General features: G+C 32.1%; 2 protein-coding genes across 3 annotated transcripts in view; both read right to left on the minus strand.

Annotated features, from left to right (window-relative positions):
- The window catches only part of LOC127728266 (14 kDa phosphohistidine phosphatase-like), a 19,444-nt gene extending 13,714 nt beyond the window's left edge, over nucleotides 1-5,730 (minus strand). Inside the window, exon 1 of one of the 2 annotated variants that reach the window (XM_052235553.1) lies at nucleotides 5,350-5,730. In XM_052235553.1, the coding sequence (XP_052091513.1) occupies nucleotides 5,350-5,626 (277 nt within the window). In that variant the 5' untranslated portion in view covers nucleotides 5,627-5,730. The remainder of the gene's footprint in view (nucleotides 1-5,349) is intronic. The other variant, XM_052235552.1, reaches the window with a different exon arrangement.
- A 16,453-nt stretch (nucleotides 5,731-22,183) lies between these two features.
- Nucleotides 22,184-50,823, minus strand: LOC127728255 (iron-sulfur protein NUBPL-like). The gene is made up of 10 exons (XM_052235538.1): nucleotides 50,710-50,823; nucleotides 43,107-43,245; nucleotides 42,148-42,182; nucleotides 40,746-40,836; nucleotides 39,515-39,554; nucleotides 36,740-36,834; nucleotides 35,506-35,595; nucleotides 33,181-33,387; nucleotides 32,070-32,152; nucleotides 22,184-23,139 (listed from the first exon to the last, which is right to left on the minus strand). Exons 1-10 carry the CDS (start codon nucleotides 50,794-50,796, stop codon nucleotides 23,062-23,064), a joined length of 945 nt encoding a protein of 314 aa, XP_052091498.1. The 5' UTR covers nucleotides 50,797-50,823; the 3' UTR covers nucleotides 22,184-23,061.
- Between the last annotated feature and the right edge of the window lie 314 nt (nucleotides 50,824-51,137).

The following is a 51,137-nucleotide window of genomic DNA, read 5'->3' on the forward strand; positions in this document are numbered from 1 at the left end:
CTCTGAAAAAGTTACTCATATCTTCATGCTGCCATCAACATTACTTTAAATGTTTGCCTCACATATTCTATTTTGCAACACAACTGTAAGATTTATAATTCTGGAACACGAATTTCTAAAACAGAAAAAAAAAACCAACTGTCAAAAGGTATGCTGCAAAAACAAAAACTAGGTTCAGTGTACTTACTCTTGTGACCTTGACCTAACTAATTCATTCATAAACAACTCAGGAAACTGTCAGAGAGTATTACTTTTACTACTGATTGTAAACAAAATTAACTACAGATGTTTCTGTAATGAGGAACTCCTGTCTGAGGGGCTCGCTTGGGGCTTCTGAGGTAAATCATTTAATGAACAAACAGATCAGAACCTGTCAATAATTCAATCATGAAATTCACCAAGATGCAGACATTTTCATAAAACAGTTTACAGCAAAAAATAAAAACTTCACTAGAAACATATTCTTACTAAATCAAATTCTGGTTAGTTGAAGCAATATTAATCTCCCACATTTTTTGCCAAATGTGAAAATAAATATAATTCTGGTCTTTTTTTGGCAATCAATCAAACAAAAATTGTGCATATTTTTTAAACTTCAACTTATCTTTAGATATAGTTGAAATAAAGTTCCATGAAGGTCCCATCAAACTTATCTATTTTCAATCCATATGCATTTCAAGCAAAGCTGAATAAAGGGGAACAAATTGATAAGAACAAGAATAAGAATAAGAATATTTATTATTCCAATCAAGGGCCCTTGATGGGCAGCATAACATGTACACATAAAACAATACATCATGATTTGTAACAGAAAAACAAATTGATACATGCAACTGCATCAAATGGAAAGTTTAATTACAAATGTAGTATATATGGATACATAATATAGTGCTAAACCTAGTATAGTCTTTGACGTAGGGTGAGACTTGTATGAGAATGTAGAATGGTTCACCCTAAACACACCTGCTGTAAAAAGTAAAAGCAGGAGTTGTCCAAGTCATTCAGTAGAAAATATAAGGTCCCAAAAAAGACACCATATTGGATTTCAGATGTACATATGCATGTAGCTGACATCAATCTTTCTTATATCTAGATGAAGATAAAAGGTTAGCTAAGATTTGAATTTAGGATATAACATTGCTCTATTCTTAACACGATGTTATAAGATTCTAAAGATAATATGTTACACTGTAAGATTACAGTAAGATTTTGTAATATAATTCAAGTCTTGTAGTAATACAAATCTTATTGTGTGTACTGGCCTCTCTATTATAATATCAATATTCAAAGTGAACAAGTAAATTTCATTTGCATTAGAACATGTAGCAACTTCACATATATCATTGCATAAAAACATGATTTCGTTACTAGAAAATAGATTTTGAACTGAAAAGGCCATTTTGATATGAACCCATCTTAAAAGACTGAGCAATAAATAAGGAATAAGGAATAAACATTTCACATGCTAGTTCACAAGGTAACAGTCTGCAGGAACACAAGTCACCCTACAGACATATTATCCCGACTGCAGGCCAAGCAGTCTTTGCATTTACTCTTAAATTCTGCATGATTAGCAGAGGAGCAGCAAATACCAATTATCAAGTCTTTGACTTGACATACATGTAGCTGGGGATCAAACCCACAATCTCCTGCACTTTGAGTCCAGCACTCTCCCATGACCTAGCTTGGGATCAAACCCACAATCTCCTGCACTTTGAGTCCAGCACACTCCCATAACTTTGCTGGGGATCAAACCCACAAATCCTGCACACTGAGTCCAGCACACTCCCATGACCTAGCTGGGGATCAAACCCACAATTCCTGCACACTGAGTCCAGCACACTCCAATGACCTAGCCGGGGATCAAACCCACACTCTCCTGCACACTGAGTCCAGCACACTCCAATGACCTAGCTGGGGATCAAACCCACAATTCCTGCACACTGAGTCCAGCACATTCCCATGACCTAGCTGGGGATCAAACCCACAATTCCTGCACACTGAGTCCAGCACACTCCAATGACCTAGCTGGGGATCAAACTCACACTCTCCTGCACACTGAGTCCTGCACACTCCAATGACCTAGCTGGGGATCAAACCCACAATTCCTGCACACTGAGTCCAGCACATTCCAATGACCTAGCTGTGGATCAAACCCACAAACTCTTCCCCTATAATATATTTGTATGCAAGACACAATGATTTAATATCAACATTTAAAATTATAACCTACATGTATATATCAATTCTTAAATATATACAACAAAAAGATCAAAATGAGAATTTTTAGACTTGATTGCTTCAGATCTAGAATTTTATATTACATGTACCATTAAAGGTTGGGTTTGTAGTGCCTTTATTTTAAATCTTGTAAGCAAATGTTTTCAATGATCTAAGTACACAATGATGTTTAGTTTAAAATGAGATTTCTACATTGTAACACAATATTACAATGCTAAGATGGTAATATAAAATTTTTAGAAAATGTAACTCCGATTGCAAATTGTTGTTAAGTAAATTGTAACATTCCATGTTTTAAATTAATAGTTCCTTAATGTACCTCATTTTGATGGAATCATTATAATTTACTTAGTACTAACAGCAACAACACACAGCTAATTTTTCCAATGGAACTTCAAAGGAATACTGAGGATTACATCATTGGAAGTTTTGGTTTCATCATTCCACTCTTAATAACATATGGTTATACACCTACATCCATAATTACATAATCTTATGGAATGAAAGAACTCAGTAATCAGGGCAAAAACATTTCAAGATGGGATTGTCATAATTTCACATTTTTATAACTTTTAGCTAGCATATTGTACACTCATAATGTACATACATCATGTATATCAACTTATCTTTCTAGCTTTTAAACAGCTGAGGAATGGCAATTCACCCGTAATTGGAAAACACTTGCAAATTTGAGTGGTGAATAAACTAAAAACAGAGTCTGAGTTATCAGTATGAGAGGTTATTGTCAATAAATTTGAACATTTGACTTTGTACCATAATGGCCTTTACCGGTATCTTTTAAAAGAATATTGGTACATTTTGATCTTCCTTTATATATACTTGCCGTCAAAGCTTTATAAACATATAACCACATGTACAAAAAATGTAGATCATATCTTCAAAGTTACAAAGTTACTTTATGTTAGAAATAACTGCATGTATGTCTAACAGCATAATGCCTTGAACTGTTTTGTACAAATACTACAAATATAAATGTACATGTTCTAAGCAGGTTTAAGTATTCTTTACTATTGCAAACTTAGTTTACCTAAATGTATGGTTTAGTTTGATGGTAAATGTGTCTTTTCTGATATCTTTGTGTTGTTGGATTGCTGTCTTATTGATACAAGTATATATAAATGTACCCAACATTTTCTTACATGTACATTAATATTTTAAGGATATATATTGGTCCAGTGATTTAATAGGAAATTTTTTAAACAGGTACATGTAAGTAATACAGGACTGATAAAAAAAGCCAAGTGATGTCAGCTGCAAGCACACATTTGATAAAAGAAGCCAAGTGTTTTCAGCTGCAAGCACTTGCATGAACCAAGTCAGCTTAAAAAAGTCAACAAGTACCAACAATGTACATTTTGTGTACCATGATGAGCAAAAAAAGTTTCAGATAATATTTGAGTCAAATAAAAACTAAATATTCAAATATCTTAAAAATCAAGTTGCAAATAGAACATGACTAAAAGAGATGTTTTAAGAAAAGAAACATGATTTGATATTTTTTTTTATATTTATGAATAAAAGTAGAAGTGATTATTAATTTTGGCCTTGAATTACATAGTACATTTTGGTTATATGCATCATGCAACAAGTATCAGGTACATGTATGTATTTATCACATTTCAGCTGTACTGTCCTAACCAAGTTTTAGCTCTCTGAGTTCCTAATGAGTTTTCCTATCTTTTAAGATTTATGTATCAAAATCTGTACTTGGTGTTTTTCTATTTTATAAATAATTGTTTTTGTCACTTGTATTGAACTAAAAAAAATGTAACACCTAGGTTACCTTGCCAATATCACCCAATAAAAATAAGTATGTTATATACATGTATGGGAACATGTCTTAGACAGTAACTAAACAAAAAAAGAAAAGAAAACTTTTTTCTACAGTACTTAGACAAGTGTTCCATTAAACTACATGTATTTATCAGAATTATGAACTCCCTAAGGCAAAGTTGACCTTTGATGGATTTGGCTATTATTTCAGATCCTTTTTGGTCATATCCTCGTAGCTCTTCAACTGTTTCTGTTCTTATACATGCTTGGCTTTCAAATATTCTACTTGAAAGAGGTTTCCTGATGAAGGTAAATCCAGAGAAGCGCTTCGGACGCTTGAAATTTATAAAATGTTGATTTAACTTTTTAAACAACCTGACGGCAAACTACCTTATGGTTTTCTTTTTTCTCTTATTTTGTAAAACATCTTAAAGAGCATATGATGTCTTAGCTGCTGAACCATAGCTCATAGGTCCTTATGATATTTTTTGACAATTTGCGGACCACAGAGCTACAAATTTTTCCTATTTTAAAAAGTTCAGAATATGCGACCTACGTTCAGGTCACACTTATTTCCCAAATTTCTATTACTTATCACATGTGCATAGCTTGTCAATCTATATAGTTCGTTTTGTTAGATACTTTTCTATTATATTTGTATATAATTGTGCGCAGCTAATGATTTCCCACAAATTTGTATCTGATTACATCAACAAGGATCATATTATTTCCCATAAATTTTTATCCTGGAGTTACTGCAGAATACTGAAAAGAATGATGACAATTAAAAACAAACATGTGTAACCCGAAGAGCATGATTCTCAATACCAAATCACTTTGTTTCCTCCTGGACTTGAACCCGGGACCTCTGTGTTACAAGTCAGCACTATAACCGACTGAGCTTAAGTAGTACTTCCTTAACTCAACCACTTACGGCTGGCTACTACTGAAGAGCAGCAATCCCGTCACACATACAAAATCCACTTGTTCACCAGACTTGGAAGCTTATCAGGTAGTACCTGTATCATATTAGGTTAAGCTTTAAATGGCCTGGAGTCAAGAAGAAAGAAAGCTGTTGAACAGATATAAATTCCTGTTTTCTGTAATGATATGCAAGACATTAAACAGTTATTATTATTGGAACTTGATTTTCATTTTCTCCTAGAAAAATAAGGGCAAAATCTTTGGAAAGGTGTGGTGATATGTGTTCATTTACGGCATGATGCATATCATGCATGTAATAGAGAAAAAAATGTACACCGGCACCCCCTTTTTTTTTTTTATAAAATTCTAAGTTATGATGTGCGTTCTTACCGTGATAATTAGCTTTACCAGAACCTCTGACAATATGTTTAAATTCTCTGTCTTTGTCTGGATCGTGCACTTTTATCAGAATGTATTTAAATTTTCCATGTGAATCAATTTTAACATCAGGAATATTTGTAAACTTCGGGTTTCTGTGCGCGGAAGGTGAGGCGATATCAGTGGCTGCTACCGCCATTGTTTTGCTTTGTTGTCGAAAAATTGATAATGTTCCAAAACAATAATAAAGCAATCTTCCTGAGTCAGCTACAAATGTTCTGTAAAGCATTCATGGACTTCCAGCATTGATAGGAAAAGTGTTTTCCAAAGTAAATGTTTTGATTGGCTGAAAATGGGATTCCCTTTTGTGGAGCGAAGTAAAAAGGACATCAATTACGGTTACAGTAATGAAATTGTATCCGTAGAATAATTAACAAAATAGACTAACGATAAACAATTCCGTAACGTAGTTCAACTGACTGTTAATTAAAAGTAGAGACATATAATACGTCTCTGGTTGTATTATATGTCTCTGATAATAGGCAGCGGCTCTGGCAAAATCTCTGAGGGCAAAATAGCCTCTTTGATGCTGTTGTACAGGTACCGGCAAAATAGCCTCCTTAGCGCTATTTTGCACACAAGGACTCGGTTAGCAGATTAACATTTTGTTGATCAATGTTTTTCAAATGTTTTTTCGTATTTCCTGTATATTTGTATTACATTATTACCGTTTTTAACGTTGTCATCAATATTTCTTTGTTTTCTTAAAAGGATTTTTCAGAATACGGATATGGATAGTAAACTGCACACTGCTAGAAAACAAAGACATATTGATCCGGCCGTCGGGTGATCTTACACTGACACACCGCGTTCTCATGGGATAATTATTACATCTCTTGTCAAATTTATATGAGTTTTTGTTTAATTGGCTCATCAGTTTTTTTTTAAACTTTAATGTATCTACACCAGCCAAATAGTATTTTTCGAGGTACAATTTCCTACTGCCGTAAAAATTGACTTGTTAGAAAATAATCGGAAATTGGTCTCCATTACAAAGATGACATTTCTATTATTTTTATCAACGTTATTCCAACTCCCTGTTAATATTGGTAGTCTGTAGTTTGTGGTTCTATATTTACATAAAACAATACTTTCGTGCAGATCCAAAATCTCAAAATATTTTTGAAAATTTAATTCTAACTTAAAGATTCTGTAATTCACTGCTTTTGTAGACTCTTTTAATTGTGTATTCCAGTACTGTTTGAATTGGTCTTGTAATAGCAGCTTTAGGGTATTTATTGACCATATACAATTAACAAAACTTCGATTACTCCAAATATTTGAAGACCGACATTCATTTAATGTATTTTCAACCTTACTTACAAACTGACAAGAGTGCACACACGCTGAAATGTCTCGCCTGCTTTACTGGCCATTGATTTTATTTTGAAAGTCTTAAAGATAAAAGTTTAACTAAAAGCATCACAGAAACTCAGGTCAGATAAATGCAATCAAACAGACATATACACCTTACAATTTTTTTATACACAAAATATATTTGACCTATTGCTTATGATATTTGAAAAACAGACATAAAAAAAACAACAAAAAAAACTTGACACTGACCTATGAACCATGAAAATGAGGTCAACGTCAGATGACACCTGCCAGACATACATGTACACCTTACAATCATTCCATTCATCAAATATAGTTGACCTGTTACCTATAGTACTTGAAAAACAGACCAAAACACAAAAACTTAACATTGACCAATGAACCATGAAAATGAGGTCTAGGTCAGATGATAGCCGCCAGACTGACATGTACACCATACAATCCTTCCATACACCAAATATAGTTGACCTGTTGCTTATAGTACTTGAAAAAACAGACCAAACCACAAAAACTTAACATTGACCAATGAACCATGAAAATGAGGTCAAGGTCAGATGAAACCTGCCAGACTGACATGTACCCATTACAGTCATTCCATACACCACATAAAGTTGACCTCTGCTTATAGTATTTGAGAAACGGACCTAATCATGTAATTTTAACCTTGAGCACTGATCCATGAAATGAGGTCGAGGTCAGGTGAACCCTGTCTGACGGACATGTAGACGTTGCAAGGAACCCATATACCAAATATGATTATCCTATTACTTATAATAAGCGAGAAATTCACATGACAAAAAATCTCATTTTTTTTCAAGCAGTCGTTGAACCATAAAAATGAGGTCATGGACATTGGACATATGACAGACGGAAACTTCGTAACATAAGGTATCTGCATACAAGATATGAAGCATCCAGGTCTTCTACCTTCTGGAATATAAAGCTTTATACACATAGTTTACGCCGCCGCCGCCGGATAGTAATACCCATGTCTCGCATACTGAGACTTTCGTCGCAGGCGAGACAAAAAGTACATACACGAACATTAACAGTTTATAGTGTTTTTAAAAGTGTATATGCGATATAAGATAACTTAGTTTCTTTAACAGATACCAGTTTACACCAATACGATACTATCTTTGATTTAGAGCTATTTTCCTAATGCTAGTAGTTTAAAGGTTTGGTTTGCTTGCTTGCTTTGTTTGTATAAATGTTTGCTCAAGCATTGTAATTAAGATTGACATCTGCAATCGATAGATAGGCGGAGCTTCAGCTTGTATACATTATACTTAACATCTTATAACATTTAAGTATAATGTATACAAGCTGAAGCCCCGCCTATCTATTTCAGATTGTATTATATTGGTTTGTGAAATTTGCATTAGACATCCGGTTTGCAGAAACTGGGATTTGCAATAGGATTATGAAAAATGATGTACACTCCCAAGTAATAATTAAAATAGTCGAGCCTTAAAATGTATATTCAAATAGTAGCTGTATATATATATACACTTTTCTATTCACAACTATCCAACATTGCTTTCAACTGACTTGTGCAAGAATCTACACACAATTACACATTTTTGATAAAGGTGTTTTAGCATCATCATTATCTTATTCTATTCACAGTCAATTATTTCAATTCAAAGGCAAACAAAAATTCAGCAACATTTTTTTGGTGACCAGTCAGCGGTCTTGGGTTCACGTATTGCTTTTCTTATCTTAAAGAAAGCAACTTGTTTTTGTATACTGGTTTTATATTACCAATCAACCATTTGCCAGGTATTATACCCTTGTCAAATATCATGTTAAACACTTTTCATAAATCGGTAATAATACATCAACAGTAGATTTAATATACTCATCAATATCTCTATCTTCACCACATGCTTTTATTATTTTTCATTTTTCTAATGCACAGTACTATTTCATCCCTTGTAATAGAGATATTTATATCATTATTATTTTTCCCATGTTGATCTGGGTCAATACCTGGCAAATCTGGGGCAGCTGTATCAATAATGGAGTCCTTTAAGCAAATTAAATAAAGACTCTATATGTATATCAGGTTGTTGTTTTCTTTTTCCTTGATTTAAAAGTTTCCAGAATTTTCCTGGATTTTTTAATAAGTTTTAATAACTATAACCCGTCCAATAAATGTTAGTTCTCTGAAAGCCCAAGTATCTTACAATGACCTAATGCTGGTTGTTTAAAGCTGTAACATTACAAAGTCTTACCCACTTTGAGAAGCTCAACCCATATAGTACTTACCAGAAAGATTCCAAACAAGATTTTTGTCAGGCAAAAGTTTACCTTCTTAACCCGATCCATATGGCTTCAGTTTTGTCAACATTACATTTCAGACCAGTACATTCTGGAAATGTATAAAACACATGTAAACATTGATTGAGGGACTTTTGATCACTATCCAGGACTGAGGAAGAATCCTCATATTGACTCAATCAAAATTCTGAGTCATTAATTGTTACATCAGCAACATCAGGATCAGTTTTCTATATAGATGCACTGAGTTAAGGAAGAAATTCTGAAATATATCCATTATTTAAAACTTCACGAGAGCCATCACAGTAACATGCCTTTGTCCAATTTATAGCTTTTTCAAAATCGACTAAAGTAATAACCAGGAATTTCAGCATACTTCAGCTTTTTGGTCAGATCATAGCACCTTTTAAAGTCTATTTGCTAGACTTGCTGTAGCAATCCTATAGTCTACACAGCAATGTGATAGGTCGCCAGTTCTTAAGGTAAAAGTTTGACTTGCCTTTCTTTGGTATACATGTAATAAGTCCCTCACTGTCTTTGAGGATGACGAATTTTCCATATACTCAAGCCTCATTTAGACAGCTTACTAATGCTAATTTAACATCATTTCATTTTTTATAGAAAATTCTACAGTGAATCCATCTTTAACAGGCGATTTTGGAATTTTGCATTTCTTTTCAGAGACGACAGACATTCCTGCACTGTTAAAGGTCCCTCACAGTGCCCACCTCTTCTTCTTGATTCTGTTTGGTAATAAAAGGATTGTACTGTTGAAGAGATTTGTTTCTGTGATATTCCAGTAACAATGGATACGAACTAGTTTACAATTGTTTACAAAATTGTTTTTGTTCATTTCAAATTTGACTTGGATCTGCTATCGCAGAAACGTCTTCCAGAATAAGTTTGGGAATAATCTTTTCTGTGTAATGTTTCTTTTCCAAATCCCCAAAGTAATTATTTCCCTGTCCCCCCTCTACTTGCCATTTGTCTTTGCCCTTGTAATTATTCCTTTCGTTCTTTTTGCCTTAATGTTTTAAGTCTCCAGTTCTACTCCTTTCATTTCTTGGTGTACTGATTATCCAAGAGTTTTTTTTTATTCAATAATGACAACTTCTTTAGTAATTTTTTTCAATTGCATTCTTTTTCTCTAAAATGACAAAACAGAGATCGTAGATGGACCGAATTTCATCTTCAAATTAAAGCTGATAGCTTATATTACTGTGGCTTGACTGTTAGTGTTGCTCTCCGCCTTTTGCAATTTATTCAAAATTCTGACCAAATTGCAATTTGTTTTATAAAACCAAACTGTTCAACTGGTCAGAAATTTGAACAAACTGCTGTAGAAAACCACAGTCAAGTCATGAAAGTGCAAGGTGGTAAAATAAAGCATACTTACAATCCTATAAGACTTTTTCTTTAATCCTATAAGACTTTTTCTTTAATCCTATAAGACTTTAATTCCACTTCAATGATATTATGAAAAATCAGTCTAACAATTTGTATATAAAAATTTTATTGTAGTTGTCATGCTGAAGGTGATAGGTAGTGATTTTGAATTGCTATAAAAATGTCCAAACTAAGCTTTCGTACAATGTTTGTTTCGAAAAGTCTTCTATATTCATAAGAATCAGACATCATTTGAGTTAAAACATCTTATATTCAGTAAAATAAATGTGAAATTACAATACGTTGTTAGGAAGTTTCCATGGGAGATAATAAAGTTTTCTTTCGAAAAGTCTTCTATATTCAAATGAATAATGATTTTAGGTTATCTCCCATGGAAACTTATTAACAAAATATTGTAATTTCACATTTATATACCAGGCCAGTATAATATTTCTTAGCAGTGAAAATGTACGTTCCTTGTCATGATTTCCCATGTCAATATGTAGTGCCTTGCGTAAACGTATAACATGTACTCTTTCATCTAGTTGTTCTTCTGTTAGTGCGTTCTGTGTTATCTTTATTGTTCATCCATGATTTCAGTTATTTTTTCTTTAGACAGTAAACTTGTAAAGGGTTTTAGTTTGACTGTTCATCATCAGTGTTCTTGTTGTCAAGTTCTCTATGGATACAGTAACTGGTCTAATATTTTAGTATTTGTATGTGTTGGTTGGTTATAGAGATGGTTCAATATCAAAGTCTTCAGAGTCTGTTGGGTGGTTTTCAAGGATGGATTGTAAACATATCCATACAATGTGATTATAGTTTCCTGTGTTAAAATGCTCGCCTTGATTTCTGAACTCTTTTTATGGCCTAAGTTGTTGTATTTCTTCAGTTTCCTTTTTCTGAGTAGTATGAATCTGAATGTAAGATACCAGTCTTTCTTGATCGACTCCATAAAGTATGATAAAGTGTTGGTTCCTAGAAGTGGATCATATTGTATCAAGTGTCTGGTGTTACTAACAGGATGTATACGCGTGTCCTTTGTATATCCTGTTATTTGTAGATCTTTCGGTACCGACATGATTTATAACAAACCTCTCTAAACTTGACCGTTGATTAATTTATAAATTAAAAAGAAACTAAGGTTTCAACTTCCCCAGGCAAAGTTTACCTTCGATGGTTTTGGCTGATTTTATGTCCTTTTTTGGTCATTTAGCTCTTCATCTGTTTCGGTTCTTATACATCCTTGGCTTTCAAATATTCGGCTTTGAGCGTTCCTGATAAACGTTTAATCCAGAAAAGCATTTCAGACGCAAGAAATTTATAAAGTGTTGTTTTCATTTTTTCTATAAAACCTAAGTATGGTAGTTTCTGGCCATAAACACATTCAATGTTGAACAGTGTTCTTATATTGTTCAATGGTGTTCCAAAATGTTCCAGGTAAAAAGTTTCGCTAGTAGTTGAAATGGCGGAACCCCAGTATTGTGTAGTGAAAGTGTTACTATACATTCAATGTAAAATTCCGTTCCTGTTGGTTTCAAAAGAGGCACTTTAATATGGCTGGTTTTGGAAACAGTACTTCTTCATATGAATGTTCCCTGCATAGACTTCTTGCGTTTAAAGTCTTCCTCTTGTAATCCATTCTTGCTGCACATTCTCTTCTTAAATGGCATGTGTGTCCACATCTCCAACACTGAGGTTCAGCTGTTTTTTTTTACCACGTGTCTGTTATTGTCCCGTTCCAAAACTTTTTTCTACCCAAGGTATAGATTGCCTTAGAATTATTTTGCCCAAGATTTTGAAATTTTCGATTTTTAAGGCTCTTCAACTTCGTATTTGGCCTACCAACTGTTTTGATTCGAGAGTCACTGATGACTCTTATGTAGACGAAACGCACATCTGGCGGACACAATTATAAATTTGGTATCTTTGATGAGATTTTACCATTACCTATCTGTTGTTGTCTTTTCAATCCTGGTTGCTGCTATTGTTGTCAAGGTTGTGGTTGCTATGAGTGATATTGCCAAAGGAATGATTGCTGTTGTAAGCGAGGTTGATGTTTCTCAAACTTCTTTTCATAACTGTCTATTTTGGTTGTCATCTGCTGGATCATTCCTTTGATTTTACCCACACCAGAAACTGAATGTCCAGTTGCTTTTCTACTTGTTTGTGGTTTTGATGACTTGGTTGATAAATGTGGTTATTCTCAATTTGAGATTTTAAATCCCTTGATCATGATATATCATTGAGTGGTGTTTTAAGACTTGTCCACAACATGTAGTGAAGCATATACAGGCAGTCCCACTTGTCTCTGAATTTGTACCTATATACCTTAATATCACACAAGGTACCCAACACGCATTTTTGAGAAAGTCACTCGGTCGCGAACGTTTGTTATATTTCGATTCCGCGGTTGTCTATCCCACTGAAACTTGCTGTGTCGTAAATCTACATTAAATTATCTACAAAATGATGAGCCCCCCCCCCCAATGATGTATGACACGCTTATTTCTGTTGTCGGAAGTATTCGTAGTAGGCTTTCCAAATAGGTCAACCGTATTTATATTTTTGAATTTTGTCTTACATATAGGCATTTGGACTTTCAACTCTTCTTACATTAAGTGCATAATTACAAAAACTGCCAAAATATCCTCCCTGGATATCTAACCAGCAGTTACATGTTGTAGTATGCGGATAATCAGGATCTGAGCAAGCACGTCCGTTCAGTTGATATGACTGAAACGCGACTGTGATCACTGCATGTGACCCGATATAAACGTTTTTCTAAAAAGGCAGACATATGCATATATTTTGTCAACATTTCATTATGATGTGCTTTTATCAATAAATGATGCGATTTCGTCTATATGCAAAATACAATCCTTAAATGATTTGGATGTGATGTGCACTTGACAATATATGATGTGCAACCACTTTTGTTCTGTATATAAAAAAAAAACCGCAATATTGAATCTATAGATAGGGAAACCAAAGATTGATAAATAAGTTTCGCAGACAAGGAAGCCTTGTCTTGAGGTAAATATAAAAAAAGCATACTCTAAAAGAGAAATGAGTGTAGATTAAAGTGATAGGGAAGCCCTGTTACATCGAGGTAAGCTTAGTTTCATTAAAAGGGGAACAGAAAACAAGGAAGCCTTGTCTTCTGAGTAAAGGTCTCTGATTTAAAACTCGAAGGGAAAGGAAGGAATATAAACGAAAGAACAAAAACAAAGGAAGCCTTGTTTTTCATTATAAAGGTCAGTACTATATAACATCTATGCGGATAAGGGATCCTTGTCCTAGTAATAAGTAAAGTGTATAGTTTTTCAGAAACAGTGAAGCCCTATTTCTATAATTGGAGAGTGCAGTCTATGCCACATGGATAAGGAAGCCTTGTCCCTAAATAAATTAAACCCGTGACATGGAAGCCCTGTCACAATAGGATAGTCTAGCTTCGTTTGAAAATCTAAATAGTCAGGGATAGGGAAGCCTTGTCCTTTGAATAAAAACTAACTAAATTACAAATAAAAATTGGTGTAAGGAAGCCTTATACAATTTTTGTCAGTTAAGTATAAGAAATAAAAAGGTAAACAAGGAATTTAGGGAAGCCCTATTTTCCATAAATTAAGAAACGGCGTTAACCAGGAAAAGCAGTATCACAAGCTCAAAATCGTCACCAAAAACAAGTCAGGATGAGTATGAAGCATGGACGTGTGCTAAATGTACAAAAATCTTCAAGGAACCAGATGCTCAACTTATGGAATGCCAAAGGTGTAAGGAGCATTTCTGCATAACTTGCTTAAAGAAAACAAAAGCAGAGTACCTTATGTTATATAAAACAGAAGCTATGTGGTTTTGTGGGAAATGCAGGATAGTCATGGAGCACAGCATGCAGTCACCGATATTGAAATTGAAAGAAGGTGCAAACAGACAATGGAGAACTTTGAGGAGAGAATTACATCCCTAGAAAAGACAGTTGACAACAAATGTGACAAGGACAGAGTTAAGGTGATTGTTAGAGAGGAAATAAAAAGCAGTAATGGAGATATGGTAAAGATGATGGTAAAAGAGGAAGCTAGCAAACTAGAGGCAACAGGATCAAAAACAGAAGAAAGTTGTAATGAGGAGAAAGTGAAAGCCATAATAACTAAGGAAATAAGTAAGATACAAAAGCAAGAAAATACAGGAGACGGTGAATCCCCGAACGAGGAGGTATATAACACAACAAATCCTCAAGGAAGAAAGGAGACAGTAACAAATGTTCTAGAAGAAATCAATGAGAGAAAATCAAGAGAAAATAATTTGATTGTCTTTGGGATTCCTGAAAAGGATGAAGGTGTAAAGAAGAAAGAGATATAGCTGACAAAGAAAATCTAAACGAGCTCTTTAAAGACTGCAAAATACAACTAGATATGGAAAATTTGAAAACTGTTAAAAGACTAGGAAAATTTAACAAAGAAAAACTAAATAGACCAATTTTAGTAAAATTACCAAGTGTAGAACCAAAGATTACCGTATTTAAAAACATACGCTATATAAAAGCTAATCCAAAATATGCAAAAGTTGGAGTGAGTAACGACCTCACCCAAGCAGAAAGAGAACAAGAGAAAAAGTTGTGGGATCAAGCGAGGAAACAAACCGAAGAAGAGGTTTCGGGGGACTACCACTACAAAGTAAGGAGCCCTCCCTGGGCAAGGAAGGTTGTCAAACTAAGAAATATAGACTCCTAAAACAGAAAAGAGGAAACGAGAATGTAAATAATTTTAATGGTAAAAAGGTTTTTAAAAGTGTAAATGTAGATAATTTTACAGTTTTACCCAAATTAAGCTGTATATACACGAACGCAGACCAATTATTCAACAAGCTGCCAGAATTAATAGTATGAACAAGAGATGATAAACCAAAATAATTGGTATTACAGAGGTTAAACCAAAAAATAACAGGTACTAACCAGGAATTTCAGATTATTCTTTAGCCGATGTATCCGATTACAATTTGTTTGGTAAAAATCTAGACAATGACATAGGCAGAGGGCTTTTATTGTATATAGATAAACAATTGGACGCAACACAGGTCCAAATGAATGCAGAATTCCAAGAAAACTTATTTATAAAGATTAAATTGAGTCAGTCAGATCAGCTATTATTAGGCCTAATATATAGATCACCATCAAACAGAGCACATGACTACATTTAACAATTAAATATGCTTACTACTGAAGCTTGTAGTAAAGGTTACTCACACATTTTAATAATGGGAGACTATAATTTTCCTGAAATAAATTGGGACAATGGAATTCACCAGGTGATAGTACGGAAAGTAATGAGTACAAATTTCTAGAGAATCTACAAGAAAATTTCCTTTTTCAACATGTTACTAGATCAACAAGATGGAGAGGTACCAACACACCCCATACCCTTGACCTGATTTTGACTAATGAAGAACAAATGCTCTCAGATTTAGAATACCAAAGTCCACTAGGAAAAAGCGATCACTGTACCATGAAATTTGACTTTAATTGCTATACAAATATTAAAAGTAAGCCAAAAATAATCAAATTATTTAGTAGAGGTAACTACATAAAAGTAAAAGAAGAGTTAGACAATATAAACTGGATAGATCTACTTCAAAAAGATAACGATATAGACAAAAACTGGAGGGTACTTTTAAGTATTATTCACGATATGGACAAAAAATATATCCCAACAAAAGAAAGGAAACAAATCGGCAGAGGAAAAAATAACTTTCCAATGGACAAAAACACCATAGATAAAATTAAAAGGAAAATTATCCTCTCAAAAAAGATAACGCAAAACAATGACCCAGAGGTGAGGAAAGAATACAATAAAATAAGGAATCAAGTGAAAAGCAGAGTAAATAAACTGAAGAGGGAATATGAAAAAAATCTGTCAGAAAAAGCCAAAGAAAACCCTAAAGCTATCTGGAGTTATATTAAATCAAAAACAAAAACCAAAGAAGGAATTGGGGATTTACACATAGATCCAGAAGATACAAAAACAGATAAAACTGAGGACAACAGCACGAAGGCAAAGATACTAGTAGACTACTTTTCAAGCGTATTAACCAATGAACCTGACGGAAAAGTGCCAACACCAAACCAGGTACCAGTAATTACTAAAATGCCAAAACAGAAAATAAAGGAGGAAGTAGTGCTGAAGCACTTATCTGCACTAAAAATAGATAAATCACCAGGTATGGACAAACTACACACTAGATTACTAAAAGAGATAGCTGAGTCAATAACAAAACCTTTATGTATTATATTTAATCAGTCACTTGAGAATAAGACAGTACCTAACGACTGGAAGAATGCAATGATAAGTGCAATATTTAAAAAGGGAAATAAATCACTAGCCAAAAATTATAGGCCGTTTAGTTTGACATCAGTAGTATGTAAAATAATGGAGAAAATATTGCGTGAATTTATTATAGGGCACATGAAAACGAACAACCTATTCTCCAAAAAACAATACGGCTTTATTGCAGGAAGGTCAACTGGTCTTCAATTGTTAGAAGTGATTGATAAGTGGACAGAGGCACTAGATCAAGGTTTTGACATAGACTGCGTATATACTGACTTTATGAAGGCCTTTAATAAGGTACCTCATAGAAGATTGATATCCAAAATTAAAAATCTAGGTATTAATGAAGATATAGTAGGGTGGATCACAAACTTCTTAGAAGACAGGAAACAAAAAGTCATAGTGAATGGTGAAGAATCAGATTGGGCGAATGTTACATCAGGGATACCCCAAGGATCAGTATTAGGACCACTACTATTTGTACTATATATAAATGATCTTCCAGACCAAGTGGATTCTGATGCCTACCTATTTGCAGATGACACCAAGATCTTTAGAATAATAAAAACCCAAAATGACAGAGAAATTCTACAAGATGATCTACATAAGATGGAAGCCTGGAGTGACAAATGGTTACTCAAATTTCACCCTGAAAAATGTAAATACATGAAAATATGCAAGAAATCAAACAGCACTGATCAATCACCAAATTATAGTCTTCTAAATCATCCTATAGCAAAGGTTGAAGAGGAAAAAGATATAGAAGTCCTTATCGATTCAGAACTCACCTTCGAGAATCACATAAGCGAAAAAGTGAATAAGGCCAACTCCATATTTGCAGTTCTCAGAAGAACATTTAAATACTTGGGTATGGAGACATTCATACCACCGGATTAAAATATGGTTAGAACTCATTTGGACTATGCAAGTTCAGTTTGGTCTCCATACAAGAAAAAAGATATTGATAAAATAGAAGGAGTCCAAAGAAGGGTAACAAAACAACTACCAGGTCTCAAAGACATGAGCTATCCAGAGAGACTAAAAAAACTAGGCTTACCAACACTATCTTATAGGAGAATAAGAGGGGATATGATTGAAACCTTCAAAACAATCAATGGCTACTATGACAAAGAAGTAAGCTCATTTTTAAGAATGGCAGATGATTCTCAACAAAGATTTAGTAGCCGGACAAAAAGTAACACAGTCATTCACCAGAGATTCCAATCAAATATCCGAAAACACTCATTCTCTGTTAGAATTGCTAAAACCTGGAACAAACTACCAGATAAAATAACAAAGGCCCCATCCATTAATGCCTTTAAAAACCGACTAGATAAATATTGGTCCGACGAAGAGCTACATTATAATGACTACAGAACAGAAATATCCGGAAGTCACGGACAAAACAGTACTAGAAAAAATTTAAATTATGAGTCTGGTGAAGAGGAACTTTAAGGGATCATGTACTGGAAATCAACTGTAAGTAACTATAAGTAAGTATATGGTGTCCATTTGACATGTGCAAGTGACTTTATATCATGTGCACTCTGCTTTATAATATTTGCAATGATTCGAGTTTTGAATTGCAGTATTTCCTGTTAACTAGTAACTGTTTCTAACTTTAAATATTTGGCTTCGTTTCTTTTTCTTTTGAGTTTCAGTTTGTTCATCACAATACATATTTTGTTTCGTTTCTTTGGTTTCGATTCCCGCTATATAATGCTCTTGAAAACGTTTCTTATGATCTTCAGGTAAAGCCCCAAATAAAACGCACCTATCTGAACACAGCCATATAACAATTAACGACCTATGATAATGAAATGGCAAGTAAGTTTCAATTTGGTTGTTTAAAATCTTGGTACCTTTGATTTGTTCTTACAACCACTGATCGATGTCACTAGAGCTTGTGTTTTTGTAGCCTGTTTACAAAATATCGACTTCAATTATAACTTTTAATTGAATGCAATATCATTGATGATGTCATATTCTGTAACAGTAAATATACTGTTCTTAAAATTAGAAGGTCTATCTACCCCAGGCATAGATGGCCTAAGCCATATTTGGCAGGGTTTTTTTAAACATATTCTGTTCAAATTTCGTAATTTATTTGGCCTTCCTACTGTTTTGATTTGACCATCACAGATACTTCTTATGAAGACAAAAAGCGTGTCTGACGTTCTAAATTATATGCCTTGTATCTTAATTAAGGTTTTCTTTATCGATTGTCATGTCAACAGTTTCTCTAAAGCCAATAATTTTGTCAGAAAATATATATAAAAAAAAACACAATTAAATGGAAATACCTCAAATAATAGACTTATTGACAATTAAGATGGATTAACACAGATCTCGATTTTCCTAGCGTTTTTAAAATCGAAATACACTAAGGATCATTCATGTCAAATTGTTTTATGTGTGAAGATCTTTGAAACAATTATGAAAATAATTAGTAAAATGATAATTATAAAGGGCGATAGCCTCGATCTGAGACTACTATAAATAAACAGTTTTGGTCCCGTGACTTAATTGTAGATCTTGTTATATTTATTACATTGCTCTTATTTTTCTATTTTCTTAAAAGTTCTATTCAACGTGTCTATCTGTATATATGAAGAATTGCTATAATTAGTTGTTTTAAAAATGTAAAGTAAGGACCAAAACTCCTATAAGTAAATTGATCGGTTGAGTCATTTTGGTATTTTTGTTAACCTTGTAGTGCTGATAAATTCTGTTCCCATCTGTCTTTTCTAAACAAAAACATTTTTCAAGATAATAGGCAGAAATGGTAAAATTCACCTAGATTCAGCAGTTTTAAGGGCAATAACTCATAGTCTCCTAAAAGGAGTCAATTAATTAAATGTTTCAGTCATATATATCTTGTATTGCTGATTATTTTTCGGTTAGTTTATGTCTATTATAGTTTTCAAATACCAGGTGGAAATGCAACAACAAACTCCCAATTGACTGAATCGCTCACCTGGTAAAAATATGCCGTTTTGATATTCAGGTCTACCTTTACTGCAACCAGTTATGTTTACTTATTTATAAATCCTATTTACTGATATTTCGTAGATCTTGTATTGATGATCATTTTTACTGTTCACAGTTTATATCCATCTATTAAAGTTTCGAGATAATTGGCAAAATTGAAAAAAAAAATAATAACAAAATCGTCATTCCAGGTCAATAAATCCTATAAGAGTGTTGACTTATTTGTACATCTTTTAAGCTGTTTAAAGATTCTCCCAATCTACTATAGTTTTTGACAGAAATGTAAAAAATGGATAAAAATCATCAACGGATCAATCAATTATTTTGAACCTGTTGACTTTATTGTAGATCACTATCTATTATATTTTCTACAAAAAAATAAGTAAAATAGGTAAAAATTGTTATTCAGGGGCAATAACTCGAATACGGAGTCAGTTCTTATTGTGTTGAACATCTTTGATATTTACAATTTCTCTCTATCTATTATGAATTCTGCAAAAACACATAAAATAAGCAAAAGCCATCTTTCATGGGCACTAACTATTATAAGGGGTCAATTTAAGGTTTCAACTATGTTGACGTATTTGTAGATCTTATTTTGCTGAATATTTTTGCTATTTGCAGTTTCTCTCTTATGGTTTTTGCAAAAATGGGTAAACATTATCTTCCAAGGGCAACTACTCCCATTCAGTGTCAATTGATGATTTCATCCATGTTGACTTATTTGTAGTTCTAATTGTTCTGGTCAGTTCAAAAACATAGAAATTTGCACAAATAAAAAAATCATTTCTGGGGAATAACTTCAAAATGGTTTGTCCTATTTTTCTGAAAATTACATATAAGATAGAGCTTGATATGCTGATCATGTTTGCCAATGTCAGTTTTGATCTTACTCCTTTACTGCTTTATTTTGAAATTAAAAAGCCAAAACCCGTGAAATTTTCTAAAAAATTACATTCCAGGGGCAATAGCTCTGTTTTTGGTTTGTCCTATTTTTCAAAACATTTTATAAAATAGACCTTGACATACTTATTATTTAGGTAAAGTTTGGTAGCATTTGGCCTTATAGTTTCGGAGGAGAATATAACAAAAATTTATAGTGACCAACAACGGAGGGACAACAGAATAAATATTTGAATATACATTCAACACAGGTTCAATAGTGATTCCAGGTCCTTAAGCTTTCATTTCATACAAAAATTACCAATGTATTTTAAATATTTTGAAAGTTGCAGCTATACGTAGGAACTATTTGTTTGAAATATGTACTACATTTGGTATATATTCTTTGTGACTGTGGACCCTAATTATACCTAATACTGAATTCATACTCTTTTGTGGCAGTATTACCAATGGTTAGGAATTATTTGAACCAGAAAAAACTTCATTGAAGTACATGAATTAATATTTAACTCTATAAATTTGAGAACATCCTCTGAACTTTCAAAAGAAAATAAAGAAAAAAAGATAGGTGCTTAAGTTAGTATTGGATTTGTTATAAAAAACATAAATTTGCTGAAATAAAACCCCAAAAGTATTCAATTCACATTTTGAGACCAAATACAAAAAAAAAAGTTTACTCAAACTTATGAAATATCACACTTTTTTATGTGTGAATTACTCATTTTTCAAGAGTTTAAAAGAAATAGTTATACATTTGTGAGAATGTTTTTATGTTAATGTACTTCAAGCAAATCTAAGGTATCAATATGATTAGATGAAAAGTATGAAGATATGAAGGATTGATGAGAAAGACAGCCAACAAAATTTTTAATGGAAAGAAGGATCTAATTGGTCTAAAAGAACATTATGCAGAAAACCGAAACAAACTTCACTAAAATTGTTAGGATGTCAGGTGCTCCCGAACCTTTCATGTTGCTTTGACCAAGAAAAGCATAACAAAAGAACTTTTGTGTAGGGACATCTGCAGGATGTATACATATGTAAACTTGTTAGTTCTGCTCACTTTTCAGTGGGAATAAGTTCTGATAAATAGTAATAATGAAAATAAATTGAAATAAAAACAAAATCAACATTACCATATAATCTTATTAATCCCCTTTTAATATAACAAACAATGAGAACAGCAGGTAATACATGTAAGAGTTTTGTGGATTAGTCTCAATTCATTTTTTTCTACTGGCTGTATACTTCACTGTTACATGTAAATTCTATGTAAATGTTATGCAGCTACATTAGAAAGTTCAGTAAAAAACTACAAATATCAACAAAATCAATTGATATACAGCAAAAATTAACACTTTCCAAATTAAGTTCCTGTGCAATTTTAACCTGAACAGACATAACTTTTACCGCTAAATGGTTATAGTCAGACAAAGACAACATTACTATATTGAAAGATCTTGTGACAATGAGCAAACAGTTTTCTTTAAAAAGTTGTGAAAAAGGTATATTTTGGATAATTGTATACTGCTAAGGACTGTGGAACCGTCAACACTCCGAAAAATTGATGACTGGAGACAGCCTTAGATTTATTAATTAATATCAAGAAAAGATTTACATTTTTTAAATTTCAGTGTAACAAGCTTCTAATGAAATTAACTAAATAAAAACGGAAAATAAGACATCTTGTTTTTTGCATGTATATTACCAATAACATAGTTCAACAGATAACTTAAATTTGTATGGTTTAGAAATAACTTTTAATTAGTACAGGTACAAGCATATATTGATTTTGTCACCTTTATCATAAGAAGAGTCCCTTTTCTATCATTCCAGCATCATCGGTTTTTCTCTTTACCCACTGTATGCAGATTGTAAAAAAAATTAATGTAGACAGGGTCTGGATAGGGTTTATAAAATATAGAATAAAAGACAAAAAGTACAGAAAAATTGGCCAAAAAATGGAATATGACACAAAATTAAAAGAATTCAGAAATGAAGGACCCCCTACCCCCCCAAAAAAAAAAATTAAAAAAGAAATCCAGACCCTCAGAAATAGTTTCAAGCAAAATTGTCCCCTCTTTTTTTTATATGACATGCTGATATTGTTGACATGTTGTAACAATATAAATTTCTCAAGGCAATAGATCCTTTTACAGACATCATTTTATATAATAAGAAAAAGGTCTACAAGAGCACATTTCTTGATGAGAGAAGTTTTGAATGATACTAGCAAGAAATTCAATACAACCCCAACTCATCTTTCTTTTTCTGCTAATGTGGTGCTAGATGATAATCAAGGAATAACTGTTCAAAATTGCCTTCAGTTGATACAGACATTTTGTGTCATTAGCAATCAGATATATATGCACCATAGTTAAGGTACTGATGATGTTCACATCACACATCTATTGAGAAAAAATACAACTTATAACCACAATCATCCTTTGGGTAATGTTGATGTTTTGGCATGGATTTTTTCTGTAACTTTCTTTGCTATATTTACATATACTTGAGCCTGAAAAACATTGTAAACATGTATTTATGACTACGAATTAAACACACTATTCAGATTCAACTCTAATTCACTGGTTATAATTTGTTATAAAAATCAGTGCTTTTATCATAAGGAACATACAATTATACAGTGTAAACATTGAATACATGGTTTCACTGAAAAGAAGATATGTGTTAATATAATACCATTTTAATGTAATAGATATATATTCTAACAGCAAATGGCATAATCAAGGGAATGCAGTGTTCCAATTAAAATATAAGGGAAAAAGGGCAGAGTCTAAACTAGAGGCTCTAAAGAGCCTGTGTCTCTCACCTTAGTCTATGTGCATCTCAAACATTGTAGACTAGAATATAATTCGACTGAAATCTCTTTTTAGTTAATCTTGTATTGCTGATCATTTTTTCTGTTTACAGTTTCACTCTATCTTTTATAGTTTTTGCCAAAAAAATAGATAGGAACTTATTTGTGTTTCTATCTATCTATTTAGTTTTCAAAATAATAGACAAAATGCAAAAACAAATGTGGATAGTGTCCACACGTGGACACAGATGATGCCCCCGCTTGCATATCATAAAGTTATAAAGGGACATAACTGAAGAAGGGTAAAAGTGACGCTACCCAAATTTGAACTTGATCTGAGTTTTGTGGTAATAAGCATTGTGTGTAAGTCTCATAACATTTGGTTGAGGCTAACTTAGGTAGAGAACAGAAACTAAAAATTCGTCAATTTTTCTATTTGTAAACACACATAACTCTAGAACAGTTGTGTATAAGTTTTATAACATTTGGTTGAGACAAACTAAAGTTAGAGAACGGAAACGAAAAATTCAGCAATTTTTATGTTTATAAAGGGATATAACACAAGAATGGTAAAAGTGTCAACACCAAATTTCGTACTTAATCTGTATTATGTAGTAATAAGCATTGTGTATAAGTTTCATAACATTTGGTTGAGGCAAACTTAAGTTAGAGAACGGAAACTAAAAATTTTGCAATTTTTCCATTTATAAAGGGGCATAACTCTAGAACGGTTAAAGTGACGCCACCAAAATTCAATTTTGGGACATACGTACTTCCAGACAGACAGACAAGGGTAAAACTTAACGCCCCCACCACTTAGGCGGGGGCATAAAAATGGTAAAAGTTGTCATTTAAGGCACTAACTCCTATACAGAGATGACCAACAATTTCAGCAATATCAACTTATTTGTAGATCTTACTTTGGGGGTCATTTTTGCTATCTAAAGTTTCTCTCTATCTATTATAGTTTCAAAATAATAGGCAATAACACAAACTTGAGGCTTCCAAGAGCCTTAGTAGCTCCCCTGGAAAAAATATGCCACTTTGATATTTGTTTTTCCTTTTTTGCAATCAGTTATGTTGGCTTATTTGTAGATCTGATTAGCACACATTTTTGTAGCTTGTATTGATGATAATTTTTAATGATTACAGTTACATCTATCTATTAAACTTTTTGCGATAAAAAAAACATCATTTAATGGCAATAAATCTTATATTTAGTGTGACAATTTGGCCATGTTTACTTACTTGTAGGTCTAATTTTGCTGATCTTTTTTGCTTTTTAAAGTCTCTCTAACTCCTATAGTTTTTGACAAAAATGCATAAATGCAAAAAAAAAAAAAAAAAAAAAAAAAATCATCTGTACTTATTTGTACATCTTAATGTGCTGAACATTTTTGTGTTTTTTGTGTTTTTACTGTTTATCTCTATCTATTATAGTTTGTGCAAAAAAAAAACAACAAGAGTACACACACTGAAATGTCTATCCTGCTTTACTCATAGTGATTACTGTGGACTTGTTATTAATTGTTGGTTACCAATCTTCATGGATTTCGTGGGAAAAGGTAAACCATGAATTTGAATTTTGAAAAAAATACCAAATTTTCTATAGGTTTGTATGCAGACTGTCAAAACCACAAAATCAAATATCCATGCAAATACAATGTTTCCTCAATCCAAAAATTGGTAGACATGAATATAAATGAATCCACAGTAAATTTATGTTGAAAGCCTGTAATATGAAGGTTTTACTACAAGTATCATATAATTATAACGTTATCAATGATCCATGTAAATAAGGTAAAGGTCAGATGAACCCTGCCAGACAGACATGTACACCTTACAATCATACCATACACCAAATTTAGTTAGCACTCTGAGAAACAGCCCTTATCATAACCAGAGTGTGCATGCTGACATGTCTCACCTGCTTACTGACCATTGATTGTATGTTGAAATTCTAAAACTACAAGTATCGAAAAACTTAACATTTTTAAAGATCCATAACAATGAGGTCAAGGTCAGATAAATCCTGTAAGACAGACATGTACACCATACAATTATTCCATATGTAAAGGTTAGACAAAACTTGGTCATGTTTTATGAAGATTTAAAGCCCAAGGCGTAGCCGAGGGTTTTAAATGTTCATAAAACATGACCAAGTATTGTCTGACCAATTTAGAACATATTCAGACCTTCGAGTGACCTTCAAAATTATCCTTTCCCATTGTTATATTCAAACCTTAATAAGAATTCACTTTTTATAATGAAGTGTTAACTTGGTTAATACAAGGAATGTATAACATAGGTAATGGTCATTTCAATGGATTGAATGAAATAGCACTGACATAGATCTTTGAGGACAAAAAGGATAAATTGTTAAAACATTGAGTTTTTCTTCTGCTTCAGGTAAAATTTAATACTTATATACCTTAATTTCTTGATTTAAAAAAAAAAAAACAATGTTTATATGTGTTATATAAATCAGCTTTTTGAAATATGTACAATTTTTGGTAATTATAAAACTCACTCTATAAATATTTGAATTACGACCATTCAACATCAGACACTTACTTTTTATTGCTGAATGTACATGTATTGTGTTTTTTTATCGAAAACAATCCTTTGCTTTATTTATCAGCAGTCTGACATTGTTTTCTTGAAAGAAAACTAGAGGCTCTCAAGAGCCTGTGTCACTCACCTGTATTTTCTGATGCTTTGGAAATCATGTGAAATAAGGTTAAAATCATAATTAATAGTATTAGATATTTAAGGAATGGCTGTAATATTTTTTCTGTCTATGAAGAAATAACATAAAAAATGTGGTGCACACTGAATAACTCGCGTAGCGGGTTATTTTAAAGTGGGCACCACATTTTTTATGTTATTTCGAATAGACAGAAAAATATAACAGTCATTTCTTATGATGTAATTCTAAATTCCATTTTAAACCGGAGTAAACCATGAAAAAACGTTGATGATGTCACGGTCACATGACAAAATTATGTCTATGAGCTGATAAACAAAACAACGTCAGCCAATCAGAAGACGCGTTACATCCAAAATTAAATAATTAGATATTATAATGATATCCAAGATAATAACAAATAAAATGCTTCGCTGGGGCGCAGCTTGATACGACCGCAGAGGTCGAACCCTGAACAGTTGGGGCAAGTATGGACACAACATTCAAGCTTGATACAGCTCTGAATTTGGATCGTTATTAAATATTTGACACAGCATAGGTTTCTGACACAGAAAGAATGTGGTCTAAGAACTTGAATTTTTTTAATATACCTATTATGGTCCAATGTCCAAAATCAAAATACATGGTTAGATTCAGCATATCAAAGAACCCCATATATTCAATTTTTGTTAAAATCAAACAAAGTTTAATTTTGGACCCCAACTTGGACAAACTTGAAAACTGGGCCCATAATCAAAAATCTAAACACATGTTTAGATTCAGCATATCAAAGAACCCCAAGAATTCAATTTTTGCTAAAATCAAACTAAGTTTAATTTTGGACCCTTTGGACCTTAATGTAGACCAATTTAAAAAACGGGACTTAAAATTAAAAATCTAAATACACGGTTAGATTTGGAATATTAAAGAACCCCAATAATTCAATTTTTGATGAAATAAAACAAAGTTTAATTTTGGACCCTTTTGACCTCAATATGAACCAATTTGATAGCGGGGCCCACAAATAAAAATTCTAAATTCATGGTTAGATTCAGCATATCAAAGAACCCCATATATTCAATTTTTGTTGAAATCATAAAAAGTTTAATTTTGGACCCCAACTTGGACCAACTTGAAAACTGGGCCCATAATCAAAAATCTAAACACATGTTTAGATTCAGCATATCAAAGAACCCCAAGAATTCAATTTTTGTTAAAATCAAACTAAGTTTAATTTTGGACCCTTTGGACCTCAATGAAAACCAATTTAAAAAACGGGATCCAAATTAAAAATCTAAAAACACGGTTAGATTTGGCATATCAAAGAACCCCAATAATTCAATTTTCGATGAAATCAAACAAAGTTTAATTTTGGACCCTTTTGACCTCAATATGAACCAATTTGATAGCGGGGCCTACAAATAAAAAATCTAAATACATGGTTAGATTCAGCATATCAAAGAACCTCATATATTCAATTTTTGTTGAAATCAAACAAAGTTTAATTTTGGACCCCAATTTGGACCAACTTGAAAACTGGGCCCATAATCAAAAATCTAAATACATGTTTAGATTCAGCATATCAAAGAACCCCATATATTCAATTTTTGTTGAAATCAAATAAAGTTTAAATACTGGACCCTATCTTGGACCAACTTGAAAACTGGGCCCATAATCAAAAATCTAAACACATGTTTAGATTCAGCAAATCAAAGAACCCCAAGAATTCAATTTTTGTTAAAATCAAACTAAGTTTAATTTTGGACCCTTTGGACCTTAATGTAGACCAATTTAAAAAACAGGACCCAAAATTAAAAACCTAAATACACGGTTAGATTTGGAATATCAAAGAACCCCAATAATTCAATTTTAGATGAAATCAAACAAAGTTTAATTTTGGACCCTTTTGACCTCAATATGAACCAATTAGATAACGGGGTCCACAAATAAAAAATCTAAATACATGGTTAGATTCAGCATATCAAAGAACCCCATATATTCAATTTTTGTTGAAATCAAACAAAGTTTAATTTTGGACCCCAATTTGGACCAACTTGAAAACTGGGCCAAAAATCAAAAATCTAAATACATGTTTAGATTCAGCATATCAAAGAACCTCATATATTCAATTTTTGCTAAAATCAAACAAAGATTAATTTTGGACCCTTTGGACATTAATGTAGACCAATTTGAAAACTGGACCCAAAATTAAAAATCTAAATACACTGTTAGATTCGGCATAACAAATAAATAAATGTGATCAAAGATTTTACAAATCTAATGCGCCATACTGTGCAATTAAAGATTACTTCTTGAAATTTTTCAATATTTGAAATTTGAAAAAAAAATAATATTTGAAGAATAAATCTTTTTAATTTCTGAAATCTGAAATGAGAAAAAATTGGCCCCCCACAATTTCTTTTTATCCCCCCCCCCTTTTTCCCCCAAAAAAATTCTTATCCTCAAGATATGGTCATAATCTCAATTCAAATTTCCAATGGAGTTGGCAACCATAATTACCCATTTAAATTTACCATAGTGCTAACTTAATCTATTTTATAATAGAATTAATAAAAATATAGTGTCAAATCTTTCATATGGATTTTTTTGTAAAAAAAAAAGATGAAAACATTTGCAGATATTTTTACTGGTCTTCCTTTATAAATATGCATTTCTTTAAACATAATTTAAAAGCAGTGTAAGGGAAGTAACCAAAATGTTGTATTTGGATTATCTCCCTTACACTGTTTTAGATTATCTTTATTGTTCATTAACCATTACTTTATACATAATTTAAAAGCAGTGTAAGGGAGATAATTTCAATGATGTATTTGATTTATCTCCCTTACACTGCTTTAAATTATGTTTTGTACTAAAGTATTTGTCCATTAACCAGGACAACCTTGTTTTTCCCCCTTTTTTGCCCCTAATTCCTAAACGGTTTGAGCCATAACCCCCCAAAGCAAATCCTAACCATCCCTTTGTGGTATGGAAACTTGTAGTATTATTTCAGAGAGATCCATACACCGTTCCACAGTTATTGTCTGGAAACTAGAAAATGCTCATTTTTGGCCCCTTTTTGGCCCCTAATTCCTTAACTGTTGGTACCATAACCCCCAAAATCAATCCCAACATTCCTTTTGTGGTATTTAACCTTATGGTCAAATTTCAAAAAGATCCATTCACTTAAACTAAAGTTAGAGTGCGAAAACCAATATGTATTCGGACGACGACGACGATGACGCTGGACGACGACGACGACGACGCCAACGTCATACCAATATACGACCACAAAATTTTTTTGCGGTCGTATAAAAACTGTAAAATTACTAACTCAGGGGCAGCAACCCAACAACGGGTTGTCGGATTCGTCTGAAAATTAAGGGCAGATAAATCTAAATCTGATGAACATTTTTGCCACATTTCAGATTTGCTCTAAATGCTTTAGTTTCAGAGATATAAACCAAAAACTGCATTTTACCCCTATGTTCTATTTTTAACCAAGTCGGCCATGATGGTTGGAAGGCGGGGTCATCGGACAAATTTTTTAACTAGATACCCTAATAATGATTATGGCCAAGTACGGTTAAATTTGTCTCAGTAGTTTCAGAGAAGAAGATTTTTGTAAAAGATTACAAAAATTTACGAAAAATTGTTAAAAATTGACTATAAAGGGCAATAACTCCTAAAGGGGTCGACTGAAAATTTTGATCACGACGACTTATTTGTAGATCTTACTTTGCTGAACATTATTGCTGTTTACAGTTTATCTCTATCTATAATAATATTCAAGATAATAACCAAAAACTGCAAAATTTCCTTAAAATTACCAATTCAGGGGTAGCAACCCAACAACAGGTTGTCAGATTTGTCTGAAAATTTCAGGGCAGATAGATCTTGACCTGATAATCAGTTTTACCCGTGTCAGATTTACTCTAAATGCTTTGGTTTCAGAGATATAAGCCAAAATCTACATTTTACCCCTATGTTCTATTTTTAGCCATGGCTGCCGTCTTGGTTGGTTGGCTGGGTCATCGGACACATTTTTTAAACTAGATACCCTAATGATGATTGTGGCCAAGTTTGGTTAAATTTGGCCCAGTGGTTTCAGAGGAGAAGATTTTTGTAAAAAGCTAACGACGATGACGACGGACGACGGACGCCAAGTGATGAGAAAAGCTCACTTGGCCCTTTGGGCCAGGTGAGCTAAAAAATAATAATTGACTCAATTGTCTGGTATAAAGATTGAATAAAAGATTATTTTACCTACACCTTTACCCCCATTTCATTTTTTTTATGATCTATATATGCATCATGATAAACATTTGCAATATTCAAAATGTTTTTTATAATTCTATTCTCTTTCATCTTTAATCAGTAGGCTGTTTTCCTAAGGAAAATGCCTCGGGGGATATTGTACACTTCATTAGTGTAGTTATTAGAGTTCACTTTCATAATTAATCTTCAATGAAAAGTCATTCATGTATAGCATTTTATAGTGCATGCAAAGCCATGTACTATGAAAATTCGAAGGGAAAAAACTGACTTTTCATTGGACGAGAAGGGGTGAGTATGTTCTAAAGCAAATATAGTTGACCTATTGCTTATGGTAATAGAAAACCAGACCAAAACACACAAAGAGTGCACACGTTAAAATGTCTCGCCTGCTTTACTGACCATTGATTTTATGTTGAAAGTCTTAAAGATAAAGGTTTTACTAAAAGTATCACATAAACTTAACATTTTTAAAGATCTATGAAAATGAAGTCAAGGTCAGATAAATCCTCTCAGACAGACATATACATCTTACAATTTTTTTAAACATCAAATATAGTTGACCTTTTGCTATTGGTAATTGAAAAATATACCAAAGCACAAAAAACATAACATTGACCAATGAACCATGAAAATGGTGTCAAGTTCAGATTATACCTGGTGGACAGACATTTAAGCCTTACAGTTATTCCATACACCAAATATAGCTGACCTTTTGCTTATAGTACTTGTAAAATAGACCAAAATACAAAAACTGAACATTGACCAATGAACCATGAAAATGAGGTCAAGGTCAGATGAAACCTGTCAGTCTGACATGTACACCTTACAACCATTCCATACACCACACTTAGTTGACCTACTACGTATAGTATATCAGAAACAGACCTAATCATATAACTTTAACCTTGATCACTGATCCATTAAAAGAGGTCGATGTCAGGTGAACCCTGTCGGACTGACATGTAGACATTGCAAGGAACCCATACACCAAATATAGTAATCCTATTACTCATAATAAGTGAGAAATTCACATGACAAAAAAAACTAAAAAAAAAATCAAGCAGTTGCTGAACCATGAAAATGAGGTCAAGGACAATGGACATATGACAGACGGAAACTTAGTAATATAAGGTATCTGCATACAAGGTATGAAGCATCCAGGTCTTCTATCTTCTGAAACATAAAGCTTTATACAAATAGTTTATGACACAGCTGAATAGTAATCCCTATGTCTTGCATACTGTGACTTTTGTCACAGGCAAGACAAAAATTAGACATTGACCAATGAACCATAAAAATGAGTTCCAGGTCAGTTGAACCCTGCCAGACAACATTTACAACATGCAATCATTCCATACACCAAATATAGTTGACATATTGCCTATAGCATCTGAGAAACAGACAACAAAATTGAGTCTCAAAGTTTAGATCAAAATTTGCTATCAAAGTCCAGCCGAAAAATGGTTTGGGTGTTATGACATTGTAGAAAGGTGTCACAGCACAAAAATTTTAATTGCCTTACAACATGTCATATTTATTTAGACTACATACACAACTAGAAAGTCTCTGACCAACTGTTACAGTAAACTGGTATACTCAATCTATCATAAAATGTTTTTAAAGTCATTGAGAAGATAGAAGGGACTTCAAAATTGTCTATTACCTGTAAACTATCTGGTGATGAAACAACAACAGGCTGGCCAGAATCACTTCCTTCTCTTATCTGTATGTCTAGTGGTACATCTCCTTTAAACAGATTACTTTACTATATCATTTTCACATAACAATGTTCACTTTGATTTTTTTATAACGTCTAGCTATGTGATTAAAGAAGTAATGTCATTGTGCAATTAGATGGGTATGAAAAGAACAACATTCAAAGAATAAATAAAAGAATATATCCATAGTAAAATAAAGGCCAAACTCATATTTTATGTATTCATAATAATTTTTCTTCACGCTCTTGAAATTTATTTGCTTTTATGACAACTGCATTATTTTAGGCTTTGTTATATAAACTTGTTTTTAACAGGAAATTTTTAAGCTAATATAATACATCATATTCTTTGCATGTAGTTTTGTACAGTTTATTTCATGTACATATAAATGACACATAATATCATTTTAGTTACAAAACAATTTATTTCATATCAATACCTGAACTAATTAGTAATATACATCCAGTGTAATTAGACCTGACTTATCACATATTTATGTCATCTGAGACACATAATACCTGAGATTGACTACTTCGCCAAATCTGTTAACATCTCAAAAAATCACCAAAAATATTAAAATGATATTTGTAATACTCTATCAAGAAATTGTTCATATTTTTATTTTTCAATGCATGTTAATAACAAAAACAGACAAAAATAAGTATCAGAACTCCTAAAATCACACTCTCTAACTTCTTTAAATTTTCAATATTTTATGTCAATTTTTGACTTCCATTGTTCATAAAATCTTTACTATAACAGACAAGTTTTTCAAACCTTTATATCCTATTTGGTAATGTGCTGAAAATGAGAAAATTAAAACAAAAGGAATACATCAGTACATGGAAAAGTTGTTTGAATAATAATGAGATAGCCATATGATATTTCAATAGATAAACAGACATTTAAAGCAATTATTTGTCTCTAGTGTCACTCAAAGAAATTTCATTAATAATTTAGTAGTTATAAAAGGTATACATAAATGTTCATTATTCATAACATAATTAAATAACAATATCTAACAACAGCAGAATTTAATATTGCTATTCAATATACCTAAAATATCCAAACTGAGTTCTTCCGCTAACTTTTTTGTGCCATCTTTACCAAATATGTGTTCTGTGTGACCACAATTAGGACAGACATACACATTCATATTCTGGATAAGACCCAGGACAGGAACATTTACTTTCTCAAACATTTCAGTTCCTCGTCTTGCATCCAGCAAAGCTATGTCTTGTGGTGTTGACACAATAACAGCACCTTATCAATACAAAATTTAACACATTTATTTAAATGATAGTACTGTAAAGAATAACCTTAAAGGCAACAGTCATATAAATACCAATTATAATGAGCTTTACTATTGTAAACAATGTAAGTTCTTACAGAGATAATGAGGTGTGTTGAAAAAGTTTTTCGATGTTTCTTAAGGGTCAATCTCTTTCTTAGCTCCATTGGTAAGTTTGCTTGGAAGTGCAAGCAACTACAGAAAGCATTAAACAATAAATAGCGTATTTATAATAACTAAACTGTACAACCCTATATAACTTCAAAATTTAAAGGGTGTAGAGGAGTAGAAAAGGGATATATATTTATCTGTCTTCTTTTAAGAGATATAAAATAAAGATAAGAACACTCATAATTGCCACTGGCATAGTACTGTGAAAGTACTTTTATTCGTGTGGTACCAACTTTCTAGGTTTTTTGTGGATGGCTTTATCCATGAATTCATGTGTCCAACGAAATATAACAACTGGTGTCCAAATCAAGACATGCAAAGATCTCTATGTAGGTTTGACTACATGGACATGGGCATATAATCTAGAGAATACATTGTACATTGAATATCAGCAAACGTGCTATGATCTATATATACATGTACATCTTCAGACAGATTTTACCAATTTAATCTTTTAAAAAAAAAATTAAACTGTACGACTTTTACCCTTTTTCTAATAATTCTCATATAACATTACAAAAGTCAGATTTCCAGTAATGTTGTGTGATGATGAAGTGTTCATTTTACCTCCTCATAATTTTTGTACGAAAAAAATTCATATTCAGCTTGTTTTTTTTATTTCACAAGGAATAATTCTACAATTCAAAGTAAAGATGTAGCATTTTTTATGTAACCGTTTTCCTTAGGTGACATGTTTATAGCCCAATTAACACCTTTGATGATCGTTGCTTAGGGAGCAACCATTTAACTTCAAGGGGGGGGTTATGGTTTTTTGTCTGAGTCTGAAAATTTTTTCATGCAAAATTTAACACTATAAGGTATGGGGAAAATCTGGATTCAGAATATTTTTTTTGTCATCTGCCTGACCGCAATATTTTTTTTCATCAAACTGGGGATCAGAACATTTTTAAGGAAAAAACCATAACCCCTCCCCCTTGAAGTTAAATGGTCGTTCCCTTATTTCCAAAAGCAATTATTTTATTAAAGATTTGATGAATGTTGTCAGTAATGAAAGACGAACAAGTAAGGTAAAATGAGCACCTTATTTTGTAATCTCCCACAAATCATTAAAAAACAACATATGATTTTTTTTTTTTCAAAAAAATTCATTTGTGATGGTTTCAAATTCATTACTCGATTATTTTCTTCAGAAAACTAAAATCCACGAAATGAAGAACCCACGAACATGTAAGTTTTGCACAAACCACGAAAGTTGATACCCATGAATAAAAGTACTTATTACAGTATTTACTCAAAGGCTACTACCAAAGCTTACTGAAGTAAAGTGTTAATTCTCTCTACCAAATGAAGTTAAAATGAACCAAACCCTAAAGAATTATGTTTACAATTATATTTTTAGATGAAATTGGAACACAGATGAAAAATATCATAGACACAGCACTAGGGACATTTGAAATATGAAACTAAATATAAGACAGAACCAAAGTTGACCAATAATAAAATTATTTTGATCCATATGAGGTGGTACATTGTATTATTGTATACTGTATACTATATGAAAGGATTGTGGCAGTAATAATGAGTTTAGGAAATACGGATTTGATTAAAAACTTAAGTTGATGTTTATACGATATCCATTTACTGTAATATATAGTGACGCAATTGTAACATAGCTGAGTCATATTCAGTGAGGAGATTATACTGGTTTCATATCATTATGATCATAGTTTCAATAGGGCTTAAACACAAAAATAATAAAACAAAACATGTTTTTGATGTCTTGGTAGTTTACTTAAGTAGGAACTTTCTGTTACAGGAATAACAGATGGCATCACTACTGATAATGATTAGGGATTATATAGAATTGAAATAAACACATCCACATGTATATTCTACCAAAATGGAATGAAATCTGCCATTCAAAAGTAATTTTTTAACAACCAAAAGTTAATACATACCATCAATAGGTATATTTTGTGACAATGAGAGCTGTGTATCTCCTGTTCCAGGTGGCATATCGACAACTAAGTAATCCAGTGGACCCCAAACTACCTAAAAGAGATCATGTCTATATGTGCATTCAAACTGTCTAAAGGAAACATGTATATAACTAAACTCTGAGAAGCCAGAATTGCTCATCTTGTTTAAGTATGCAACATTTAAAAGGACAAGAACTAAATAATGTGTCAAATGACAATTTCCAGAACTTTCTTATATTGTAGATCTTGTCTTGCTGATCATTTTTCCTGTTTACCTTCTGTGTATCAATTAAAGTTTTCAAAGTAATGGCAAAGAACGATAAAATTGGAAAAAAAAATTGTCAACTACTGAAAGAAATCAATCAACAAATCTAGTTATGTTAACCTATTTGTAGATCTTTTCTTGCTGATCAAAGTTTCTCTCTATATATTGTAGTTCTAAATGCAATAACTCCAATAAGGAGCTGACTGATCATTTTAATCATGTTCACTTATTTGTAGCTTTTTCTTTTTATGATGATTAATTTTGCCATTTAAAGTTTCTAACTATTATAGTTTTCAAGATAATAGCCAAGTTTGTAGCTCTGGTCTTACAGATAATTTTTGCTGTTTACGGTTTCTCTCTATATACTATAGTTTTCCATGCTTGTTGATGAATAAAAATCTGGGATACAATATATAAACTAAACATACCAAGTAATATTCACACAATATTTGGTTCAAACCCATTCATTGAATTTGTTTCAAATAAGAAGATTCTTTTATTTTTTTACATCGAACAATGAAAGTCACAGGACAACTGATGCCAAGTAATGGCAAAAGCTTACATAGAAGTTTTGGTCCAGGTGAGCTAAAATTTAAGCCAACTTCTTAAAACTGTAATCACTTGCGAAATCTATACTACATATCAGTCAAGAGAAGATCTCTCATAGAGCCTCACATTCTTTACAAGACAACTCTCGTCCGGATTTATAATCAAAACGGGAAAAATATCATGTTAAAGGTGTAAAAGATCATGAAGCATTATTTTAGCATTAAATATAAAGAACTTTATATAATACTGTTTAACGCCAGATGCTATTCATCTGACATGGACAATTGCTGTTTTCAAAATTCAAATTTTAATAAAATAGCTTGATGAATATGTAGGTATTTTATGTTGTTGCTATTTCTGCAATATAATGGGTTAAATTATAAAATCCAGAATGTTTACCTACTTGCCTGATAAGTTTCTGTATTGCTGACATAACCATAGGTCCTCTCCATACTATGGCCGACTTTTCCTCTACCAGAAAACCTATTGACATGCTGTAACATAAAAAATAGGCTCAATTTATAGATTGACATATGGCAATGAGTATTGACACTCCTGTAACCACTAGAATTTTTTTTTAAATTCTTGTGTTGGGTTACTGTCTCAGTGACATTTACCTCACACCTTCTTTTTTTTATATTTTAGGATCTGTGAACAAATTGAAAATAAGACGCACGTAAATAACCTGATATATAGTGTATTATTCTACTTTCAAATGATTTTCTAAATATTTTTCTCATCTTGCACATTACAAGGATGCAGAAAAAAAATCATTTTTAAATCAAGACTGCATGCATTGTATTGTAATGGATTATTACATGAAATAGTTTGTACAAAAATAGAGGCTCATCTGGCCAAAATTAGTCCTATTGATAGTTAGGTTAAAAGTAAAAAAAATATTAACAAAATCTTCCAAGTAGATATGGGATACAGGTGGAGTACCAGTAAGACCCCGTTTACACTAGTAAAAAAGATTGATCTTTCCCGAGATCGATCTTAAATAGATTGATCTTTAGTCTAATGTAAACAAGAAAGATAGATCTTCGATCGGACATAAAAAGTCCACCTGCAGAGGTGGTTTTAAAAAGATCGATCTTATTTGAATCTATCTTTCTCAAGTGAATGTAATATTTAGATATGCAAATAAATCTGAGCATGTTTGGCGGCAAAAGCACACCTGTTTAAAAACGATGGCTGGGATAAGAAAAGTAAACGTAGATTCCACCATTTTTGGATCATTTTTGTTGCAAATTCTCATTTTCAAATGCATTGGCCGTTCATTTTTAAATGATAGTCTTCTCACATTTCTTTGTGTAATGACTTGTGACGTGTGAACCAAAATGTTGATTAATGACTGCATACGAAATTCCAATGATCCAACTATTTTCTCAATGATTTTTCAGTGTGTTATTGTCCGCACGAGATGCATACATTATTATAGTGACTTATACTATTCTATTTTTACGATTATTTGTTTATGAAATGTAAATTATTCAGGTCAGACAGGTTCTTTTTATGTTGCAGTGTAAATGCACTAGAGTAAATAAGATTGATCTCGATTGATCTTGCTTGTGCAAATGTAAACGCGAACTGGTCTTTATAAGATCGATTCAATTTCGTACTAGTGTAAACAGGGTCTTTCTGTCTGAAATTCAGAGTTTATCTCAAATAATTTACAACAGGAACTCTTTGGCAAAATATTCTTTTAACATACAAAGATTACCAAAAGTTAAGTTTAGCACCATAGACTCAGACTTTATTTCCTCTTATTAACAACAAAGAAATGGAATACTAGTATGCAGATTTTTTTCTGGAAATTTTTTAGTTACATTGGCCATTTACCGTCATTATTGAATCTTGCCATTAAAAGACAGAATTTACTTTTAAACATAATATTAATGTTAAATTTTGCTTTTTTCTAGCAAGAAGAGAAGAAGATATGTCAATTGAACCAAAGACATTGCTATTCTGACCATTAATTTTGAAGGTCTCCTTCCTGCTCTGAATATGAACTTTATGTCACTTGAAATCAACCCTTACACTGTATCAAACAACATATAGAATATAATTTTGAAAATAACGAAATTTTTTTTCTTTCTTTTGAAATAAATGGGGAATGTGTCCATGGGACACAGATGATGCCCCCGCTTGCATATAACGTTATAAAGGGTCATAACTCAAGAACTGTAAAAGTGACACTATCCAAATCTGAACTTGATCTGAGTTTTGTGGTAATAAGCATTGTTTATAAGTTTCATGACATTTAGTTGACATAAACTTAAGTTAGAGAACAGAAACGAAAAATTCAGCAATTTTTTTCCATTTGTAAAGGGGCATGACTCTAGAATGGTAAAAGTGACGCCAACAAAATTCAAATTTGATCTGTGTATTGTGGTAATTAGCATTGAGCATAAGTTTCATAACATTTGGTTGAGGCAAACTAAAGTTAGAGAACAAAAACTAATATTTCATCAATTTTTACATTTGTAAAGGGACATAACTTTAGAACGGTTAAAGTGACACCACCAAAATTCAAACTTGATCTGTGTTTTGTGGTAATAAACATTGTGAATAAGTTTCATAACATTTGGTAGAGGCAAACTCAAGTTAGAAAACAGAAACAAAAAAATCAGCATTTTTTTCATTTGTAAAGGGGCATAACTCTAGAACGGTGAAAGTGACGCCACCAAAATTCAAACTTGATCGGTGTTTTGTGGTAATAAATATTGTGGATAAGTTTCATAACATTTGGTTGAGGCAAACTAAAGTTATAGAACGGAAACGAATAATTCAGCAATTTTTCCATTTGTAAAGGGGCATAACTCTCGAACGGTAAAAGTGATGCCACCAAAATTCAAACTCGATCTGTATTTTGTGGTAATAAGCATTGTTGATAAGTTTCATAACATTTGGTTGAGGCAAACTAAAGTTAGAGAACGGAAACCAATTTTGGGATGTACGGACCGACGTACAGATGGACAAGGGTAAAACTTAATGCCCACTCTGCTACGGCGGGGGCATAAAAATTGTTTATTCTAAAGTACGGTTAGATATTGCTTTGTCTTAAAACGGTAAGTTTTCCAAAATCAAGGATGTCATAAAAAGATGAAGTCATGTCCCCACCAGTATGGTACATTCAAACTTTGTTTTCTCTTTATTTCAAAATATACATACCATTTTATTCCAAAATTGATTAATGGCACCATCATATTTTCTGAAAATGTACAAAATAACAATTTTCCTCCCTCAGCTCATTACTGATGACCTTTGTTTTTGCGACATTTGGCCCAAACAGGAAGTTGTCTTAGGGACTGTTTTTTCCAAATTGGACTAAATATGGATAAGGTGTACTTTTTTTAACATATCTGTTTTATCTTCAGAAATAAAGGGTCATGAAAAACTAAGTGCCACTAGTTTAGGAATTATGTTTCTTCACAAGGTCTTCTGTAGAAGTATATTTTCTGATAGTAGTCACCGTTCTTGGCTGATTGACTTCAAATAAATATTTGGTCATTACCTCATGTTCAGTACTTTAAAAGACCATCTATGCCATATTTTATTTAAATTGATTCAACCGTTTCGAAAAAAAACTCTTTAGTTTATATGCAATTTGGACACTGTCCTCTATCTAAGATGATAACTTTGGGGCTAATTTAACAGTATTTCTATCTTCATCTAATTTAAATCATCCATATAATGCATGGTTTCATTCCATTTAGTAACCATGGTAACCTTCCATAACAAGATAAAAAGCCAAATGTTCATGGAAATACATATGTATAATCAATAAATGCCAAGTGATGACAAACCCTGGTATTTCTACTGGTCATGTACGTGCTTCTGTAAAGACTTCACAAAATGTTCTTTCCTATTATCTAACAAAAATGTCTGTTGGAAAATAGAGATTATCATAGTCTGGCTTAGAACTACAGACTAGGACTTGGAATCCTCCTACATGAGTATTTACCTATTTGACAAGAGGTTCATTAATGTCTTGATATTCATCTTTGATTTTATTGATATGAGAATCAGATACCATCATTTGAGAATCTATTATCTAGATTATACAAATGATCACTTAATCCAAAATTCTACATATTTTTGATATGTGTTTGGTGATTTTTTGTAGAAAGAAGAGAAGTCATTTGAACCAAAAATATCATGATTCTGTCTGTCAGTTCAGAAGATCGTTATCCTTTTCCAAATCTGTATTTCATCTGAATCTATTCAAAATTGATATCAAAGACACGCATTATACCAATAAGTAGCATGACATGGCATTGTAGCTATCTTTTCTCAGTCAAAATTTTATATAAAATATGTCTTTTTTTAATCATTTCAAGTTGAAAGGGTAAAAGTACATTTATTTTTTTTCATTTCTAATCTTAACTAATTCAAGTCATACGGTTGTTAAGTAAAGGCTCTCCGTGTAAATTCATCATTGTTGGTATAGATGGACCATAGACATCAGCATCCAACAAACCAACTTGTTTTGTCTGAAAAGGAAATAAAACCATTCAATCTATCATCTGAAAGAGAAAAAATGAAAAGACAAGATGTACAGTGAGCTACGAGGGGAAGGCTGTTGCTCATATCTATAATTTAAAAAAAAAATGTGTAAACTGAAAATTTCTGGTCATATATGTCAATTATGATACAATGGCTTCAGACATGATATTTCTTAAAAAGTGAACAAAATTGATATTACCATATTCATTTATCAATAATTTAATTTTGGATGGAACGCGTCTTCTGATTGGCTGACGTTGTTTTGTTTATCAGCTCATAGACATAATTTTGTCATGTGAACGTGACGTCATCAATGTTTTTTCATGGTTTACTCCGGTTTAAAATGGAATTTAGAATTAAATTATAAGAAATGACTTTAATATTTTTTCTGACTATTCGAAATAACATAAAAAATGTGGTGCACACTTTAAAATAACCCGCTATGCGGGTTATTCAGTGTGCACCACATTTTTTATGTTATTTCTTCATAGACAGAAAAAATATTACAGTCATTCCTTAAATAAAATCAACAGCTTTCAGAAAGAATTAAGGATTTAAGGATTTTTGTAATGTCAAGACCAAATAATGGTCAGCACGAGCGCTACAATGGCTCACCGATTTGACTTAAATTTTCATATTTGATTTATAACAAACTAAAACGTATCCAAAATTAACATTTAACAATGCATGGCCACAATAATATGTATCAGTGTGTATTTAAGTCTTAGATGCCATCTAATTAACCATCGAGATGATCTACAAATACTGTTGACTGTCATTTAACCCGATATAAACATAAATATAAATATAAATAGATAGGGAGCATTTGCAATTGGATTTTTTAGGTCTGTTTGATATATGTTACAGGTTAAAATAATATGTTAATCATCATTTTTACCTGTATGAGAATGAAATGGTTCACCCTTGTTTCACTTTCAATGTTGACATGCTTGCCTAGTACATGCGTAATCCCTAAGGGGTTAAATTAATGGTCACATGAATACAGATTCAATTGAGGTTGAATTATTGACATGCAAGTAAATTGTATTTTAGTTTTTTGTCTAGCTTATGCCCTTTTAAAACCATTCCAGATGAACAGGTTTGTCTGTACTAAATTTTGAGGTGTACACACAGCCATTTTAGCCAAAAGGTCAACATAAACCTTAATTCATATAACCCAATCAGAAAACATGAAAAAATGCAAAATACAACAAAAATGATCATAATAACTAGATCTTCCTAGTCCTAGATGTCAAATAATCTTTTTAGTAATAAAATATGTAATATGAAACACTTACAGGATCATTTGCAGATATTCCTAAAGCTAAGTTTACTGAAAAAAGAAAACAATTTTACTAAATAATTCCTTTAAATTTGTCCTTGAAACAAATGACCATAACAAATTTTATTAACAGCAAATCTATTGAATACTAGTCCATCCAAGGACTTAAAAAATCTCATTGGTATAGGACTTTCTTAAAACATACATCGGGCCTCGGTGGCCGAGTGGTCTAAGTAGTTACTACTGTAATCACTAGCCAGTCAACACTGAGGTTGTGAGTTCTAACCCCGCTCGTGCGGGTGCGCTCAACTCCAATCTTAATTGACTAGGATTGTCAGTTTTCCTATCGAAGGTCGGTTGTTTTCTTAGGGCACTCTGGCTTCCTCCACCAATAAAAACTGGCCACCACGAAATAGCCCAAAAGCGGTGCTTAAAAGTGGCGTTAAAACACCAAAAATCAAAAAATCTAAAACATACATCCAAAAGCCTGAATATGATTTAAAATTACAATTACATACAAGTTCTTTCCCTTGTTGGGCAGTATACTGGCATGAATACTGGTTTGCTGCAGTGCTACGGCTTTAATAGTAGGATAAATTTTCAACATAGGAAATACTAAGATACAAACACGGATTATCCTATATTTAATATAGGTACCTCACACTAGCATTAATTTATGTCCTAGATTCAATAAAAATATAACATTAAAAATACTGCAATTTCAAATGGAACTTTCAACAAAATTAAAAACAACCAAGAATTAAAGTAAATGAATTGAATATAATAATAAAGTATGCATACATGTCATTGTAATGACATGTTTTTTACGAATTTGGTATTATAATATACTGTACCAATAGAAATGTCTTTCTAGAATACTGATTCTGAAACATCTTTCTAGAATACTGATTCAGAATTATGCAAAAAATCGTTTGACAAAAGAAATATATATAAATGTATATTGATGGACGTTACCAGCAGTGGTAGATTTTCCAACTCCTCCTTTTCCAGAAGCTACCACAATAACCTTATCTACTCCTGCTATGGGTAGTTTTTTAGGAAGACCTCTAGTCATCCTTTCATTCTGCACACCACTAGACTGAGGTTTTATACCCTAAATATAAAATGATCATTATAAATAATAAACTATCGTAATAATATTAAGAAAATTTGTGCTGAATTATTTCTGATAAGCAGGTTAAAAAGAGCCATTTCATTGTCAAAATTGTACAGAAAAACTGGTATTTAAAATGCGGTATAACACCTGAAAATTATTAAACATCAAACTAGAGGCTGTAAAGAGCCTGTACCCCTCACATAAATCATCTAGTATGTCAATTGTCAACCAGGGCCATGCTCCAATCCTTTAGACCAGAATATAATTTGCAAGCTAAAATCTACACACACTAAGGATCCATCATACCTAGTTTGGTTTCAATTGGTTCAGTAGTTTCAAGGGTGTCAGATCTTTGAAACAAAAACACAAGTAATGGGTAAAATAGTCAATTAGGGCTATAACAGTTTCTGTCATATGACTGCTATCTATACCTTGTCTTGATGTTTATTATCACTACTTTTCTGTCAATCTATTACAGTTTTCAAGATACATGTAAGAGAACGAAATAAAATGCAAAATATTGTATATAAATGTTGACACAGAAATATGTCTCACCTGTATGTAGTTTTGATAAGTTAGTACAAATGTTGAAATTAAAACAATATTTTAACTGTTACACTTTTACAAGTAAAATATGCAAAACTTTCAAAGTCAATCAACCATGAAAATAAGTGAACTAATGCTAATACAACTGCATACAAAATATTATTTACTTACCATTAGTGGTTCCTCTTAAACAGACCTAATAACAAACTTAAACATGTAAACTACATATACATGTATGAAAAAATTTCAAAGTACTTAGACTTTGACTGAGGTGGCAGGGCCAAATCATATCCATAGAAATGAGATACATGTATATGCTAATGCTAATGCAACTACATACAGAAATGTACCAAATATCATTGACAAACCATCAGTGGTTCTCTTTAAACTGACCTACTCACAAACTTTAGCAAATTGTTGATGCCCAAGTCTTGCTTTTACAACTTGGTGTGACAAAGATATTCATTTCAGGTAATAACAGCATTTATTTCAATCTTTTAACATGCATAATGAAAAAACTTATGATTATTACCACTGCTTTCAATTAACTTACAAAACAATTATTAATTTGTTCCATATTTCCAATCCATCAGATAAAATATTATACAATTACCGTTTTTTTATGAGATAAATATGTGGTTTTATTGACTTTGGAAAAAAAAAATGATATTCACTGAGGCCAATGGCCAAAGTGAATATCAGTTTATCAAAAGTCAATTAAACCACATATTTACCGAACAAAAAGACAGTAGTTGTTTAATTCTGTATTTCTGAGAGAGATTATGTATGCAATGACAATTATATACCAAAACCAATTGTACATCAAACAAATTCACCAAAACAATGCACGTAAAAGCACACAACGTTATTGACGGTCAATATATTTTTTTCCGCAGGTGAATATGCTGTTTTAATCAATTCCAATTCATATCGAAAATCCTATTAAAGTTCTATCATTATGGAATAATTTGTTACATTTTATATTTTACTATTATATGAATACATTTAGTATGATACAAAAAATATAACAGTTATGCATATAAATATCCAAAAATTGGCGGAAGAGTTGACAAAGTGTGAGTTGATATGGTTTCAAGACAAGTCCTTGTGGTAATAAATGTCATACACATGTTTTTATATGCTTTTTGCTCTATCCAGTGCTTTATAATTTGCAATGTTCATGTCTTGTCTCACTTGAAATGTTTGCTTATCGGTGTTCCCACTGTCTGTATAAAACACTGCTTAGCTCTTCATAAAATTGCATATGATGGCTTTGTGACGTCAAATACGTTAACCCGGCCTTAATAACTTTGACCCAGATATATCACCAAAATCATAATGAATGAACTGACTTTGATAAGTTTGATTGGAACTTATCAAGCCATCTTACAGTTTTCTAGTGAAACAATGAAAAACTGTTGTTTCAATCATGCAAAAAACACAAATACAATACAATGAATCGATGATCAGATTTTCATTATATTTATATTGTAAAATGTCAGCTGCTGGACACAATATGAAGCCTTTTTGAAATCGTTCGCTGTGCTCACTTGACAAAAAGCTTCATATTGTGACTCTCAGCTGATATTTTACAATATAGATAGAGTTGATTCATTTGACAAACTGCCATCTCTGTTTGCCTGAAAACAACAAAATAGGACAGTAATTTTCTTATTAATAGGACATATCTACAATTTAGGAACTAGATTCATAAGTGACGGTAACTGGTCCTTGTATCCATGAAATTTCAAGCAAAAATTGGCACACTAGTAACCTGCTTAATGCTGGATATAAGAGGAATTAAAGATCAAGTCTATGGTCCTAGACCTATCTTAGGGTAACCTTTTTGTGTTAAAAGAATATTTCCAAAAGTATTTCCTGTTAAAAATTATTTAAGAAAAACTGTGAATATCTGACAGTAGCTTGAACTAGACCAGTAGAGTACGTCCAAACCAAAGGTAGTTTTTTTCCTTTACTGGCCGATGACCAGTTACTGTTAGTTATCAGTAACCATCACCTGACAGTTTATGCAATAACGGACGCTTTTCATAAATACGACTAACGACTTACTGCTATTTTCTGCACACAATAACTCTTATTTAATTTTTACAAAATTTGATTTGTTTGAATAGATTAAGACAAGAAAATGTGGAGTTTTATCTTTTTCAACACATCTTGGGAAGATACGCGTGCAGGGGCATGACGTCATCACTTTATGACATCCTCATTTTAAAAAAATATAACAATTTTCAGACAAAGTAATTTCAAAGTTTGCTTAAGAACAAACATTTCTTTCATAAGAATTAAATAAGAATTTGAGAATTAACTTCTTTGCTCCTATTGAATACTGTGTAACTTGTTGATTTCAATAAACATAAATTCATGATCAGTTAAAATTTAGCGAGGGAAAGAAAAGTTTCAGAATTTTTGACAAAAGGACTATATATTTGGTACATTTAACATTGAACCTTCTCTTCTTACCCAAAAATATCAAAATATGAAACTAATATTCAAATTGAGCTAACATTTCTATCATTCAGTGGTAAGATTCTGAAGTGACGGTAACTTGAACCTCGTACTTGTAAAATTTCACGCAAAAATTGCCACTCCAGTTCCCTGCTTTACAATAGTTATAAGAGGATTTCAGGTCAGCTAGTCTATGGTGCTAGAACTAATTTTTGGTAACCCTTTATATGATACAAAATATATCCAATGGAATTCCTGTTAAAAATATTTGAGAAAACTGCAAATTTCCGATGGTAACTGGTACTGGACCAGAATATAATGGATATCACTGGGTCACTATATCAATACAAATTTTGAATAATTGAATTCATGTGGTAACATCAAAGTTAAAAGGGGCAGACTTCAAGTTTTTTTCTTGTCTATTTTAGTTTTATAAATATAATATGTCTGTAGGATTGAACCTTTTGAACTCTCGTCTCGTTTTTGCTGGGACTATTATAGTATAATAGTCCCAGGTTTTTGTTATGAAATTGTGAATATAGGACATAATATATTAATATTTCCTGCATACACTGAAAAATATATGTGTGGTTCCAGTTACGTTCTGAAAAAGAATAGGGTCAGTAGGTCAGCATTTTTATTTTATTCGGATTGTCAAAATCGGGAAAAAAATCATGTGTTCACCAAGTATCATACACGCCCCTACCGGAAGTTTGCCAATTTTTTATATGTTTGGTTGTAAAATAAACAGAAATGTTATGTTTTAAGTTAATTTTGTTGCATTCTGTTAAGAATTTGATGCATTTTTAGTCGTAGTGGATACTTCTAATGGAAATACAGATGACAGAAGTCTGTGAATTTAATTATTGAAATTCACATTCCACAAAACGGGATCGTTCAAAATATATTTTTCAGTAATGGAACAAAAGGTCTAGGGTCGGGGGTTTAAACTAGGGTTGGTCAAGTACCTGGAACCACACATATATTTTTATTTGGCCTTAACATTACAATAACAGAACGTTATCGTAGACACAAATATTATTGTTACGTTCACAATAAATCCGATTCTAATCCAACCTAGCATTCTGGCGATTAGTGTCCAACGTAACAATAGGCCACTTCACAGTTATTCAGCAATATTGATTAGGGGGCAGAACTCCATTTCACAAAAAAAACTTACGACTAATATTGGTCGTAAGTCATGAACAATTCAGTATACTTACAATCAATCTTAGACGTAAGTTTTTTGTGAAACTGATTCCAGATGTTTTGGATAGAGGTGGAACTATTGTCATGGCAAGAAATTAGTTCAATCATTTTTAGGTATTGCTATTTGTAACTCATGTATCATTTGTACCCATTGCAACTATTTACAGTTGAAAGGAATGAGTGTATTCACCATGTACCATTTGTATCCATTTGTACCTGGTTACAAATGAAAGGGGGGTATTTCAGCACTAATTTTAGGTACGGAAAGTAATTTTTTTTAAAATCAACTGATCTAAGAAAACTTTATCTCATTTTAAAGGCATTACCTAATGAACAGTAAAGCTTTTTTTAGATTTTATGATAACAAGGATAGTGTTTGAACAGTAAACGCTAATACGAGGGCAGGAGTGTTATATATAAAATAATTGCTTACCAAACGAACAGTGGAAAGATTTTTAGATTTTATGATAACAACTAAACAAGGATAGTGTTTGAACAGTAAACGCTATTACAAGGGCAGGAGTGTTTATCCTGTTTAATATATAGATACATAAATAGTGAAATCTGGACAAGTGGATTGAGTAATAAATAGTTAACTTCGTTTACATGGTGATGGATTAGTTCGCATGCTGTATATATGTTACTGTTTCTAATAATTATGTTTATGAACATATACTATAACCAATTTTATGAGTGCCCCGTGTGTAAGGGTTAGGGTGCAAATAAAGAAGTACGCTGTAAAAGCGAAGCTCCTGCTAGAGGAGGAAGATAAAGACTAGGTAACAGGCATTGTGAAGACATTTTCAAAATGGTTTCACTTTTATCAATACACGTAATAACAACGAAGAAATAGCAAATTTTCAAAAGGGTAATTTTTTACTATTCTAGAAAAACTGTTTCCTCTCTTTAAAAAATAATAAAATACATTTTTTTAATCATTTGGGTTATAGTTTTGTTTATATATTGCTTCTTTTACATCTTGTTAGTCAATTTAAATCCTCCATGTTAAGTTTTTTGGTCAAAATAAAAGCATAAAGATTGAAAATCAACCACTCTCATGAAATTCTATCGTCCAAAGTCACATAACATGACGATACCTTTATATATTCCTTTCTTCAGAACATCAGTTGGTATATTGAAAATGTAAAGTAAAACTTTATAAACATTTGAATGTAAAGAAACAAAATATAAATATGAACATTACTCTTTATATACAAATGTATATGTTTGTGTGTGTGTACCATGAGAGACGAGAACAGTTTTGAAGTATGTCATCTGTCTTTGTATAGTCATGATAGTTTTAGAATGTTCCTTTTCATTAACATTCTATTTAATGAAATATTCTTATTCTTGTATAGCATGTTTAGTGAATGCTTATAAATAAAAATAAACAACAACCTTTCAACAATTATACTACAGGTTTAAAATACCTGTTGCACTGAAAAACAATGAAAATAAATATAACATTATTTTTATATGAGAAATTTCAAACAAAATAATTATGTCAGATCACTGTAAATACTTGTATGTATAAAAGTAAAGTAAATTAATATCTGTAAATCAGTTACAATATTTATACAGTGAAATCTGTAAACCAATCTCATTCACGACAGAAGTGCAACTACATGCAAACGAATCTTGAACAGAACTTCGAACATGGTTTGAGGCCTACCATCTCCGGTATTATCTTAAGTTTTTTGGCTCGATAATCCTCTAACAGTCTGTATGTGTAGATAGCTGTAGTGTCTGTTACGTTCCCTTATTTAATTTTACCATTGTATTTAGAACATATATGTGGGGAAAATTTCAACAACTCAGTTAATGTGATCACACACACACACACAAAAATATGTATACAAAAAATAAAATCTTTAGAGTGTACTGTTAAATACAGTCTGAAAAATAGGGTCATATTAATATTGTTTTGAAAGTTATATTAATTATTCTAGGACAAATAGTATTTGTATAATAATTAATATAACTTTCAACTTGGAAAGTGGCAGTCAGGGAAAGGGGGTAGGGGAATCTTCTTGTATCAATATGGGATGGAAGACAGGGGAGAATTGATGACAAGGGAATGAATTGCCATGTTGGGTTTTTTTAAACCTTAACTGTGAATAGCAGACGAAGTAACCTGCCGCTACTGCATGGATTCCTATGTATGTTTTTAGTTGAACATGTTGAAAATACATATATTGATTGTTGTTAAACCACATTATTCAGTATCCTTACTATCTCGTGTGCAATGGCAAATGGTTAAACTATCTTTAAATCGCAATAAACTGGCTGTATAATGCACAAAAAAAAAACTATCCCACTGATTTCCAATCAAAACTAAACCAAAAGTTGTCCATGCAAGGGAAATAACTATGTATACACAAAAAGGAGGGTTATTTATAAAAATTAATTTTGATATGAACACAGCTATCTAGATTTATTTATTTGACCTAATTATTTAATTAATATATTAAACTTAATAAAAAAGGACATTTTATGGCTGTATAACGTTCCTTTGTATTTTTTGGAAACAAATGTAACTTTCAAACCCTTGTTTGTACCTCAAATATTTCATTGTATTCCTGAAAATTTTAATATACAGAATCATGAATATTCATATAATATCTATCAAAAGCAATCAGAACCTTCTGAGACTTAACAAGTTAATAGAAGGCCTTAATTGGAGGTCACCCAAAGATTTTATTTTTACACACATCTGGGAACAATTATTTAGGGTAATTTGGAGTTATCTCCCATTGGTTTGCCATACCTACTAATTTCTTGACATATGTAGAAATATTAAGAAAGTACAGGAATTGGAAAACATATGCATGAGGGGCCTGATAGGGGGGTCTCATCACAATTCACAAGTTGATTTTTTTGTCAATCACGATTCACAGAAAATAAATTTCCATGATCACGGATCACGAAAATATAAAAAAAAATAAATCTGTAGAAAAACGGATCACGAGACACGATAGCGAAAATGCGCCGATCACTAAGAACGAAAATAACCCATCTGGGCCCTCATGCATGTTTCCAAGCAACTGTTCTGTTTCAATGATGTTTTCCCGTGTTTTTCAAAGCATTTTCTCCTCCATTATGAAAATCTGCCCCTATTTAATATGGCTTCAATATAACCGTTTTTACTTTTTTGTTATTGTTACGTTTTCGACGTAATCGTAGCCAGTGCCTAAAACTTTTACGCTTAAATGTAAGATGTATGAAACTTATTATGCTTACAAACGGATTTTCGTGAGAGGAATACATTCTGTTCATTCGTTTAACAATATGTTTACTGATTAATCTTTGCAAAAGTTTCATGTCCATTTTTGAGATTTTTTTTATGTTAGGCGACTTAATCGATAGGGGAAAGACACGAATTTATATTATGTAAGTTCTATATTTATACAAGTTATGTATAAACCTCCTACGAAAGAGCACTGTATATTCCATTCAAGGATTTCGCCCTTACATTTACACTTACCTATCCTGTATTTGCCACATATATCAAATGAACCACTGGCACTGTTGCCTTTAGTCAACGAAGAGATTCTATAGTTGAATCTGAGACTACTGGGTTATAGTTGTCTCAGGTTGAATCCTTAAGATGAATTGCAAATTATATGGTTTATCCTCCAAAACAAGGAATTGTACATTTCCTTGTCCAA

Source organism: Mytilus californianus, unplaced genomic scaffold (assembly GCF_021869535.1).
Source record: "Mytilus californianus isolate M0D057914Y unplaced genomic scaffold, xbMytCali1.0.p SCAF_2, whole genome shotgun sequence".
NCBI classification, from domain to species: domain Eukaryota; kingdom Metazoa; phylum Mollusca; class Bivalvia; order Mytilida; family Mytilidae; genus Mytilus; species Mytilus californianus.

Excerpts from the sequence above, each read along its gene's own strand:
- LOC127728255 (XM_052235538.1), bottom strand. The coding sequence starts at position 50,796 with ATGGACATGAAACTTTTGCAAAGATTAATCAGTAAACATATTGTTAAA. Across the intron at positions 42,183-43,106 it reads TGGAAAATCTACCACTGCTG|TAAACTTAGCTTTAGGAATA; the intron begins GTAACGTCCATC and ends TTCTTTTTTCAG. Across the intron at positions 35,596-36,739 it reads GAAACTTATCAGGCAAGTAG|TTTGGGGTCCACTGGATTAC; the intron begins GTAAACATTCTG and ends TCTTTTAGGTAG.